The 72,089-nt window shown below is 35.7% G+C and overlaps 2 protein-coding genes, 1 long non-coding RNA gene and 1 pseudogene across 3 annotated transcripts; 1 reads left to right on the top strand and 3 right to left on the bottom strand.

The window, feature by feature from the left end:
• Positions 1-878: 878 nt before the first annotated feature.
• Positions 879-1,430, bottom strand: LOC142525915 (uncharacterized). Its single transcript, XM_075630199.1, has one exon. The coding sequence runs from the start codon at positions 1,428-1,430 to the stop codon at positions 879-881; it is 552 nt and encodes a 183-aa protein (XP_075486314.1).
• A 20,409-nt stretch (positions 1,431-21,839) lies between these two features.
• LOC142528134 (U6 spliceosomal RNA) lies at positions 21,840-21,934 on the top strand (annotated as a pseudogene).
• A 223-nt stretch (positions 21,935-22,157) lies between these two features.
• Positions 22,158-49,689, bottom strand: LOC142528075 (non-specific phospholipase C4-like). Its single transcript, XM_075633131.1, has 5 exons — positions 49,012-49,689; positions 25,448-25,857; positions 25,052-25,222; positions 24,113-24,496; positions 22,158-22,332 (listed from the first exon to the last, which is right to left on the bottom strand). Exons 1-4 carry the CDS (start codon positions 49,623-49,625, stop codon positions 24,117-24,119), a joined length of 1,575 nt encoding a protein of 524 aa, XP_075489246.1. The 5' UTR covers positions 49,626-49,689; the 3' UTR covers positions 22,158-22,332; positions 24,113-24,116.
• Positions 49,690-52,932: 3,243 nt separating this feature from the next.
• LOC142527854 (uncharacterized) lies at positions 52,933-53,972 on the bottom strand. Its single transcript, XR_012815543.1, has 4 exons — positions 53,819-53,972; positions 53,636-53,740; positions 53,206-53,552; positions 52,933-53,008 (listed from the first exon to the last, which is right to left on the bottom strand). It is a non-coding gene; the product is annotated as an uncharacterized LOC142527854 (long non-coding RNA).
• Between the last annotated feature and the right edge of the window lie 18,117 nt (positions 53,973-72,089).

Raw genomic sequence — 72,089 nt, 5'->3', positions numbered from 1 at the left:
TGTTCCAAATATTGATGGTATTCATTAACCTTTTGTTTTCGTTTAGTGTAGCATGGAACAATCTTCGTAAATCATCATTCTCAGCCGCTAGCAGACTTAACTTAACTTTCAAACTTTCAACCTCTTTGTGCTGCGAACAGTTAGAGAGAGTTGACTTGTTTTTTAAGTCTAGTTTTTCTGCTACAGCTTCATTGAATTTCATAGATAGTCCTTTGAACTCATTTATCATGTCGTGTAGTGCTATAACAAGATCTTCTCGTGTAAATTCTTCAGAGTTAAAGTCAAATACCATTTCATCTGTGGATTCTTGATCTTCCTTGGCCATGAGACACTCGACTGTCTGTCTTCGCTTTCACTTGAAGATGCCTCAGAAGAGGATTTTTCTGACTCGGTTTCAGCCCATTTGCCTTTGTCTTCTTCTGCAATCAGAACTCGCTGATTCTTTTTCTTGACGAATTTCTTGTTGTCTTTGAACCGTCTTCTATTCTCCTGTTTCTTTTCATCCTTCTTTGGCCTGTTACATTCTGCAATAAAGTGTCCCTTCTTTCCACAGTTAAAACAACCTTGACCATCCTCAGTATGGTCCTTTTTAAAGTGAGGTTTATTCATTTGAGATTGATTTTTGCGCATGAATTTGCTGAATTTCTTAACAAAAAGAGACATGGCTTCATTGCTTAGTTGCTCAGCCGATTTCTTACTTGTGGACTCTTCGACCGGAAGAGTCACTGTAGCAGCTGCCAAAGCCTTTGTTTGTTGAGTTGCGGATGGCTCTTGTTCAGTTTGTATTCCAAGCTCAAATTCATATGCTTTAAGATCAGCAAATAGATCATGGAGTTCCAGTTTGTTCAGATCTTTCGATTCGCGCATTGCTATGGTCTTCACATCCCATTCTCTGGGAGAGCTCGCATGACCTTCAAAGCGATTTCTCTGTTGGAGTACTCTTTTCCAAGTGAGATGAGCTCGATGATAATGCTGCTAAACCGCTCATCAAATTCTGCAAGAGTTTCTCCTGGCTTCATCTTTGCATTATCAAATTTTTGGATAGCCACGGTCAGTTTGTTTTCTTTGGTCTGATCATTGCCTTCGCACAGTTGAGTAAGTTTTTCCCATATCTCCTTTGCAGTGGTACATGTCTTGATTTTGGCGAACATGTTCTTATCCAGAGTCTTATAGAGAATATCTTTTGCAACGTTGTCCAGGTTTGCTTTCTTTTTATCCTCCGCTGTCCATTCAGATCTATGTTTCTCTATCATTTGAGGAGCACCTTCGGTTGTACCAACAGCTGTGTTTACTTTCATGATCTTCATTGGTCCATCGGTAATTACAAACCACATATCGTCATCATGTGCTGCTAGATGTGCCTGCATGCGAATTTTCCAATCATCATAGTCTTCCTTTGAGAACATAGGAATTTTGTTGAAAGATGCCATGATTATTTGAATGATGTCAATGTTTAGAGAAAACCCTGCTCTGATACCACTTGTTAGGATCGGGAAAGAGTTTAGAAGGGGGGGGAGGGTGAATGAACTCTTTCAAATTTTATTGTTTTTGAATTTTTGCTATCAACCGTTTTTAGGCGGTCGAAAAATATTTTCTCAAACGGTTGAAAACTTGAACTACTGGTTGTGCGGAAAACAGTTCAGAGTTTTCAATGACCAATAAAATTAGTGACACCCTCAACAACAATAAGTGACTGAGAAATATTTAAGCATGCAAGAAATAGATGACACCGGATTTTATGGATGTTCGGAGTTTGAATACTCCTACGTCACCCCTTCTTCCTTTGTTAGGAAGGATTCCACTAAAAGACTTTGACTTTACAAAATGTTTGTAACAGCCCGATCCAACCAGGACTTATCACACTGCCTGTATTGGAACTCTTAGTGATCACTTTACACTTCTGGATATTAAGAACCCTTAGTTCTCCAGACACCACAAATTTTAATCAAATAACCACCAGGTTACTGATATGAAACAGTAGTTTGTTTGAGTAGCACGAAAAGATCCTTGGATGATCAAGTATGTTTCTGTTGAACTGCGTGCAGAGAGAGTGAAGATGAATATTGACTGTGATTGCGCTCTCAGATTTCTTTTGAAGGCAAGCTCAATAATCTTTTTATCGCTTCCCACGTTTACCTTGCATCCCTCTCTGTTGATATAGCCGAATGACTTAACGGTCGGAAAGGACAGCTAACGTAAACCTGAGCTTCTGAATCAGATGAGTCGCTTTCATCTTTTTGAGCAATAAATGTTCGCATTTAATCTTCCTTTTGCTCATCATAAATCTGAAGCTCTTTCCTTGAGGATTTCCTCTTAAGGCAACTGTTCTTTTAGAATCAGAATGCGAAGTCTATCTCTGAGCTTTCTTTCTGGGATAGAGAGTTAAATGCATATCATTCTTGGAATTGATGTGTAACCGTTGACTTCAAGAAGTTTGAATGCATTCAACCGGTCAGAGAATGTCCTTTAGCAATAAGTGATTCTCTTAAATGAATCGGTTCACTTTTGCCGTAATCTGAAGAATCAGCGGTTGAAAATCAACGGTTGGGAAACCTGTAGGTTTTTGCCGGTTGAGCTTATTAGGATTCCAACCGCAGTTGATTTTGATTTGTCATACACCAAAATTCTTGAAACGCTAGTTTCATTTCTTAACACATGGACTTTTATTTAAATGTCTCAAACAAATTTTAGACCAATTAAACCTTACTTGAATTTACTCAAGTCCACTAGTTGAATAATTATTTTTAATTGGGCTCTACAAGGCTCAATGTTATTTAATTAATTCAACACTTGAATTAATTTAATTTAGTCCATAATAATGTTTATAAAAATCACAATTTTCAAATACATTATTTATTTGGCCAAATTTTAATTTAGGAACTCTTCCATAAATTAAAAGTTACATTCCCCATAATTTTCTTATAGAAGTTATGCTTCTATTTTTTTTTGCGCTTATAAAATTCTTTATAAGCCGTTCAACACATTGAACTAATTTTCTTCTCAACGGGATCTACAAAGTTAGCACTTGTGTGACCCTCAATGGCTCATTGATACAACTAGTAGTGGGTTCACATCTCTATGTGATTCGGGACTAAACATATCCTTATATGAGCATACCCCAATTGCTCCATTCTTACTTATCAACTCCTTGATAATAAGAACGTCAGAACTCAAGTATGATAGTACCCAACCAATCACGTTAAACGTCTAGCAGCATCTCTTACATGATTCTCTAGGTATCAAATGATAGTGCCTGCAAGAACCATTCTATTATAGTTATCGTACAGTACGGTCCCTTCATCTCATATATCCCGACCGATTCGACAACTATTGGTATATCAAAAGCTGTCAAAGAATCGATACTATGTGTCATGTCGTATTTGCATCGATGGTGTACTCTAAGAAACCCCTTTCTTAATTACCACCATACTCTGATCAGAGATTTTATACTACAGACACATAGGATATCCATACCCGAAAATAAGCTGTGAATACCCGACTACATTGCATTGATTCCTATATTTTTCGACAAAACACCCAACATTGCCACCTGATGACCCCATATGAGTCGGTGAACAAGTCAAAGTGCAATGCTAGCATATAGAGTCTCAATCTTGTCCCGAGCCATAAGGACTAATGGTGTACAACCATAAACTAGGACGTTTCCACTCGATAAGTGAGAACCACTTGGAAAGTCCTTTATGGAGGGTTGTTCAGTGCACTCTACAAGGAGAACCTATCTGCATGCTCTGAAACCTCTGCCTATTCGTTTTCTTAAAAAGTACTAGAAATTTTTTTTTTTTTTAAACCTCACATAGCATTCGGCCGAACCATAAAATTTCATAAAATATTTTTGACATCATTTTAAAATAAACAACCAACTAACATTTTTCTAAATCTAAAAATAACATTTGAAAAATATAGCCCATACTATAACCTCTCAAAAACCACTCATACTCATGATAAAAGTCATAGAATCTTTTAACATAAATCATAACATATATACGGAAACTAGCGTCGGTCCTCGGGTCATGTGCACCTTCAGTCCAGTCGGATCAACCTTCAAGACCTCCCTTAGCATTATCATGCTAACCTGCATCCATCACACCTAATGAGTCTAAAGACTCAACACACCATAATCTTTATAACTAGTACTACGTAATACAGCTAACATATAACAGTGAAAAATACTTGTACTTAAAATATCGTTTTCATGAAGATGCATAAACATAAACATTTTCGTAAACATTTTCATGATGCATAAAACTTTAAACATAAACAATTTCGTAAAATACTTTTTCATGACATGCAATCATAAACCTTAACTTTTTCCTTTTTCCTCAACATGACATGACATAAAACATTTTAACTTGATCATAATCATTTTCCTTTTCCTTTTCCTTTTCCTTTTCCTTTGTTGAATTCAGATCGTTAATTGTGACTTTCCTGATCATGCTCATGAGGGTCGATGGATCCATCTACATAAAACCACAGTACTGGGTGGCGGGGGACACCAGCAACACTCTCACCGGTCAACTGGGCCCTGGCCTATCATGATTCGAATAGAAATACGATCGTCGGGGCTCCCTCTGGGGCCTTTTCCCATAAATGGGCTCTCTCTGGGGCCTTTTCCCCTCACGATATTCTCATTCTTCCGTTACCACAAAACCGTTGCCACATATCCGTTACCACATATTCGCAATGATGGAAACACGATCGTCGGGCTCCCACTGGGACCATAACCCTCACGACATCGCCAACATTAACGAATTAGTCACAATCATTTCACATCCTTCAACATTTTCATTCACATCACTTTAGAAAAATCATGAATATCATTACGTTTTTCATTTTTGAAACCAAGCATGCAACATGTATTTTAAATGTCTTCTTAAATCATAAAAATCCCTTAGACATTTAAAAATCACCATTTAATCATGAACAATTCATAAACATTTAAAAATAATCATAATTCCATAAAAATAGCATTTAGGGCACTGCCATGACGTTTACTAATTTTTAGGTGTAAAAAGACCGTTTTACCCCTAGACGTAAAATTCCTCAAATTTGACTTTTTCTTAATTTCATTGACTCTAACATGTCCCAAATAATTATTTAAGCTTACATGAATTTTCTCATATGTTTATTTAGCTTAATTCGATGACTTTTAAATTAATCTTTAAATGTGACGTATTAATGCGTTTTAATCACGAATTAAACCAAACCTTAATATAAAATTCCCAAATTAAAAACTTAGACATATAATAATTATTTAAGGTTAAACCTAATTTTTCATAATTTTATTAAGCAAAAAACTAGGCGTTTCAATTAACCCGTTAATTAGCGTTTCGTGCGGCGATTAAATTCCGAATAAATTCGAAACTCAATATTTTGATCCCAAATTTTAAACATAACCTTTTTATGATTTATTCTACCCTTACAAGTCATGAGCCACCCCCGTGGACCCTTGGATTCATTTTTAGTTCTTTAATTTCGAAATATGACACCTAAGTGAACCCACCGAGCCATCTCCCGATTTACTCGAGCCACGTTCGAGCCACCTTGAACCAAAACCTAGCCAACTCACCTAGGGACCCTACTGACCAAGCCCAGCCCAAAGAACAAGCCCCGGCCCGCTCGAAAACCCACTGAACTTTGCCCCCAAAACCTGCGCACAAGCTGTTGTTTCTCTCGAGACTCCCAGCTAGCCTGGGCTTTTCCATCCGAGCCATCACGAGCCCAGCACACCCTAACCATCCCTGGACCACGTCTAGACCCTACCCAGACCATCCCATGTCCTGGAACCCGCGCATGAAGCAATTGAAACAGAAGACAGCATGCGCGATCACCCCTCCCCCTGCGTTCCCACGTTTTGCTCGGCCCTTGCTGGACCAAGCCACTCCCTTGAACCTAGCCCTTCCTAACTCTCCCTGGACCATCTTAAGCCATCATCAAGACGCCCTAGCCCAGCCCTCTCTCGAGCCACCCTCATAAATCTCTCGGCCACACTCAAGCATGCGTGAGAAGTGCCCTTTCTCGTGAGGACTCTCCCCAGCCCCCTTAGCGCGAGACCTGGCCCTTCTAGGACCCTTCCTAGGACCTAGCCACGTCCCAACCGAACCCTCCTCAAGACCTGGTCGAGCCCCTAAGTCCCATGCAACACAAACAACCCATGAACCTTGAACAAGCCAACCAAAACTCACGGTTTCCAGATTGGTTTTCTTTATTATTCTTACAGCGTGTGTGGTGTATTTATAGGGCCTTATCAGTTGTGTAAAACCATCCTTTATCAATTGCTAATCATGGCAGCCCCTTAACAACCCAATATACATGTTTTTGAATAAAAAATCATGCTTCAAAAATCACATACACTTGAAAAACGAAAATCTAACAAGGTGTTTCTTGTTTTTCATGCAAAATAATTTTAAATAATTACTATGGTGTGAAAGATGAGAAAAGAAAGAAGTATGGCGTGCCTTTGCGTTAAATACGCTCGAATATCCGTTGACGACGAAGAACGGATCGAAACCAAGGCTTGAATCTCCCTTGCCCCTTCTAATTTTCATTCAAAAAGCTGTGCTGTGTGTGCCGCGAGCTGCTGGGAGGGTTTGGGGAGAGTTCTGAATTTTTAAAATTGTGAGGCGTGAAGTTGTGATGCAAAGAAAAGGGTTTTTAGCATTTTAAATCTATACATGTTATAAAAGTGTGAATCAAGGTCAAAGTTTTTATATTGTGTAATGTCAACTTTGTCCTTAGTTTGTACATACAGGAAAAATTTAGTGAGGATATTTTTGTCAAATCAGTTATTATGATAAGGACAAAATTGTCAAACTACATTAATGTTAGATAATGATCAAATCTATACAATTATTATTATTTTATTTTATTATAAAAGTGTGAATCAAGGTCAAAGTTTTTCTATTGTGTAATGTCAACTTTGTCCTTAGTTTGTACATACAGGAAAAATTTAGTGAGGAATTGAGGATGTTTTTGTCAAATCAGTTATTATAATAGGAACAAAATTGTCAAACTACATTTATGTTAGATAATGATCAAATTGCCAAAAAAGCTGAAACTTTAAAATTCTTTGATTTTTATTTTCTTGTAGATGAATTGAACAAACTTTTTTCACAAAAAATATTAATTTGAAAAGATTGAAATACCAAAATATATTGGTTTTATTTTCTTATAGATGAAGTGAAAAAGAATTTTTTCACAAAAAACTTAATTTGTAGATTTTTTCACAAAAAAGCTAATTTGTAGAAGATTAAAATAACAAAATTCGATTGTTTTATTTTCTTGTAAATAAAGTGAAAATACTTTTTCCACAAAAACTTAATTTGTATAACGATATAATGTTAAATATCTTTTATTTTACGTTCATTAAGATTAATTATTTTAAAATGAAGAAATAAACTATTGAAGCCAAATAATTAAACTAATTTTGTTTTTGTTTTAACAAGGTTGGTGTCATGAAGAAGGTTCGATATTTAATTACATTTACAAAATGATACAAGAATTATCAGATATAAATATAGATAATCCTAATAAATATTTCATTGATATTTATTTTATCTATATTTCTTTATCAAAAAGAAAGTCAACTAATATTGTTCAAAGCATTGGTTCATTATGAAAATTTAACGATATAAGATTGAATAATATATTTGTATTAATTTTAACTATATTTTCCTCTTTTTAAAGGCTATAAACTATAACAATTATTTTATGAGAGATTCTTGGAATTAACGAATGATTATTTTTATAAGAGATATATATTGACAAATTAGTTATAGTTTTTGTAACATTAAAATATATATCTTTGAATGTAAATTTTTAAAATTATGATAAATAAATTTTTATAAAATTTATTCATTAGCAATACACACTACTTCTCCATAGACAAAGTCAAAGTTATTTGGTTTTTATTTACTTGTAGATGAAGTGAACAAATGTTTTTTACAAAAATATTTGTTTGAATGTGATTTATTTTATTTTGTAGATTTATATTCTTTTGAATGATTTTATATATGCAAGAAATTTATCTTTAATTTGGTGAGGAAGTTTTTGTAAAATCAATTATTATGATGATGTCAAGATTATCAATCTACGTAGGCTAAGCAAGGATCAAGTTGCAAAGAAGATTGAAACTCCAAAATTCTTTGGTTTATATTTTCTTGTAGATGAATTGAACATATTTTTTTCCGCAAAATATTAATTTGAGAATATTGAAATACAAAAATTCGTTTGTTTATTTTCTTGTAAATAAAGTGCAAATATTTTTTCCACAAAAACTTAATTTGTATAACGATATGATGTTAAATATCTTTTATTTTACGTTCATTAAGATTAATTATTTTAAAATGAAGAATTAAACTATTGAAGCCAAATAGTTAAACTAATTTTGTTTTTGTTTTAACAAGGTTGGTGTCATGAAGAAGGTTCGATATTTAATTACATTTACAAAATGATACAAGAATTATCAGATATAAATATAGATAATCCTAATAAATATTTCATTGATATTTATTTTATCTATATTTCTTTATCAAAAAGAAAGTCAACTAATATTGTTCAAAGCATTGGTTCATTATGAAAATTTAACGATATAAGATTGAATAATATATTTGTATTAATTTTAACTATATTTTCCTCTTTTTAAAGGTTATAAACTATAACAATTATTTTATGAGAGATTCTTGCAATTAACGAATGATTATTTTTATAAGAGATATATATTGACAAATCAGTTATAGTTTTTGTAACATTAAAATATATATCTTTGAATGTAAATTTTTAAAATTATGATAAATAAATTTTTATAAAATTTATTCATTAGCAATACACACTACTTCTCCATAGACAAAGTCAAAGTTATTTGGTTTTTATTTACTTGTAGATGAAGTGAACAAATGTTTTTTACAAAAATATTTGTTTGAATGTGATTTATTTTATTTTGTAGATTTATATTCTTTTGAATGATTTTATATATGCAAAAAATTTATCTTTAATTTGGTGAGAAAGTTTTTGTAAAATCAATTATTATGATGATGTCAAGATTATCAATCTACGTATGCTAGGCAAGGATCAAGTTGTCAAGAAGATTGAAACTCCAAAATTCTTTGATTTATATTTTCTTGTAGATGAATTGAACATATTTTTTTCCGCAAAATATTAATTTGAGAATATTGAAATACAAAAAATCATGGGTTTTATTTGTTTATAGATGAAGCGAAAATAATTTTTTCCCAATAAAATTAGTTTGTACAATATTGAAATACCAAAATTCTTTTGTTTTATTTGGTTGTAAATATTGCGAATTTTTTCCACAAAAACCATAATTTGTGTAAAGACATGATATTAAATATCCTCTATTTTGCATTAATTGAGAATAATTAATTTAAAACAACGAATTAAAATAATGAAGCCAAATAATTAAATCATGTGGGTTGGTGTTTTGAAGAAGGTTCCACGGTTAATTACATTTTACAAAAATGATACAAAGCATTATTGGATATAGAAGAAAGATGACCTTATAAATATTTCGTGAGTATTTATTCTATCTATTTTTTTTATAAAAAAATCCAACTAATATTTTTCAAAGCCTTAGTTTATTATTAAAATTTAACAATATATGACTGAATACATAAGATTTTACTAATTTTAACTATTTTCCGTCTTTGTAAAGATCAGAAACTATAACAATTACTTATTTGATGATCTTGCAATTGACGAAGATGTGTTTTATAAAGGATGGACATAAGTAAATCAATTATAGATTTATGTAATCTGAAATGACATATCTTTGAAGGTAATTTTTTAAAATTATTATGAATAAATCTTTATAAAAATTATTCATTATTGCTCAATATTTCTCTGTTATGATTGATAATCAGAAAGGTCAAACTTATTTGTTTTTATTTGCTTGTAGATGAAGTGAACATATATTTTTCACAAAATATTAAATTCAATATGATTTGTTTTATTTTGTAAATCTATAATCTTTTGAATGAGTTATATATGCAAGAAGTTTCTCAGAAAAAAAAATTAATATATACAAATTTAATACTTCCAATAATATAGTATGAAATATAAAAAAAATGTTATCGTAATTTTGAATTTTTGTATTTAAATAACATATTGCATAAATATGTTGTATCATTAAGATTTGAACACTTTTTGATAAATATAATAAACTATTAATTAAATCATATTTTTTCAGTTGTCTAGAAGATAGAATAACCAAAATTCATTAATTTTATTTGCTTGTATATTAAGTTAAAATATTTACAAAAAATAAATATAATTTGTAGAATACTAAAATAACAAAATTCTTTGGTTTTATTTGCTTGATGAAACAAACTTTTTTTTTTCCTACAAAACACTTAATTTGTGTGGAGATTTGTAGAGGCATCAAATAGAGAAGAATATACATTTCTTCTCATAAGATTTGCTAATGAAGATGGCGAGAATATTGCTTTTTCACAGAGTAGAAAAACTGATGACAAAAAAATCATAAAAGCAATATAAATTGAAAATATAAAAGAAGAAAACATTTGACGCAATAATTAATTTAAGGTTTAGAATATATTATCTATATTATATTTTTATTTTTCATAAATCAATAATACGTGGTAAAATAAGTGGGCAACGTTATGTATTATACTTTTTTCTTCTCTCAAATTTAATTTTAATAACTATTGTGATATCAATTTTATATTATATTTTCTCCAATGTCTAATTTATACAAAATTATAATATTTATTACTACTATGTTTTTCAACAATTATTAATTTATTTAGATTGCGCTTGGATAAATTGATTTCAAATTTATGGATTATAATTATAATTTTATTGTTAACAATAAAACAATATATCAAATCTTGAATCCACACATTACTTATTTACATAATATTATTTATATAAAGTAAAATAAATTTCAAATAACATTATTATTGGGTGGACTTAAAAAATATCATAATTAACATGAAATACTACTATATAAACATGAAATGAGTGGATTTGAAGTTTATGATGTTACTTCTCTAAAATAACAAAAATACATTTGAATGTATTGAAATCCATGGATTTGAAATCCTTCCATTCAAGAATAACCTTAGATTTATAACACATAAAATTTTTAAACAAATATCTTTTGCACATTTTATAATACATGTAGTACAAATTATATTACATTGAATTTCCTACGGATAATGCTAAAGGTACAACCAATATATCGTACTGCGATATTTATAAAAATTATATCGTGAGATTTTGTTATTATCTAATGAGATTTTATATTTAATTTATAATGAGATTTTAATAAATGAAATTTCTGTATTGATTTTTTTGAATTGTAAGAATTATTGTACAAATTTGGTTGCACATGTAGCATTACTCATTTTCTATCGACTGATTAGCATGAAATCATTAATATATAATTTTTTTTAAATTAATCTCTGCTGATCTCATTTTTTTAACAACAATTATTGATAATAGAAATATATTTTCACGTGCGTCGCACGTGTCTTTAACTAGTACCAATAAAAGCACTAACTAGGCTTAGGCCTATTAAGCCAATAAATTAAACCCATTGGTCTTAATTAAAATTTAATAAAATATTAACAAAGTTTTTGTTTAAATAAATTTGTGAATTTATTAGCCGGGTTGTCAAAAAGCTCGTATTTTTGTTGAAAAGCCAATACCGATAAAAATTTTACGTCCCGGCGTATAAAATCACCTAAAAACCTCATATTTTCAAAAATAAGAAAAGGCATCACCCATAATTTAAATAATTAAAAATAATTATTTAATAAAAACATTTTCTATTTTTCAGCCCTCGGTCTCCGTTCCTCGATCGCAACTTGAATATTCTTTTAAAAATACATTTTAATGCAATATGTAGAGGAATATATTTTAAATATGCAAATATGCACAACATAATTAATTAATGCAATTAAAACAATTATTTAAAATGCAAGAGAATTTAATAATTGCATGCACGTGGTTTGCGTGGACCTTAAAATTTTCGGGGCGTTACATGCTCGGACATAACAATGTCCCATACCAATGAAACATGGTAATCAGCCAATTATAATTTCTAAAAGGTAGAATCCAGTTGCATCCCTATGCAACCTCTACATGTTTCGCCTCACGTTTAATAAGGACCCAATAATATAACGGCGTTTATTTTCACGTGTCAAACCGACCCATCAATATTGAATTGTAGTGGACGGTCGCCATGAGTTTCCCCAATAATATGAGCCGAAGTCATGGGAGTTCCACTCAATTTGCATCATATGTCCAGTGAAAATCAAAGATTTCCGGCGTCCAGGCCTCCCCAATAATATGAGCCAGAGATTGTCCGCGGGTAGCGATCAACATGCAACCACAGTTGATGGAAGGCAAGAATAAATTAAACTCTTTTAATTTTTACTTTTGCGGTTTGATATAAGTTTTGAATTTTATTCAAAATGAGATATTTTAATTTTAAAATTGTCTCATCATTTTAATTTAAAATCGCGTGCCATGTTTGTATGTTTGTCGGATTCATTCAACTATATTATCTAATAATATACATACATGCATACTACTATATATCACATATATTTCATAATTTGACATTCAACAATAAATAAGGATGATCGATCACCAACACTATTAGATCCATTTGAGCCAGACATGGATCCAGGCTCAAACCTAGGTGAATGCAGAGATGCAAATGCAACTATTACGAGTGCTTCCAATATTTTACATGTCTTCATCTTGTGCATCGGGTCCACCATCTTCCAGTCTTGATCTCTCACTATTTATAATAATTACATTTAAATAGCCATAACACATAAGAGATACATTTCATAGAGTGGGAACGAGCCATAAACCAGGCCCACTTTAATAATATCAAATATTAATTTTAGCGGACGTAACTCTTGTTGTAAATCTCTATGAACGTTCTTCAATCTCCTAATCCGGTCCACGACTGGAATATTTATTCCTATTCTAAATTGCACTAGCAAATTAGAAGATATTTTGCGTAGAGATAGAAAACTAAAAACCGGCACAACTCTCAAACTTGAAGTGACCAAGTTTTTCTTGTTTTTGAGAAGGGATTTTCGAGAGCTTTTGGAATTGCCGAAACTTTTCTTTCCAATCTTGGGGGTGAAAAAAATTTTCAATTCTCGAATGAATGCCATTTTAATTAGATAAAAAATATTCTAAATATTTCTTTAATCCATCATTTACTTAATAATCTATTTAATTAAGTAAACTATAGATTCTAAAATCCATGTCCTTTTTGAATGCATGCCGTGTGCAATAAGAATAATAAAATCTTATTTTAATACTAATCTTCCTTTTACTTAATTAATCTAATTAATTAAGTTAATGAAAGATTCGTATTGCATTCCATTCACGGTCAATCTCGAATCAATACATAATTTTTGAGAATATTATGCATCAATATTATTTTGTTTGTGTGCAAGGTTTTAAATTATGGTATCATGAATATCTCTATATTACATAAATCAATATCATATTTAATAAAAACTTAATGGGCTATATTTTAACTCAATTAAAATATAATTAATTATTAAAGTCCATTTGAACTTTAATAAATTTGCATGATGAGCTTATACTCTTACAAACCCATGATCCATGCTTTCATTATATTAATCTGATCATAATCTCGATCGACGATCCAATATCATCGATGTGACAATTTCAACTTGTTTGTTATTAGGATGCACACTTTAACTTCGAGATCACCAATGTCCAAATAAAACAAGTGTACTCCTTTTAACTGTCTTAGCAGTCATGCTCTCAAAAATTTCTATAAGCTTTTATAAACTTTATTTACAAGCTTATCGATTGATTATATCAAACTTATTTGTTATAAATTCAAATCATTGAATTTATTATCTCAACGGGAACAAATAAACCAGTGCTTGTGTGACCCTCAATGGTTCAGGGATACAGCTAGTCATGGGTTCACAACTCTTGATGATTCAGTACATAATCCTTTATTTGGGCTTATCCTAATTTGCCTCATTACATGAACCAACATTTGATCATGTGAATGTCAGAAACAAATTTCCGATTAAACCCATCGAATCATGGTAAGAGCGTCTAGTAGCATCGCCCCAGGACTCCCTAGGTATCACTGATAGTACCTGCAAGAACCAGTCGATTATGATTAACGTACAGTACGGTCCCTTCATCTCATATATCCCGATCGAATCTGCAACCATTGGCTCATCGAGGGATGCATAATAATTCGATAACCATGTGACACATCTTTGAGAATAAATAGTGGCATCGCATGTACAATTAGAGAACTCCTTCTCTAACGTACATCTCATACTCTTGCCAGAGATTCCATGCATTATTATTTCATCAGATCACATAGGATATCCACACCTTTAGGTGAGCGGTGAATTCCCGATTACAATGCAATGGCTCCTACATGTGTCACAACTTTACCCAATCTCGCCACCTGATGACTCTCCTGGAGTCGGTAAACGTGTCAAAGCACAGCCTTAGCATATAGAGCCTCAGTGTTGTCCCGGGTCGTAAGAACTAATGGTGTACAATCATAACCACGGACTTATCCTCTTGATGAATGATAACCACTTGGAAAGTCCGAGGGAGGGTAGTTCGGTATAATCATCATATGACTACCTATCTGCATGTTTGGACATCTCTATGTCCTTACCAAGAACTGCAGTACACAACATCACAGATGGTAGTCTCGAGCTCAACCGACCTTTATCCATGTTTTAGGTGACTGAATCGACTAGGAACGAATTTAGATGATAGAACGTTTACAAATGAGTTTCAACATCGAATTACGATTCATTTGTATTAAAGTATAATCAAGAACTTTATCTAAGCTGATTGCATGTGTATACAGATAATGTGGGGGCCCGGACGCTAATCATCTTCTTAATCGTCATTGGGATAATTGGATCAATGTAATTAATCTGGGTCTATATATATATATATTTTTTAATATAGTGCGGAACGTAATAAAATCAATCTAATATACATATCAGTATAAAAGTATAAGTCTTGTACAAAATACATTCATCTAAATCTAAGGTTCAACAACTAATTATCAAGTGTTCAAACCCTATTTATATCGAAGTCCGTAGTCTCCACTCTAATCACGATCTCTCCTCATCTCCCTGACCCTGATCCTGTCCCACCTGTTGTCATGCACACATACAAACATGACAACAGCCGGATAACTCCGGTGAGATATATATCCCAGTATAAACAATGTAAACATGCAGTCATATAAAAGCATATATAAAAGCATGAAACACATATCAATAACATATATCAAATCTGCAAAACATGTATCAATACAATCTCTGCATCACACTCTGTGACTACCAGACTCTGACTCGACTCATCCCAATCTAGGGATCCCGATCTTAATAAGAACACAACGTTCTCCCATCTACTTTACCCCAGCTAGATGGTGGTACGTTCTTAGCCCCAGACTTTGGCGGTCTATATCGAAGATCTGCAATAGGAGTCGGTCTTCTCCTCAGTCTATCGATATATATCCAAAAGTCCAGTGACTTGGCGGTTCTACCATGGTGGTTCTACCAAAGACTAGGCTGATCTGCCCAACTCTAACTCATGCTTTGCTATAATCAATAGAATAAGCATATCAATATCAAGCATTGCAAATATCAAATGCAATAATCATACAGTATGTGATTTTGGGAAACTCAAGTCAAATCTAACTCGAGTTGTGCAATCCCGCATCAACATTTATTTATACCTTTCTTTATATCAGTCTGACTCTGTCGAAGTCTCGGATTCAATGCCTGTCAATACTCAATCTGACAATGACAATATCAATAGTACCATATCAATATACTGCTCAAATCAATACCAATATGATTAATCTGGATTTAATTCAAATCAACGGCATAACCGCACAATCCCGATATCCCGGTCAATAAAATCTCAACAGATATTAATTACAATCCATAACCAATATCCAACACAATCTGTAATTAATCAATAATCCAATTCTGTCTGATATCAATCGATACACTCTGAAAAATCATAACAATTCCATAATCAATCTGTTTCTCACTCGGACTTCGATTCTACGATGTCTAACATATCAGAAACACCATATATGAATCATATCTGATTCCTTCAACATCATATTTTCAAATCATATCAGAACATAAGAAAAATTATGTCCAGTTGAAACCTTCGTCGATAGGAACTCAGTACTGAAGTCGGATTCAAAATCAGACGGACGGATCAAAATATAAAGGCGTAAGGATTTTTATCAATCTTTCTCGTTTTCCTTTCTTTGTTTTAAAGCAATTCTGAAGGATGAACTCATATATATATCCTAACTTGCATGCCAAGATACGTGGCTGATTTTCCATATTTTGCAAGCGGCGCTCGGGCGGTTAATCTTTACCGCTCGGGCGCGGAAGTTTCTGTCGAGATACTCAGCTGATCATCTCATGGCGCTCGGGCGGTAATATTCTACCACTCGGGCGCCAAACATTCTGTCCAAGAAGTAAACTCATGGTGCATTGGCGCTCGGGCGGTTCTTTTCTACCGCTCGGGCGCCAGATGTTCGGTCCAACATCTTGGCTTATACTGTAACGATGCCCTGCTTCTTCATTTGAGTTCCTATAACCTCAATTCTGTCAATTAATCAACGTCTGATTACATTAATTAAATCTCGGGCGTTACAGATAAAGTAAAACAAGACCATAAAAATTTAAATTATATTAAAATAAAGATTGTTTATTAAACTTGATTCAATAAATTCCCTAGCCAACCGTTGGCTTACAGGGCATCTACTCTAACACTATCGACCATTGTAGATCCGCACCATGGGAAGAGGACATCCATTAAAAAGCATATATATGGACGCATCATGGAAAGAGCAAATCCATGGAAGACCCAGAACATGGAAAGAGCGTAGGAGTCGCAACATGGAAGAGCCGAGTAATGCCCTTCCTTTAACATGCAAAATCCATACCTCTGACCCGAGCCTCGCCCATGATCATATCTTACCCAACCCCTGCTCCTTGATCCAAACATGGTTGCAAGGTACGATACTAGCCGTCATATGCACTCCTTCATAGGAAACCATGCCAAACTCGATCTCACCTCGATAATCATTACATGAAGGAAAAGGCTCAAATAATCGAGCTTTTTATCATAGTCATTCGAGCGGAGCCCATTCAAATATTGCAATAAGATAAAGTCCCCTAGATATAAAATACATTAGTAAGAGTCTCAATTCGGGTGGATCAGGTGGGTCGGGTTGAAGCAAGCATAATATTATTTAAACATTGCTCAACCCGAAAACTCACAATCTGAATCTGACTCAATCCGATTTTGAATTTCTTAAATATTTTTAAAATAAAATAAAATTCAGAAAAAATAATATTTTAATTTAAACATATAATAATAAAATCTCCCTTATATATTATTAAAATTTGAAAGTTTAATTATAGAAAATTAAAATATATGGACTAAATCAAATAAAAAACTGTTTTAAAAATAAAAAATGTAAAAATAAATATTAAATTATAAAAATTTATGATATAAATATACAATAAATATTTTTTCAATTATACAATATGTAAAAATCTAGGCAATAGTTATAGATATATTTTTTTAAAAAAATTTAAAATTTGAGGACCAACTTGAGTTGACTCTAACCCGATTATATTTTTGGTTTAGATATCGGGTCCAACCAGACATGATCCGAACCCGAAAACCCCAAGCATAGAACTTATTTTTTTCGTGTCGAACCATGTTGGGTTGGTGGGTCGGGTCCGATTTAGATTCCCTATACATGGGCAAATCTTTCACTAATTATTATCACTCATCACGACTTTTATAACAAATTTAAGTTTTGTCCTAATACCGATTTAAGTATCCGAGTGGCTACATCAAAAAGATATCTGACACCCTCTAACTTATGTTCATTTGTGCAGATCCACATCGAAGTTTTGTCCAACCCGCTCTGAATATCAAAGGAATGTGTAGCTCACCAAACCAGACACGATCTATAAAATTGTAATTAATAGTAATCAAGTATGACAGTAATTGTAACGACCATGGGCTATCCTGATCTTGGGCTCCCTCGGCCCAACTGGTACCAAGTCTCTTTGAACTATGTGCTTATGCCAGGAGGTCATGGGTTCTAGACTTGGGGATGTATCACTCCACCAACCTGGTGTGGAGAGTCCTATGAGTAATGGCGGATATGGAAAGCCCGTGAGGAAAAAGGCCCCAGAGGGAACCCAAGATGGGACAAGGCCCCCGAGGGAGCCCAAGATCAGGATAGCCCATGGTCGTTCTAGAACCCATGACCTCCTGGCATAAGTACATAGTTCAAAGAGACTTGGTACCAGTTTGGCTAAAATGTCACACCCTTACTCTATACTTGACATGATTACCATAATCAAAATAGGGTTTGAATGATATTGTAACGTCCGAAAAATCAGTCCACGTAAACCACATGCATGCAAAAATATTTTAATTGCTTAATTGTTTTATTTAATTGCTTTTAAATGCTAGCATGATGTTTACTATATGATTAAATGTAAAATTGCATTATTAAATGATTATATGACATGATTTCATGAAAATAAGGATTTTACCCGAATATTCGATAATAGGCAGGGAAAAGGAGACCGGAGATGACCAAGACAAGAATATGTATTTTTAATTAATTGATGGCAAGGCTTCCTAATATGATTTAAAAAATGATTTTATTTTTCTAAAAATGGTGGAGTTCGAATTATTTTACGAATCGAGCTCGATTTTTCCCAAGAAGCCGGTTTTGGGCAAATAAGGAGTTTTAAAATATCAAAAATATTATTTTTGGGAAACTTATTTTATAAAATTTTATATTTTATTTAATTAAGTGTTATTGAGTCCAATTTAATTAATTTAAGTAGGTCCAATTACCCTTAAGTTGCAAGCCCAAAACCTAAACCCATTAATATGTTAATTAAATTATAAATAGCTAAACCTAGGTCATTTAACACCACAATTCTTCACCCATCAGCCGTAAAACACACACCAAGCACACACCACAATTTCGAAAATTTGGGGAGAAGAAAAGGCTAGGAGTTCTTCGTCGTCCGGTCGTCCAACGTCGCACCCTCGCCGAAGATCGTATATTCGAGTGTTATAAACGCAAAGGCACGTTCCTAAACTCTTTTAAACATCATACAAATCATAATATGCGTGTTTTAATTGATTATGCATGAAAAATATGTGAGTTCGATTATTTTACGGTAGAATGCGTTTTTTTCAAAGTTTTAACGATTTTACGTTTATTTGAAAAACGTTACGAATCCAAGGGTTAAGCTGCCAATACATGATAAAAATATGATTTAATTATGGACTAAAACATGATAAATAATGGAGAATAGTAAGCTGGAACCCAATGAAATTTCAGAAAGAAGAGAACCGTGAGTTATGAGTTGTGCAAATTCAAAGGCTTCGGTTCCTATGCATGGGGGCTTGGGGCTCGACCAGGGCTGGGGGTTGGGTCCTAAGGGTCGTGGTCTAGGTCGGGGTCTGGTCCTAGGGCGGCTAGGGTTCGAGCTAGGGGCCGGGGAAGAGTCCACGTGAAGTGGGACTCTCCCCCCACGCGTTGCACACAGCTGGGCTTCGGGAGGGGGCTGCAGCGGGGCTAAGGGCGAGCTGGGTAGGTCCATCAGGGTCCTAGGGAGATGGGTAAGGTTCGGACCAGGGGCTGGGGTGGCTTGGGTCACTGCTGGCTTGAGATAAACGTGAGAAGCGCGAGGAAGCTCCATGGTGCGTAGGTTGTGGTGCTGGCTTCAGGTGGTTCGCACGTGAGTTCCAGGGCTTGGGCTGGTCTGGGTATGGTCTAGGCGTGATCCAGGGATGGTTAGGTACAGGTGGGTTTGGTGGTGGCTCGGTTGGGAGAGTCCTAGACTAGTTAGGAGTCCTAACACCCAAGGAAACACACCCCACACGCATGCAGAATTTGGTGCTTCTGTGCAGGAGAGTTTGAGCGACTTAGGGGCTTGTTATTTGGGTTGGGCTTGGTCAAGAGACTGCCTAGGTGGGTTAGCTAGGGTTTGGCTCAAGGTGGCTCGAGCGTGGCTCGAGTAAATTGGGAGATGGCTCGGTAGGTTCACTAAGGTGTCTATTTCAAAAATTTAAGAACAAAAATTGAATCCATGGGTCCACTGGTGTGGCTCATGACTTGGAATGGTAGAATAAATACTAAAAATGTTATGTTTAAAATTTGGGATCAAAATAACGAGTTTTGGAATTTTTCCAGGATTTAATCGCCGCACAAAACGTTAATTAACGAATTAATTGAAACACCTAGTTTAAGCTTTATAAAATTATGGAAAATTAGGTTTAAGCTTAAATATTTAGTAAAAGTCTAAGTTTTTAATTTGGGAATTTTATATTAAGGTTTGGTTTAATTCGGGATTAAAACGCGTTAATATGTCTTATTTAAAGATTAATTTAAAAGTCATCGATTTAAGTCAAATAAAAATATGAGAAAATTCGTGTAAGATTAAATAATTATTTATAATAATCCCATGTAATTAAAAGTGAGAAAAAGATAAATTTGAGAATTTTTACGTCCAGGGGCAAAACGGTCTTTTTACACTTAGAAAAATACGAAAACGCTTGGCAGCGTCCCGAAGGATCATAACGCATGTTAAATGATATTATATGATTTAAAATGATGATTTTGATGATAATATGTTTTTTTATTATTTATGGTAAAGCTGTGCAATTTTTATTGTCTAAAGGCCCCGAGGGAACGCATTTACGGGAAAAGGCCCCAGAGGGAATCCATTTACGGGAAAAGGCTCCCGAGGAAACCCGTCTATGGGAAAAGGCCCCCGAGGGAACCCCAACGATCGTATTTCCACGGTGGAGCTTAGTGCACACCCCCATGGACCATGTGGAGCTAAGACTGCAGTCGACCAAAGGATAAAAGCTAGTCACTTTCAAGGATCAAACTTCACCCAAAATGATATATGATTGAAAGCTTTACGATTTTAATGATTTTATGATATATGATTCATGATGATGATTAAAGCTTATTTTAAATGATTTTTAAAAGATTTATTTATGCTTAAAGTTATTTTAAAATGATTTTACTAGTTATGATTTAATTATGCTTAAATGATTTTTAATGGTTTATTTAGGTCCAAAAGATTATTTTAAATAAAAATATGATTTTTAAATGCATGTGGATGTATATGTATTATTTGTTATCCATGTTTAGAACGTGTTGAGTCTTTAGACTCATTAGGTTTGTATGATGCAGGATTTGATGTTTTATGGGAGGTGCTGACGATTGAGTGGATCGAGTGCAGCAGTACACACCCGAGGGCCTTTATGTTTCCGCACTAGCTAGATAGATTTAAGGATTTAAAGATTTTTCTAATGATTTTTATTAGAGATATTTAATGCTTTATTTTTATTGTTAGTGATCTTTTCTCATGTTGATTTAGGAAGTTTTGGTTAGGTGTTGATTTAGGACTTTGTTTTATGCACTTGAGATTTAAATTGTTAAATTATTATGATTCATGATTTTGTTAAATTATTTAATTTAGTTTAGTATTTAGAATTTATGATTTAAGATTATAAAAAAAAAATTAGAGGTCGTTTCAGATATACCTATTTATGAAGTAATTTCAAACAAGGGCATCAATTTGACGGTTTATAAAAATTTTGGCATGATGTCGCTATATTTTGAATACATCAGCACTCAAGCAACAATAACAATATGTAATACACCAACACTCAAGCAACAATTACAATATGTACATATAATCTTATCCTTATATACAAACATATTCTATATCATTAGCATGGCCCCTGCGCAAAGATGACACGCATAAATCGAGAAATGGTCCAAAATTTTAAACTCTAAAGTGTCACACTCTTACTCTATACTTGACATGATTAATGATACTTATACTTATAATCAAAATAGGATTTTAATGATATACCTATATTATGAATTAATTTCAAATGAGGGGCATCAATTTGACGATTTATAAAAATTTTGGCATGATGTCCCTATATTTTGTAAAAGCCAAAAACTCAACTCAAGCAACAACATCAAGCATATTTTCATACACCATATTGTTATACATATAGTCATAAACATTGTGAAACTTGTTTCAAACTCTGACATAAAATCCATTATAATACATATGCGGAAGCTATACAATAAGACGTCCAAGTTCTTGTCGAGGTGAGGCACGTCACAAGCATCCATTGGCGAACCGGCATCCTATGTCTCTCCTTTACCTGATCCTGTAATACATGAGCTGCGTGAGTTTATAAAACTCAATAAGTTGGCACTTATACATATCAATATGCGTAGAAGGAACATACGTATCAAGTCGTGATCAACAATGAATCTTTAAACCATGTCATATCATAGCATATATTCATGTTCATTTTTGTACTTGAGCCTCATTATTTGACCTGTACTACCGTGCTTGTTTTATTATATAGCTACTACTGTGTTGGACGTCAGGGAGCACCTTTGACAACCACACGCCCCATGAACATATATTGGCCAATAGTTTTGGTTTTAAAACCACCCATGATGTCAACAAGCTCTATATTATGTAAAAATCAATCTTTTTCTTTTCATGTTCATGTTCATGTCATAGCACTCATCTTCAATATTCATGAGTTTCTTTCATATTTAATACATTACAATGGAATATGGTGCTATGTTTTCATCAATAAACATACTAAATGTACATATAACAATAATCAATGGGAATCATTTAAAATTCATAATATTACTCATATATTACTTCAAGAACATGCCAACTTACTGTTCAAGTGTACGACTACTAGTTTGAGACGATGTTTCTTGCTCTATGCTGTCAAATATATCAATAAACCAATCACTATGTATATACTAGGTGAAAATCATTCCTTTATTGTCATCTACATGTATAATAACTAAAAGAGAAGAAAACTTACACCCTTAGGAAGTTCTTGTGATGGAGAACTTAAATCTAACTTCAAAATGATGAAATAAATGAAGAAGGGAGCTTTTGGGAGGAAGAAATCTTGTTTCCTTCGTGTTTTGCTGGTAAAGAGGTGAAGAAATGGTTGGATTTGCTTAGAAAGTCAAAACTTATCTTTTTATGCATGAGGCGACGCCTGGGCGGACATATTTTACCGCCCGGGCAAGGAACTCTCGGCCCTAAACTTTAAAAATTTTATGCAGGTCCGCCCGGGCGGACATTCTCTTCGGCCCGGGCGAGCAACTTTCGGCCCTGCACATTGTTGCATCAGAAATCGCTCCAACAACGTTTCTTCCTTTCATAATCTGAAAAAGTGGTAAACATAAAAGTTGTAGTCCTATGTCTTGGCTTGAATCGCCAACCAGTTTCATGTCATTTGGAGGTATGAGTAAAAGGTTATGCATATTTTCTCAAAATATGTCAGTGAAGGAATGACGATATACACGACACACTTCGGGGCACTTTTGGCTTATCTTCCACAATGATTTTGACAAAACCCAAAACATGAATGTTGTAACATTACATCTTAGCTTTCTAATTGTTATGGCCTCAGATAATTTGGATACATATTCTAATCATTATGCTAAAACCCGTAAAAACTGCCATATTTTCATCTCATTTCTTACCAATTTCATTACACTACTTCTACCTACACATCTTACTATCACTATTTAGACACATATTCATTCTCAATACAATGTGGACAATCTAGAAATCATATTCAATCTCAATATCGATACCTCAATCAACATGTAAAACATAATGAGCTAAATAACAACATATTAAATGACATAAACGCATTATTATCATTTGTACGAGTAACCGAACATTACAGTAATAATCACAAGAATAAATAGTACTCGATCTACACAAGTTGCTCAACCAAATGTTATGTTGGATTGTTTGGATATCAAGAAATTGACATGAATAATTAAACACATCGACATTTTCAATAGCACTAACATATAGTCATATATAAAATATGAGATTAATATAGAAACAAACTAAAGTATACTGCATATTGCAAAGAAACAAAATAGAACTACCTGATCAACGGTGATCACAAACTATGCAAGAAAATAACTTAGCCGCAAATGATTTGGACTTTTTCTTTGATGGTCCTCCACTTTTATCGCTGATATTCGTTGACTCCTTTGTAATTGCATTATTCTTGAAAACAATCGTGGATCCATCAGCCCCATTTTGATTATGTTTCTCACATTCATCCAAGAATTTCTTGAAAGCATTATGCACGTACTCTACCCCGTTCGACACAGTCATGTTTTCGACTAGCTTGTGTGGGAAAATGTCCTTCACATGGTCTCCGCTTAGCACCGCTACCATTTGCACCAACTCCTCCTGGAACTCGCTTAACTTTGAGTCCTCTTTCGCCTCGGCTTCTCGCAATTTTATTGGCTTTGATAAGGTTTCTGCAAGAAAACTTTAAGTCAATTAAGTACTTTCACTGGAAAATCAATGCATGCATCATATATCCCTTCAAGAAAAAAATTAAATTAAATGTCGGCGAATATTATGGATACTTGAGTGAAATGTTCGAAATACAACTTGAATGAATGATGAGATTATCTTTAGTAGTCTACGCAGAAAAATAAAGATCCGAAAGGTTGCACGTTTTTGTGTTAGTCAATATCAATACTGCAAGTGTATGGATCGAGTTATGGTTCACGACTCCGGATGTAAAAAAAGAAAATAATTTTGTGTCTACTAACTTGTCTATTTTGGGTTTTTGTACTGTTAGTCTACAAATTTCAGTTTTGGTGGAGTAAATTTGATATTCATTGGCTTTTAGTTCTAATTCATCTTAATACTTACTTGACACCGAAAAATGTTAATGTTATACTAGAAATATATCGTTAACATATCAAATGGCATGCATGGGTTTTTTTCAACCTTCGAACGTGTGTGGCAAGAGACTCGAACATAGTATATGGAAGGTGGGTCGGAATTAAGTAATGAAAATTTACCTGGGCAATCTGTTCTTGGGGTGTTTCTGGTCAGCACAACATCAAAAGTGCCAGCCCATGCGTCACGCTTTGTTAGAAAAGACTTTAGATTGAAAATCTTCTTCACAGTTGCAGGTATTGAAGAGTGTTCGAATTCTGAAGTGGGATATGGCCCTGAAGGCCCATGCAAAACTGCATAATCATCATTAAAATCGAAGTTATTGAAAATCTACGGATGATTGATTATATTGTTTTTTTTTAGTAAGATCAATTGACAAAAAATAAGGAGAAAGTAATTAGTAAAATTTTAAATAAATTGATATACATGTTTCAACTCAAGTAGGCCGATAACCTAATTAATTGTGAGAAAAGCATGTGTTTGTGTTTGTATGATCTTTACATGATCAAATTCCTTACCAGTTCCTTTCTGAATCCATGGAGAAACAATAATGGCCGGAACCCTAACTCCCAAACGATCAAACGAAAACTTGTAAGGATCTGGACCCACAATCCCATCTGGGCTAGGGACGCCCCCCACCGGAGTCGGGACATGATCAAAGAATCCACCATGCTCATCATACACAATTATGAACAGCATCTCATTCCATTGAGGACTACTCCTCAAGGCTTCGTACACTTCTTTAACGAATTTTTGGCCCTCGTATACGTCGTGAGATGGGTGATCGTCGTTTCCTGGAAGAAGTTTAAGATCGAAATATCTTTGTTCGATCACTACATAGTTTGGCAACTTTCCCTCTGCACAGTGTCTCTTGAAACTCAGATCAAATTGATGGAAATTTTTTATGTACTTTAGCTTCCTAAGATTCCTACAAAAAATTTCAACAATTTAAAGTTGATTAGCGAGAAATTAAGGAATTGTTGTGAATCATGGATTTGACAAGTATATATGCATGCATTTTTCCTAGTTATCTAAACTACGGTAGACGGGTGACTACCTACCGTCTAGCGCATCTGCGATTTTTTAAGCTGAAATCTCTTGGGACATTCATGTGTATTATGTTTTTGTATTCTTATCAGATTTAAAGTCGTAATAAAAAATTAATAATATATATATATTAATAAATTTTTATATATCAATCAACCACATCATGTGTTTTTACTACAACCTGAAACTTCAATTTCTTCAATATTTTTCCAACCTCTTTGCTGCTTGTGTTAGAGTAGATGTCATGTAAGCCAACTGTTGGCTAAGAATTTTACTGAATCAGTTGTAATAAATATTCTTTATTTTAATATAATTCATTATTTCAAGGTTTGTTATTTCTTTATCTGTGTACCCATATTATCAGACATAGATAAAGACCTAGATTATACTTTAATACAAATAAATCGTAATTCTATGTTGAAACTCATTTGTAAACACTGTATGATCTAAATTCGTTCCTAGTTGATTCAGCCGTCTAAAACATGGATAAAGGTATACTAGCATATGTGATGTTGTGTACCGCGTTTCTTGGTAAGGGCATAGAGATGTTCAAACATGCAGATGGGTAGTCATATGATGATTATACCGAACAACCCTCCCTTGGACTTTCCAAGTGGTTAACATTCATCGAGATAATAAGTCCGTGGCTATGATTTTACACCATTAGTCCTTACGACCCGGGACAACACTGAGGCTCTATATGCTAGGGTTGTGCTTTGACTATTTTACCGGCTCTAGGAGAGTCATCAGGTGGCAAGATTGGGTACAGTCGCGACACATGTAGGAGCTAGTGCATTGTAGTCGGGAATTCACCGCTCACCTATAGATGTTGATATCCTGTAGAACCCGTAAATCAGTCTACGTTTAAGCCATGCATAATTCTAGATTTCTAAATTTAATTGACTTCATTGCATAATTATTTTAAATGCATTTATTTGAAGTTAATTATTCATAATTTCAGTTCAGTAGTTTGATTTTTAGCATTTCAGTTATTTCAGTGAGGCCGGACTGGAGTTGGAGTTTTGAGATAGAATTTAAGATCCATAAAATATTTCCAGAAGTTAATTTAGCTAGCAAGTAAGTTCATTTAAGTTAGAAAGGGAGGTTTGAGGATTTAATTTAATTATTTGAGGTGATTAAGAAATGAGCTCATTTAAGTTACTTAATTAAGGGGTTAGCTCACTAAATTATTTAAAGGATTAGTAAGGCTTTCAAGGATTATTAGTTGACTAGATAACAATATTTCCCCTTCATTTTATTGCAATTTTCGGCCCCCATAGTTGCTAGACAATTTAATTGCCAACTCATCAACCTTTTGACCATTCTTTGCATGTAAGTTGTAGGATAATTCTAGGATTTTTAAGAGCACAATTTAATTAAATTAATGGACATATCCTAGGCTAGAAAACAAGCAAAAATCGGCCACTACCTCTAGAAACATCCACCAACTCATTTGATATCAAACTAGAATTCAAAATTTAAAACGAGAAGACTTGGTCTTGGATCTTCCTTATATCTTGCACCCACTTCCCTCACCCTCCTAACCATCTTTTCCCCCCTTTCCTTTTCAAAAATTCAGAGTGAATTCAGACTCATTTTCAGACGTAAAAATCGTGAGGTACATAGCCAAAAAATAAGAGAGAAAAATCGAGAGCAAGGTAAGGTAGAAAAGGAAGCCACTCCGTCTCCTCCGCGCCGTCTCGTCTCTTCTTTTCGTTTTCATTTCAAACGATAACCAGGCATGTCTAGATTCTTTCTAAACCTCAATCAAGTCATATTATCATTTATTTTTCAGTACATGATCATGTTTATTCAAGCAAAAATCGAGATCCATGTCAAAACTTTTGAAAACAACACATGCAGAATTTTTGATATTTCTTGGCAAGGCTTCACGTTTTTCTTGGTTTGTGAGTTTCAGGTGATTGGTTCGACTACATGTAATAGGATGCATTAGGATCAGATTGGTCCGTTCGTTCAAGCCCCTGGTTGCTGGAAATTCAGAAATGGACAGCAACTTCTCATTTGGTCCATTTGAGTTTCGAGATTCAGCTTGTTGGCAAGGAGGAAGGATCTGATCTTGGCTGCCCTAGGGGCCTATAGCCATGGTTAGATCACTCCCCTAGCATGTCTAAGACGTGACTAAGTCGCCCTTTTGGTGGCTTGGTCCATGGCTCATCGGTTTTTAATAAAAACATCACAACCGCCCCTATGTCCCTTCGGCCCTTACAATTTCAGCATATACGGTTTGGGTTTTGGTTGCTTGGTATGGATCTTGGTTGGCCTATGGCCCATAGCCACGGTTCATACCATGCTCCTTTATGTCTAGATCGTGCCATGGTCAATCAAATGGCCTCTAGAACGACGCAAGACATCGATCTAGGCAAAACACTACACACGCATGCACGTTGGTTCTCGGTTGGAGTTTCGGTTGAGTTTGGTGTGACGCGGATTGTGGCTGGCCTAGGGCCCTTAGCCATGGTTCAAATCACTCCTTGGGATGTTGGTAAGAGTCGCTGGTCGGTGGTTCATGCCCCAATGGCCGGTAGTCTCGAAAACAACACAAGATACACGATTGTACAGTTGCTGGAATTTTACGTCGGTTTGGTGTCGGTTCAGGTTGGCTCGGAGTCATGATTAAATGCGAAGTCATTAGGCGTCATAGTCGCATCTTTTGAACTAAATTGCATAGTTGGTCAAGTTTAAGCTATTGCATATTTTTCATGGCACAGTTAGGTTGCAGCGAGCCTGGGGACGATCCAATCCAATCCAGTTGGTAAAATTACGGGACATTTTCAATATGCCAGTTAATTATTTTACGTGCATTAAATAGAAAATGATTATTTTTGAGATTTATGCGATATGGTTTGTGGTTCATTCACTATATGGGAGTGTTATTTTATACGGTCGCCAGTGACCGATCAGTTCAGTATGGTACCACCCGGTCGCAAGTGACCGGCCAGCTCAGTTCAGTTTCAGCCTCTCCGGTAGCCAGTTACCGATCAGTTCAGCTTAGTGCAGGGGCCACAGGCGTAAAACATAATCTCAACAGAAAATTTTACCAGTTATTTCAGTACAGGCTCCAAGGAGCAAACATTTTTTTTTACTGTGATTATCAGTTCAGTTATGCATGTATTATAATTGCTCAGTACAGATTATTTTCAGCATGCCTCAGGACAGGATATGTTAACTCATGCATATTTTAATTCAGATTTTTACTCGTTACCTGCGATATATGCATGCTGAGTCTTTAGGCTCACTAGACTTGATTGTTGTAGGTACTGATGAGGCCAGGGCCGAGGGCGGGGACCAGTGAGCCAGCTTGGGTCGGCAGTAGTGGCACCCGAGGACCTCAGAGCAGCAGTTGTTATTTTATTCCGCAAATATTTTATCAGTCGTTGGATATTTTTTTTAAATTGTGATTTTTGGCAAACTTTATTTTCTTCCGCTGCAATATTTTGAAATATTGAACTTGTTTCACCAGTGATTTTATGAATGAGGCCACTTAAGTTCTTTTAAAAAGAAAATTTTTAATTTTCCGCAAATTTTCAAGCAAGAAGTTGAGGGTCTTTGCAATTGGTATCAGAGCGGTGGTTCTGTATAGGGTTTCACTACTACTGACCGCGAGAAGCTCACGAAGCCACGTCTTCGGTCTGTAAGTTTTTTCAGTTCAGCATTTTGTTCAGCATTTCAGTTAAAGCATGAATTATTTTGTCAGCATGCTTCCAGATTTTCAGTATTTCAGTGTTCATTTAAAATAAATTATGGAATTATGCATGTTAGTTACGTATGGGTTATGTTGGAACAGTATGCCCCCTAGACGCATTTTAGAGTGCAACAGTGAGGAGGAGCCTCGCCGAGAGGACAGGGAGGAGCGTAGACCGGAGGGAGACCTACCACCTCCTCCACCGCCCTCACCGGACATGAGTGCCCAGATGTTAGCTGGGATGGCACAGTTCTTCGCACAGTTTGCGGGGAATAATGCCGCAGCCGTAGCCGCAGCCGCAGCCAGGTCGACAGGGCCCGAGGCTGTTTATGAGCGATTCATGAAGATGCGCCCGAAGGAATTCTCTGGGACATCTGACCCCATGGTTGCCGAGGGATGGATCAAATCCCTCGAGGTCATCTTTGAGTTTATGGAGCAGGGGGACGCAGACCGAGTCCGATGTGCCACCTACCTGTTCACTGGAGACGCCCGCTTATGGTGGAAAGGAGCTTCGGTAGCCTTGACTTTGGCTACACTTTCATGGACCCGCTTTACGAAAGTTTTCTACTCCAAGTATTTTGCTGAGGAGGTTCGCACCAGGCTGACCACCGAGTTCATGAGTCTGAGACAGGGGGATATGACGGTTACGGAGTTTATCCGTAAGTTCGAGAGGGGCTGTCACTTTGTGCCCCTGATCGCGAATGATGCCAGAGCCAAGCTGATGCACTTCCTGGTGGGTTTACGGCCGATCTTGCACCGGGATGTTAGGGTATCTGACCCTGCTACTTATGAGATCGCCGTCTCCAAGGCCTTAGCCGCAGAGCAGGATCTGCGGGATATCGAGAGGGATCGCCAGGGCAAGCGCCCAGTCCAGGCACCGCACCGCCCTCCTCCTCATCAGCATCAGCAGCAGAATAAGAGGCCTTTTCATGGACCGGCCAGGAACCGAGGCCAGCAGCAGCAGCAGCAGCGGGGACGCCCAGCCCCGAGGACTCAGGAGCACCCAGTCTGTCCCAGGTGCTCACGTCGCCATCCTGGAGCATGTATGGCTGGCTCAGGAAAGTGTTTTAAGTGTGGCAGTCCAGACCACATGTTGCTGCAATGTCCTCAGAGGAATCTGCCTACCCAAGGCAGAGTTTTTGCTCTCCATGCCGCGGAAACCAACCCGGAGACTATGTTGTTGACAGGTACCTTTAAACTTTAAGTTATTATTTGAACTTCCGTGTTTTGGGAATAAGGATTAAGATTGAACTTAGAACTGTGATAGGATTGCATGCTCTACTCAGTATTAGTTTGGGGATTTAAGTTAGAAGAACTTTGACTTTAGCATGTCTATAAGTTTAGTTCTTGTAGCTACTGGATTCAACTTAGAGCTCCGCTCTTTCAGGGAGAATTTTTTTATCTGGTTTCGCTACCAAGGCCTTGATAGATTCAGGGGCCACTCACTCGTTTATTTCTGAGGTCTTTGCAAACTTTCTCAAGATCCAGACCATTGGGCTAGATACAGCCTTTTCAGTAGTGTTGCCGTCAGGCGAGGAGATGGCAGCCACCAATGTTATCCGAGATATAGACCTTGAGCTGCACGGTAATCTTGTTTATGCGGATCTGATTGTGCTACCGATGCCAGAATTTGACATCATCCTAGGGATGGACTGGCTATTGAGGAACAGAGTGTTGATAGACTTCCAGCGGAGATCTGTTCTTGTCCGACCGCCTGGAATGGAGCAGTTCTTATTTGAGCCGGACAGGTACTTTCCTTTACCGCGCATTATTCCGTATGTTCAGGCTAGGAAACTCTTGCATAGAGGGTGTCGGACATTTCTAGCGACCTTTTTATCTGTCCCCGAGGAACTCAGCCAGTCAGCCTCAGATGTTCCAATTGTCAGAAATTTCTTAGACGTTTTTCCCGAAGACGTCTCTGGTATGCCACCCGAGAGAGAGGTGGAGTTTTCCATTGATCTTATGACAGGTACGGCTCCGATATCCAAAGCGCCGTACCGACTAGCACCGACAGAGATGGCAGAGCTTAAGAAGCAGATTCAGGAACTTCTCGACAAGGAGTTCATTCGCCCGAGCTTTTCTCCATGGGGCGCGCCGGTCTTATTTGTGAAAAAGAAGGATGGCTCGATGAGGCTTTGCATTGACTACCGGGAGTTGAACAGGGTTACAGTGAAGAATAAATACCCATTGCCGAGGATTGAGGATCTGTTTAACCAGTTGCAGGGAGCTTCGATTTTCTCCAAGATAGATCTGCGTTCCGGTTATCACCAGTTGAGGGTGAGAGATGCTGATGTTTCGAAGACAGCTAGCTTTCAGGACTCGTTATGGTCACTACGAGTTCCTTGTGATGCCGTTCGGTCTGACGAATGCGCCAGCGATCTTCATGGATCTAATGAATCGCGTATTTCAGCCGTACCTCGACCAGTTTGTGATAGTGTTCATAGATGACATTCTCGTCTACTACAAGAGTCGGGAGGAGCACAGCAGGCATCTGACCACAGTGTTGTAGACATTGCAGAAGCACAAACTATTCGCAAAGTTCAGTAAGTACGAATTCTGGTTAGAGAAGGTGGCGTTCTTGGGCCACATTGTTTCTAGCAGTGGCATTGAGGTAGACCCGGCGAAAGTCGCTGCAGTCAGAGATTGGGTTGTGCCTCAGGATGCATCCGAGATCCGCAGTTTTCTTGGGTTGGCAGGATATTACAGGAAGTTCATTCAGGGATTCTCATCCATTGCCGTTCCACTCACAGCACTGACCAAGAAAAATGTGAAATTTGTTTGGAGCGAGGAGTGTCAGAAGAGCTTCGATACTTTGAAGCAAGCTCTTGTCTCAGCACCAGTTTTGGCCATGCCATCAGGGCCCGGCGAGTTTGTCCTTTATACCGATGCTTCGAAGCTTGGTTTAGGTGCAGTTTTGATGCAGCATGGGAGAGTGATAGCGTATGCTTCTCGACAGCTGAAAATCCATGAGAAGAATTACCCTACCCATGATCTAGAGTTAGCGGCCGTAGTTTTTGTCTTGAAGATTTGGAGGCACTATCTGTATGGAGAGAAGTGTCAGATCTTTACCGACCATAAGAGCCTCAAGTATTTCTTTACGCAGAAGGAGCTGAACATGCGTCAGAGGCGTTGGTTAGAGCTTGTGAAATACTACGATTGTGACATTAGCTACCACCCAGGTAAAGCTAATGTAGTTGCGGATGCTGTGAGCAGGAAAGTCGCAGTGATGGCTCATTTGACGATGCAGAAACCTCTTCAGATCGAGATGCAGAGGTTTGATCTTGAGACTTATCCTCGAGGTAGAGTTCCTCGTCTATCTACCTTGACCTTTCAGTCTTCCCTTCTTGACCGTATTCGCAGTGGTCAGTCAGCAGATGAGCAGTTGGCACAGTGGAAGAAGAGAGATGAAGCCAAGGGCAGTGTCTTGTATACAGTCAGCGACGGTATTGTGAGATACCAAGACAGGATGTGGGTTCCTAGCAATGGTTCTATCCGAGCAGATATTCTATCAGAGGCCCACATGTCCCCGAACTCTATTCACCCTGGGAGTACGAAGATGTACAAAGATCTGCAGCTATTGTATTGGTGGCCAGGGATGAAGAAGGACATCAGGCGTTTTGTATCCGAGTGCCTGACTTGCCAGTTAGTGAAGGCCGAGCATCAGAGACCAGCAGGTTTGCTCAAGCCTCTCCCTATTCCCGAGTGGAAGTGGGAGAATGTTACCATGGTCTTTCACGTCTCCATGCTGAGGAAGTACATGGCGAATCCTTCGCATGTCCTGAACTTTGAGCCGTTGCAGCTTACTCCGAACTTATCTTATGAGGAGAGACCCGTGCAGATCCTAGACAGGCAGGAGAAGAAACTTCGGAACAAGTTGGTTAAGCGAGTCAAAGTCAAATGGCTCAACCATTCAGAGGAGGAAGCTACGTGGGAGTCTGAGCCGGAGATGAGAGAGCGTTACCCCGAGTTATTCGGTGAGTTCTAATTTCGAGGACGAAATTTCTTTTAAGGGGGGAAGGATTGTAGAACCCGTAAATCAGTCTACGTTTAAGCCATGCATAATTCTAGATTTCTAAATTTAATTGACTTCATTGCATAATTATTTTAAATGCATTTATTTGAAGTTAATTATTCATTATTTCAGTTCAGTAGTTTGATTTTTAGCATTTCAGTTATTTCAGTGAGGCCGGACTGGAGTTGGAGTTTTGAGATAGAATTTAAGATCCAGAAAATATTTCCAGAAGTTAATTTAGCTAGCAAGTAAGTTCATTTAAGTTAGAAAGGGAGGTTTGAGGATTTAATTTAATTATTTGAGGTGATTAAGAAATGAGCTCATTTAAGTTACTTAATTAAGGGGTTAGCTCACTAAATTATTTAAAGGATTAGTAAGGCTTTCAAGGATTATTAGTTGACTAGATAACAATATTTCCCCTTCATTTTATTGCAATTTTCGGCCCCCATAGTTGCTAGACAATTTAATTGCCAACTCATCAACCTTTTGACCATTCTTTGCATGTAAGTTGTAGGATAATTCTAGGATTTTTAAGAGCACAATTTAATTAAATTAATGGACATATCCTAGGCTAGAAAACAAGCAAAAATCGGCCACTACCTCTAGAAACATCCACCAACTCATTTGATATCAAACTAGAATTCAAAATTTAAAACGAGAAGACTTGGTCTTGGATCTTCCTTATATCTTGCACCCACTTCCCTCACCCTCCTAACCATCTTTTCCCCCCTTTCCTTTTCGAAAATTCAGAGTGAATTCAGACTCATTTTCAGACGTAAAAATCGTGAGGTACATAGCCAAAAAATAAGAGAGAAAAATCGAGAGCAAGGTAAGGTAGAAAAGGAAGCCACTCCGTCTCCTCCGCGCCGTCTCGTCTCTTCTTTTCGTTTTCATTTCAAACGATAACCAGGCATGTCTAGATTCTTTCTAAACCTCAATCAAGTCATATTATCATTTATTTTTCAGTACATGATCATGTTTATTCAAGCAAAAATCGAGATCCATGTCAAAACTTTTGAAAACAACACATGCAGAATTTTTGATATTTCTTGGCAAGCTTCACGTTTTTCTTGGTTTGTGAGTTTCAGGTGATTTGTTCGACTCCAGGCTCCCAAGGCGACCTCAATAAATGTAATAGGATGCATTAGGATCAGATTGGTCCGTTCGTTCAAGCCCCTGGTTGCTGGAAATTCAGAAATGGACAGCAACTTCTCATTTGGTCCATTTGAGTTTCGAGATTCAGCTTGTTGGCAAGGAGGAAGGATCTGATCTTGGCTGCCCTAGGGGCCTATAGCCATGGTTAGATCACTCCTCTAGCATGTCTAAGACGTGACTAAGTCGCCCTTTTGGTGGCTTGGTCCATGGCTCATCGGTTTTTAATAAAAACATCACAATCGCCCCTATGTCCCTTCGGCTCTTACAATTTCAGCATATACGGTTTCGGTTTTGGTTGCTTGGTATGGATCTTGGTTGGCCTATGGCCCATAGCCACGGTTCATACCATGATCCTTTATGTCTAGATCGTGCCATGGTCAATCAAATGGCCTCTGGAACGACGCAAGACATCGATCTAGGCAAAACACTACACACGCATGCACGTTGGTTCTCGGTTGGAGTTTCGGTTGAGTTTGGTGTGACGCGGATTGTGGCTGGCCTAGGGCCCTTAGCCATGGTTCAAATCACTCCTTGGGATGTTGGTAAGAGTCTTTGGTCGGTGGTTCACGCCCCAATGGCCGGTAGTCTCGAAAACAACACAAGATACACGATTGTACAGTTGCTGGAATTTTACAGCAAGTTGCTGTGTCGGTTCGGAGACTCGTTCGAGTTCTTGGTTGGCTTTTAGCCCATGGCCTTGGACTGGACAGTGCCTCATTGAGTTAGGAAGGTCATGTTTTTGACCGTTCGTCATTTGGATCATTTTTGAGGTCGTACGAGAATTTACGGTGCGATGTGCCAAATTGACTCTCGAAAGAGCGTTTCGTGTTTTGGCCTCCATTCCACCTAGATTTCGACCCTGTCATTTTAGGAGCATTATTTTACGATTTTTCAGCGTATTTTAATCATGACTATACGTCGGTTTGGTGTCGGTTCAGGTTGGCTCGGAGTCATGATTAAATGCGAAGTCATTAGGCGTCATAGTCGCATCTTTTGAACTAAATTGCATAGTTGGTCAAGTTTAAGCTATTGCATATTTTTCATGGCACAGTTAGGTTGCAGCAGCCTGGGGACGATCCAATCCAATCCAGTTGGTAAAATTACGGGACATTTTCATTATGCCAGTTAATTATTTGACGTGCATTAAATAGAAAATGATTATTTTTGAGATTTATGCGATATGGCTTGTGGTTCATTCACTATGTGGGAGTGTTATTTTATACGGTCGCCAGTGACCGATCAGTTCAGTATGGTACCACCCGGTCGCCAGTGACCGGCCAGCTCAGTTCAGTTTCAGCCTCCCCGGTAGCCAGTTACCGATCAGTTTAGCTTAGTGCAGGGGCCACAGGCGTAAAACATAATCTCAACAGAAAATTTTACCAGTTATTTCAGTACTGGCTCCAAGGAGCAAACATTTTTTTTTACTGTGATTATCAGTTCAGTTATGCATGTATTATAATTGCTCAGTACAGATTATTTTCAGCATGCCTCTGGACAGGATATGTTAACTCATGCATATTTTAATTCAGATTTTTACTCGTTACCTGCGATATATGCATGCTGAGTCTTTAGGCTCACTAGACTTGATTGTTGTAGGTACTGATGAGGCCAGGGCCGAGGGCGGGTACCAGTGAGCCAGCTTGGGTCGGCAGTAGTGGCACCCGAGGACCTCAGAGCAGCAGTTGTTATTTTATTCCGCAAACATTTTATCAGTCGTTGGATATTTTTTTTAAATTGTGATTTTTGGCAAACTTTATTTTCTTCCGCTGCAATATTTTGAAATATTGAACTTGTTTCACCAGTGATTTTATGAATGAGGCCACTTAAGTTCTTTTAAAAAGAAAATTTTTAATTTTCCGCAAATTTTCAAGCAAGAAGTTGAGGGTCTTTGCATATCCTATGTGATCTGATGAAATTATAGTGCGTGGAATCTCTGGCCAGAGTATAGTAAATACGATGCCACTATTTATATGTATCACATAGTTATCGAATTATTATGCAACACTCGATGAACCAATGGTTGCAGATTCGATCGGGATATATGAGATGAAGGGACCGTACTGTACGCTAATCATAATCGACTAGTTCTTGCAGGCACTATCAGTGATACCTAGGGAATCATAGGACGATCTATTAGACTATCTTACTATGATTCGATAGGTTTAATCAGAAATATGATTTCTGACATTCTCATGATCAATTGTTGATGCATAGAATGAGGCAAATTAGGGAAGCCCGAATAAATGATTATGTCCTGAATCACAATGATTTATGAACCCACGGCTCGCTGTATCCCTGAACCATTGAGGGTCACACAAGCACTGAATCATTTGTTCACATTGAGAAAATAAATTCAAAAAGTTGAATTTATATTATAATATAGTAAATTCAAGGAGTTGAATTTATGATAATTAAATTTTGAGAAAATGAATTCAAAGAGTCGAATTTAAGAAATAGTAAATTCAAGAAATTGAATTTATGAAATTTAGAAAGAATAAATTCAAGGAGTTGAATTTATAAAATTTGAGAATTTAATTTATTAAACACTAATTAATTGTGGCGATAAGAATCAAAACCAGCAGACTGTTAGTTAAAAATCAGTAGACAATATAAAAGCAGGACTAAGTTTTCAGAACTTAGATAACCAGAAGCAGAACCTAGTTTGGAATTAGAATAACTTGACGTCTTCTATGCTAGCGGAAGCAGTCTTAAATGTTACCGTTACTTTATCGAGTACAAGTATTTATTGCACCATTAAATGCTGTACTAAGTCATTTAATTCGCTTTACCCATTTTGGTAAGTAACAAGACTGATTGTGTTGAAAGCCTTTTGCAGGATCCATTAAAGGAATAAAGCTGTTTCTTTCAGAAATCAAAAGAGCCGTTTTTTATTAGAGACGTTGGATTCAAGTTATCTATATATATGGATCAAAACCATTTAAAGATGATCGCTGAATATATTATCTATCCAACATTACATTGAGCAACCGCGAATCAATCATCATCTTCTAAGCTCAAACTTGCAGAAAAGCAGTACACGCTTCACATTACATCAGATCTTTGGAGATCATTTTGTACTGCTGTTTCTTCATCTCTTCAAGCAAAACACTTTACCATATTTCGAAGGAGAGTTTGTAAACTGGAAAAAAGTCTTTTCCATAACTTTGTCGTATTGAATCATTTTGTGTTGAGTTACTAAGAGTTTCAGTAGGCAAAAGATAAGCCCTGCTGAAGTGGGTGTGTACAAGTGTTGTACTGTAAAATCCAAAGCCGTTTAATGATACCTTCTGGAAACAGAAGAAGGGGAGACGTAGAAGATTTTATCTTCGAACTTCCAGAAACAACTACTGTTCTATTTCCTACTGCTATTAGTGTTTTTCACCCTACTCCATTGGATCGTTTCCGCACTTACTTTAGTGATCTACTGGAATTACACTCGAACAAAAAAGCTACAATCTCTAACAGGATTCTAGCACCCTTTGAAAAAATCTATCATCAAAGGAAAAGAGTTTATTCACCCCCCTCTAAACTCTACATGGATCCCCAACAAGTGGTATCAAAGCAGATTTCTCTTGTTCTGAAAATTTGCAACAGTTATGGCACATTTTAGCAAGGTTCCCATGTTCTCGAAGGAAGACTTTGATGACTGGAAGATCAGGATGCAAGCTCATCTCGCAGCCCAAGATGATGACATGTGGCATGTCATCACAGAAGGCCCATTAAAGATCTTAAAATCAAATACAGCTATTGCTGTTACTGAAGGAGCACCAAAAATGGTTGAAAAATCAAGAAATGAATGGACTAGAGAAGATAAGAAGAAAGCTAATCTCGACAATGTTGCGAAGAATATTCTTTATAAAACTCTTGATAAGAACACCTTCAGTAAAATCAAGATGTGTTCTACCGCAAAAGAAATCTGGGAAAAGCTCATTCAAATATGTGAAGGAAATGAGCAGACAAAGGAAAACAAACTGTCTGTAGCAATGAAAAAGTTTGAAAATCTGAAAATGAAGGCTGGTGAAACTTTAAATGAGTTTGATGAACGTTTCAGCAGCCTAGTTAATGAACTAGCAGCCCTTGGTAAAGAGCATAGCAATAGAGAAATAGCACTCAATGTGATGAGAGCTTTACCTAGGGAATGTGATGTCAAAACAATGGCTACGAGAGTTTCTAAAGATCTAAACAAGGAGTTACATGACTTGTTCGCCGATTTAAAAGCATATGAGTTCAAGCTAGAAGTAAGAAGCAGAGAAGAGCCCTCAACAAATCTACCAACCAAGGCTCTTGCTGCCACTGCTGCTACTACTTCTACTGCTGCTGCTGTAGTCATCCCACAAGCAGTACCTGCTACCTTCATTGAGAGTACTTCTGAAATGACTGCTGAAAAGATCAGCAATGATGCTATGTCTCTCTTTGTGAAAAAGTTTTCCAGGTTCATGAAGAAGAATCACCAAGCTTACCAAAATCCTATCGGAACTTCAAGAAGGATTCACCACCTAGTGATATGGCGTGCTTCAATTGTGGAAAGATTGATCACTTTATTGCCGACTGTCCAAAGCCCAAGAAAGATGACCAGAAGAAGAAAGAATACAAAAGGAATGACAAAAAATTAAGAAGAGACCGCAAAGCAATGATTGTTGAAGAGAGCAAATCTAAATGGGCGGATTCTAGTTCTGAGTCATCTGACTCAGAAAATCATTCCAGCGAAAGTGATGCAGAAGAGATCAAATTTCTTATGGCGGATGTTGAACCAAACTCGACATCTGAAGAGGTATTCGACTTTGACTCTGATGAATTTACACGAACTGACTTAATTAAAACACTGCATGACATGGTGGAAGAGTATTCGAGACTTTCTCAATCATTCGAGGAAGTTAAGACTGAAAATCAAAACTTAAAGGATCAAGTCAGTAAGTTCACTTGTTTACAAGAGAATAGCTGCAATGATCTAAAATTTGAGATAAGTAAGTTGAGAACTGAGAATGAAAGAGTAAATGCAGATTACCAAACAATAAGATCTGAAAATCAGAAGATGTCTGTTCTGGTAAATGCATGGAATAAGTCGTCCGTTTCTTTAGAGAAGATGCAAGAATTGCAGAAGCAATCCGGTGACAGAAGTGGTCTCGGATTCAGCAATAATGAAAGCACTTCTGAAACCGGTACCAAGCCAGAACTAGATAAAGGCAAAGGGAAGCACATAATGAAAGAACTTTTGATATAATGTGTTGTACTGGACCAAAGATAACCTTTGGAGATAACTCAAAAGGTAAAACCGTGGGTAAGGGTAAGATTATCCATGGTAACATAACTATCAATGATGTACTACTGGTTGAGAATCTCTGTTATAATTTGATTAGCATTAGTCAACTGTGTGATAATGGTTATTCTGTAGCTTTTCAGAAGCACATATGCACAGTTAAAGATTCTACTGAGCCTACTGTATTAACTTGAAAGAGAGAAGGCAACACTTACAAAGTCTCATGGAACTTAGATCATGCTACTGTTCCTACATGTTTAGTTGTTTCTCTTACTGATAAGCATTGGCTCTGGCACAAGAGATTGAATCATCTGAATTTAAAATCAATCAATAATCTCAAGAAGCAGGACATAGTTGATGGTTTGCCTGATATTAATTTTGTGAAGAATCATGTTTGTTCTGCATGTCAGCTTGGAAAACAGATCAGATCCAGCTTCAAGAACAGAGGTAGTAAATCAACTTCAAGGTGTTTGGAATTATTGTATATGGACTTATTTGGTCCAATCCCTATCATGAGCTTAGGGGGAATGAATTACACCCTTGTTGTTATTGATGATTTCTCTAGATTGACTTGGGTAATATTTCTTGCTGGAAAAGATCAAACCAGTAATCTCTTGATCAAGCTTCTGAAAAAGATTCAAAATGAAAAATCGTCCTCTATTGTTATAATCAGAAGTGATCGGGGTACTGAGTTCACTAACAAATTCTTGAGTTGTACTTAGATGAACATGGCATACATCATGAATATTCAGTTGCCAGAACGCCTCAACAGAACGGAGTAGCTGAGAGGAGAAACAGAACTCTTAAAGAAGCTGCTAGAACTATGCTAGCAGATGCAGATATCTCTCAGCGCTTCTGGGCAGAAGCAATCAACACTGCATGTTACACGTAAAACAGAATCATGATCAACAAAAGGCATAATCAGACTCCTTATGAGATATGGAAAGGGAGTAAGCCTAATGTATCTTATTTCCATGTGTTTGGTTGCAAATGCTTTGCACTCAATAATGGTAAAAGCTATTTAACATCATTTGATTCAAAATCAGATGCTGTACTATTTCTTGGTTACTCTGCTGTGAGCAAAGCTTTCAGAATCTTCAACAATAGAACTATCAATGTTGAAGAATCTGTTCATGTTGTCTTCGATGAAGACAGCAGTACTCCTAAAATATCTAATATGTCAAATTTAAGTAACAGGTTAGACATGATTCATTTGGAACCAGATAGTGAAGAAGATACAGATCCAAGTATCAAAGATGTTCAAAATCCAGAACCAGACATTCCAATAGTGGAACCAGAAGTACAGACATCAAATTTACCAGTACCAGCAGCTGACACTCCAGAACCTGCTATTGATTCAGCTGAGATCAATCCAATTATATCAAACCAGGAAGAAATCCTTTTAAACCCTTTTATTTGGAGAAAATCACATCCTCCATCTTTGGTCATTGGAAATCCAGCAGCACCATTAAGAATCAGAAGGCAAATGATTAATGAATATATGCATGCTGCTTTTATTTCTCAGGAAGAACCAAAGAAAATTGAAGAAGCTCTCTTGGATCCAAGTTGGATTGAAGCTATGCAAGAAGAACTGAATCAATTCAAAAGGAATGAAGTTTGGTTTCTAGTACCTAGACCATCTCACCAAGCTGTTATTGGAACCCGGTGGGTATTTAGAAACAAACTAAATGAAGAAGGCACAGTGATAAGAAATAAAGCAAGACTGGTGGCTCAAGGTTTCAGACAAGAGGAAGGAATCGATTATGTTGAAACTTTTGCACCAGTAGCAAGGCTAGAAGCTATCAGAATATTCTTGGCCTTTGCTGCTTTTAAGAATTTCAAAGTTTATCAAATGGATATGAAGATTGCCTTCCTAAATGATCTACTACAAGAAGAGGTCTACGTCAAACAGCCTCCAGGTTTTATTGATCACCTCATCTTGTATTTAAATTACACAAACCCTTGTATGGTTTAAAACAGGCACCTAGAGCATGGTATGACAATCTGTCACAATTTCTTATCAACCATGATTTTACTATTGGCACAGTAGACAAGACTTTATTCACTTTAGTCAAAAATAAGCATATTCTATTAGTACAAATTTATGTTGATGACATTATTTTTGGGTCAACTAACCCCAAACTGCGTGCAAAGTTTGCTAAATTGATGCAGATCAGTTTGAAATGAGCATGATGGGAGAATTAACATTCTTCCTAGAACTGCAGATCAAGCAACTTGATACTGGAATTTTTATAAATCAATCTAAGTATACCAAGGAGCTACTGAAAAAGTTTGGTATGGAAGCATGCTCTGCTGCTTCCACCCCAATGAGCTCATCTACCAAGCTTGATAAAGATGAAAGTGGAATTTCAGTAGAGGTAACTCAGTATGGTGGTCTTATTGGCTCACTACTGTATCTTACTGCCAGTAGACCTGACATTCAATTTGCTGTTTGCATTTGTGCAAGATTTCAATCTAACCCCAAGCAATCCCATTATATTGCTGCTAAACGAATTCTGAAGTACTTAAAGGGAACTCCAAATGTCGGCTTATGGTATCCTAATGATTCATCTTTCAATCTTATTGGATATTCAGATGCTGATTATGCAGGTTGCAAACGAGACAGGAAAAGCTCAAGTGGTTTTTGTCAATTCCTTGGTGATAGGCTGATCTCCTGGTTTAGTAAAAAGCAAACTTCCATAGCTACGTCTACTGCAGAAGCAGAATACCTTGCTGCTGGAAGTTGCTGCTCTCAAATACTATGGATGCAACAACAACTCAAAGACTATGGAATTCAAGCCTCTGAATCACCTATCTTCTGTGACAATACCAGTGCCATTGCAATCACGCAAAATCCAGTACTTCATTCCATAACGAAGCACATCGACATCAGACATCATTTTATAAGAGATCATGTGCAGAGAAGGACATTCGTCTGGAATATACTTCTACTGATTTACAAACAGCAGAAATCTTTATAAAACCTCTGCCTGAGAATAAGTTTTCTTATTTTCATAATATATTGGGTTTAATTGACTTAACTTGATTTTATTGTTGTTATTATCTGGTTGAATATTATCAATTTTGTGTTGTTGTACTAACTCTGTTCTCTTTGCAGAAGAATAAAAAGACAACTTACAATAACTACTGATATTTCATTAATCGAAACCAGGTTAAACTAGACAGTTCATCATCTACAGAATCCTGCCACTCAGAAATCAAATTATTCAACTCATGACTCCTAATATTTTTAAAGGACTTTGTGCTGGAAATTTTCTCGAGCAGATGCCATTCCTTCCAAAGCATCATCTGAAGCAGAACTCTATCAGTAGCAAGCTCAGAAACGTGATCAACCTCAAACTCCCGTTTGTACTTTCTTGCTCTTGCCCTTTGAGCAGTAGTAGAAGTCAAACCATTCTGATACACATTCTGCAGTTCCTGCACTTTGAACCATACGGACATGACCTTTATCCAGACATATTCTTCTATGGTTCTCTTCAAAGCTTCCAGATGTGGAAGTGTCTCTGATGTTACCAAGACATGAGTGCTGCTACAAACATCGGAATTGCTTGAATCAGACATATCGATCTATTGTTTTCTTAACAATTGTTGTTATCTTATTTATAGACAGGTTGCATTTAATGATGAAGAAGTTGAAGAGTCTCAAGTCAACCAAACCGTTCTACTGATTTACACAGACTGAGTTTTTCTTACTCATTTTTTATATCATTCATTCAATAAAAGCAGTAGATAAACAAAACATGTCAAAATGAGATTTTTTTTTATTCATAAAACTAGAAGCATTACATTGAGTTTATCTACTAAATTTTTTGATATCAGCAGCTTGAAGTACTTATATGTTGCAAAGTACTTCAGCAGGAACCTATCTAAAGGACTGCTGGGAATACCTCTCTTGGCATGATCGTGGTTCGTGAAAGGGATTATCCCACAGCTTAGTCCTAATAAGAACGAACAATCTCATTGATTGTTCGTATTATAAACCAAGGAATTTCTTCCAAGCCTTCATATCTTGAAAAAGGATGTCTTCAAACATCTGCTTACGAGAGGTTGGACGTTTTCTTTGGGTTCCTCTGCTGATTCTGACTTTGGAGAAGACTCCGAGAGATCACTTGAAGTGCTCATTTATTCTGATTCGATGAAAATATTGAATGATTTAGCTTGTGAATTTGCAGGTATTTATACAGAGTCTTGGGAAGTTGAAGAGACGGCGATTTGACTACACGAATACCAAGATTCATCTATCCGTTCCTCAGAAATCGTATCTTCGCATTTATTAGTTGCATTGATTTAGGGGGAACAGTATCTTAGTTAGACTAAGATTTTCGTGTTTTATTAGTAATAAATAGAATATTTGTCTTTTCGATAAAACAATGTGTCTACTGGTTTCATCAAAGTGCTAAAAAATTTTCAGTACCCTGTCACTTCCAGCAGACGTTATCATAAAACGACAAATTTTCTACTGATTACTTTCAATAACCTTTTGGACAGCTCGCTCTTTTCAAAATTTTTAGTATTGCTGACACCCTCTGCTTAACCTTTCAGTTACTCAACTGCAAACATATTGACACGTGTCCTTATGTTTCACTGACGGCTGTACATTTTTGAATATTAGCCGCCTCTTTCATCTCTTTTCACTTTTACGCTTCCAGTATTCTGATTTACAATTATTGCTTTCTCTTGCAATCATTTTCTCATCTTCTTTACTTACAGCAATGGCCGGAGCTTACACCTGGAATGCTTACCAAGTTAACTTTGTGTCTGTTCTTACTATCAAGGATGAACATCTTCTCAAGATGTTCCAAACTATTGAAAAATCAGGACTCAGGAAATTTTTGGAAGCACCTGCTGTGATTTACAAAACTGCCCTTCTGGATTTTTACGCTAAGGCGACTGTAGAAGAAGGAAAAATTTTGTATTTCCTGGGTGATGCATCCATCTCAATCGATGCTGCTTTGCTTGGATCAACCTTCTTTCTCTCTTCTTCAGGGATCAATGAACTTTCTGATATTTCCAAGGAAGAAATGTCTACTGCTCTGCTGAACTTCTCAGCTTCTGGAGAAGAACTATCTCCGTCCTGTTTTAAGAAGCTGTTGAAGATGGAATTTCAAGTGCTTGCTGATATTGTTGCAAAAGCACTGTTAGTCAAAGCCGGAACGCTCGATCGGCTAACCAAAGAAAAGGTTCAAGTAATGGTAGCCATTACTTCTGAATATAAAGTGGATTGGAGTCGCTTTCTTTTCAAAATAATGAAGGAAATGGTGGTCAGTAGGAGTTCTGGTTTCGCTGTGCAGATAAGTCGAATGCTTAAGGATGCTGGTTTTGCTCTTACTTCTGATTCGGACGCCTCGTACGTCACAATGGCAAATGCTGATAATGTGCTTGCATTAAGACCAAAGCCAACTGTGGCTGAGTTTATTGCTTTGAAAAAGGAAGTGGGAGATACTCAAGCTGAAGCTCTAGCACCTCAAAAGAAAGAGAGAGGAGTCTGCTGCTCCTATTCAACCATATCTGCCACCTACTCCCAGCAAGAAGAAAGATCGCACTATTCTTCTATTCAAGAAGACAGCAGCAATCTTTGAATTGGACACTGTTCCACTGAGGCAGGTGTTTCCAAAAGCTGTTTCTACTGCACCACCGACCATCTCGATCTCTAAACCAATTGCTGTTTTTGCTACCATGACCTCTACTGCTTCAACTGTCAGACCCGTTTCTTGGGTCGTTATTCGTAAATCAACTGCTGGGTCTTCAGCTTTTCGACCCATGATGACTGCCTCATCAACAAGAAAAGGCAAAGAAAAACTTCTTGACGAACCACAATTTTCTGCTGCCAAATCGACTGTTTCTACTGGCATTGCTCTTCATTTGGAAGAAATTGAAATTCTGCAAATGAAGAAATGAGTTTCTTTGATGAATGGCACAAGGTTCGGATATTTCATCCCCTCTCATTTTTCAAAACACGAGGAACTTTTGGAAGATTGGTACAATCTGAGAGAAAGGTCTTTGAATTTGCAAAGACAGAAAATGTATATTAGATCATGGCTTAATTATAAAAGGGAGTAAGCAAGCTATAACCCTAGCCACCAAATGACACAATTTTCTAAAATTCCTCCCCTTCCCTTCTCCAAAATTTCGGCCATCACCTTGATTAACTTCAAGGATTTTTGAGCCGTCTCTCGTTTTAATTAATCTCTACGCAAAACTTCTTTCAAATATTCTAATGCTATTTGAAAATGCAACAAACGATCTAGTCGTGGACTTGATAGGAGGATTAAGGAAATGAGATTTGAAGAAAATTCGTAGGAAATTCATCAAAAGTTATTTCCGCTAACCCCGGAATAGTTGGAGCCGTGTGAATCTTTCACCAAAGATATAAAAGTTTAACTCCCTATGAATGTTTAATTATAAAACCATACGAGTGTCCAAATACATCTTGAATGTCAAGATCTAAAATTTTTAAAACTTCCGCTGCGTTTTGGGCACGAGAAAATCGAGATCTAACAGTGGTATCAGAGCTAGGTTTTTTCTAAATTGTATGGTTTTTGATATTAAATAATTTGTTTCTAATCTCACAAGAAAATTTTTCAGAAAATTGTAGCACCAAAAAAATTATTTTCAGGGGCAGACTGCGCGCAGGGGCAGCCCGCGCAGCGCACAACGTTTTGCGCCGTGCGCGGCGCCTTTACCATGATTCGATGGGTTTAATCAGAAATATGATTTCTGACATTCTCATGATCAATTGTTGATACATAGAATGGGGCAAATTACGGTTAGCCTGAATAAAAGATTATGTCCTGAATCACAATGAGTTGTGAACCCACGGTTAACTATATCCCTGAACCATTGAAGGTCACACAAGCACTGGATCATTTGTTCCCGTTGAGAGAATAAATTCAAGAAGTTGAATTTATAATATTATAATATAGTAAATTCAAAAAGTTGAATTTATAATAATTAATTTTTGAGAAAATGAATTCAAGGAGTTGAATTTATAATATAGTAAATTCAAGAAATTGAATTTATGAAATTTGGAGAAAATAAATTCAAGGATTTGAATTTATAAAATTTGAGAATTTAATTTATTAAACTCAAGATTTGAGTTTATTAAATATTAAATTTTGGATGTGATAAATTCAAATAGTTGAATTTATAATTTAAATATTAAATTCAAATGTTGAATTTATAATTGATTTAATTTATTAAGCTCAAAAGTTGAGTTTATTAAATATTAAATTAAATATAGTAGGAAGTATGTTTAATGGGCTTGTAGGAGTACAATTCCAACATATTAACTAATTAAAGTTCTTAATTGACTTTGATTAATTAATTAAACTAGTTGGACTAGCCTATTTAATTAATCAAGCTCATTAATGTTAATAATGCATATTAGATCATGGCTTAATTATAAAAAGGAGTAAGCAAGCTATAACCCTAGCCACCAAATGATACAATTTTCTAAAATTCCTCCCCTTCCCTTCTCCAAAATTTCGGCCATCACCTTGATTAACTTCAAGGATTTTTGAGCCGTCTCTCGTTTTAATTAATCTCTACGCAAAACTTCTTTCAAATATTCTAATGCTATTTGAAAATGCAACAAACGATCTAGTCGTGGACTTGATAGGAGGATTAAAGAAATGAGATTTGAAGAAAATTCGTAGGAAATTCATCAAAAGTTATTTCCGCTAACCCCGGAATAGTTGGAGCAGTGTGAATCTTTCACCAAAGATATAAAAGTTTAACTCCCTATGAATGTTTAATTATAAAACCATACGAGTGTCCAAATACATCTTGAATGTCAAGATCTAAAATTTTTAAAACTTCCGCTGCGTTTTGGGCACGAGAAAATCGAGATCTAACAGTGGTATCAGAGCTAGGTTTTTTCTAAATTGTATGGTTTTTGATATTGAATAATTTGTTTCTAATCTCACAAGAAAATTTTTCAGAAAATTGTAGCACCAAAAAAATTATTTTCAGGGGCAGACTGCGCGCAGGGGCAGCCCGCGCAGCGCACAATGTTTTGCGCCGTGCGCGGTGCCTTTACCATGATTCGATGGGTTTAATCAGAATGATTTCTGACATTCTCATGATCAATTGTTGATACATAGAATGGGGCAAATTACGGTTAGCCTGAATAAAAGATTATGTCATGAATCACAATGAGTTGTGAACCCACGGTTAACTATATCCCTGAACCATTGAAGGTCACACAAGCACTGGATCATTTGTTCCCGTTGAGAGAATAAATTCAAAAAGTTGAATTTATAATATTATAATATAGTAAATTCAAAGAGTTGACGATGATGTTTTGCTTCAAATTTCTATTTTGTTTTTGAAATAAAAAAAAATTCTTAATAAAACCCTTGATTATGACACGCAACCAACTTCCAAGTAATTATCCGAATATTATATACTTTGTGCGATTAGTTCTATGTTCATTAATTCATATTAAATAAATAATAAATTTTAAGAATGTTTTGTTCCATTAGTCCGAATATTACATATTTTGTGCCATTAGTTCTATATTCATTCATTCAAAAATTATTAAATGGGTTCAATAAACTTGAATTCACAAATGTGAACACAAATTTTGATTTATTCTTTTTTCTGTTCTTCTTTTTGATTTACCTGTGAATATAATCTGTAAATTAAACGTCATATTACAATAGAAAATTTCAAATTTTGAATACGTTGAATTAAGTAATTAAATTCCTCATTTTCCACTCTTTTTCTTAAATTAAAGAACTCTAATTATCTTAACATATATTTATTTATTCCATTAATATTAAAAAATAATTTTTAAATAATTCAGCTCAATAATATTTAATTTTCACTTAAAAGATAAAGAAAATAATGAAATGAAATAGATTAAAAAATGCGAAAAATGATTAACCTGTAGAAAAGTGTAGCTGGAGGGTACTCATAATATATTCCAAACGAGAAACCCTCTTCATCCAACGATTCAAATATAGTTTTCTGCGGATACCCTTCGATCAAATGCTTTGTATCATTACTTGTAGCCCCATGCGACGTGGCCGAGTGCACAAACAGCCGGTTCGGCTGAGTCGAGGCTGGCACGGCTGCGAACCACCGGTCGCACACTGCGAACTCCTCCACCAGCTCTTGGTAAACGGGTATATATTCGGGTTTAAACCCGTTCATCACCGTAGTTGACATGCCACTTTGTTTCCTTTCAGCATTCTGGGCAAACCCTTTCATGGTAGGCTGAAGCTGCTGGTCTACTTTCCATTGAACGCCAAATATTTGTTCGTATATGTCTTGAATGGAGTGGCCGGGATCGGGGTCGACGAAGTGTGACCCGGATCCAAAGAAGAGCTGGTCTGAGTCCAGGTTCGTGGTAGATATCGGGTTCGATTCTTGCCCTGTTACGCCATTGATTACGGGGTTCAGGGTTTTCATCCAACCTAGCATGTGATCAAAGGAGCGGTTTTCTTGAACTAACACGACGATTGTTTTGATCGGGGAGTTTAAGGTTTCAGAAGCCATGATGGGATTTTTTTTTGGTGAGGTTTCTGAAATGGAATGGAGATTGGTTGTTGGGTTCAGGCTTACTTGGCTTATAAGATGGATTTTTGGAAGAGTTTTGCTTGAACAAGAAATTAATAGATATTTTGAAAATTTGTTACTAGCTAGGTGCAAAATTTCCTGCTTAAAGATAGACAATTTTCTAACAATAATAATTTGGTGTTCTGTTTTCAGTTTTCCTTTTGAGTCGGGAGGAGGTTGCTACAATAACTTGGGACCATTTTCAATATAATTGAGCTTTCAAGTACTTTTTAAATTTTGAGCTATATTTCTAATAAGCAATCTTTGTTGTCCTTTCCCAATGAAAACAATATTTAAATCGAAAATTTTAAAGGTGAATTAATGATGTTTGAAATATAAAATGATTTAAAAAATGGAGAGGAAAAAAGTGTTACCCGTAATTTGGATCCTGATCACCGGTGAATTTTATTTTGCCGTCCCTTTTCTAGATTTCCACAATTATGTATATTTATTATTTATTATTTATTTAAGACATGATTTTGTGATTTTATCTCTTTATATAAGGGTGAATTTGTTTTAAATATCTGAAATCAAACTTAATTTTTAATTCAGTCACTGTAAGAAAAAATATGCACTTGCATTCTCTCTAATCCACTAAAAAATGTTTATGTACTCTCTGGACCAACATGTTTTTCATGGATAAAAATCAATATAAACCATTAAAATATAATATTAATAGATAATATTTGAGTATTAACTGTTTTAAATCTGATACAAAAGATAATATTTAAAGTATTAAACTAGAACAAATTTATTGATAACAACATTTATACACATATTTGTGTACCCAAAAATCATATATTAATACTATATATGAAACAGTTGATATTCAGATATCATATATTAGTACTATTTTAATGTTTTGCTATGATTTTCATTTGAAAACACAAATATATCATTAATATCAATACTTATACATGTTTGAGTACTTACTAATCATATATTAGCATCAGATATAAAACAGCTGATACTCAAATATCATATTTTTAAATTTTTTTTTTACTTATTTTCATCCAAGAAAAAACATGTGAGTCAAGAGAGTTCAGAAACATTTTTTGTGGATAAAAGAGTGTGAACACATAATTTTTCTGATAGAAACTAAATACAAACTTTAGTTTGGACGTGGGGATTTAAAGCAAATTTAAATTTTATAAAATACAAGATAAAAAATAAAAACAAAAAAACCATTCAATCAAATTAAAATAACATCAAACAAGAATTTATTCTATTAAGTGCGTCAAATCGACTATATGTATCATACCACTTCATTATACTCACTCCTACTATTTTCTCATATATATTCAGATAATACCCAACATTCTTAATAATTGCCATATAAACAAAAATGTTAAATATGTTGAAAATAAGAGTTTCAAATATTGAAATTTAGTGTGTGATAATATATTTATCTTTGGATTATTTTCAAAAAAAATATATAAATATGTCTCTCAATTTATGAAGAAAAACACAATTGAGTGGAGAAAATTTTATAAAGTTTGTAGTTTAATATATTTTGTGAGTTTGAGATTTTTATTTTTTATCGTAAATTTTTATTTTTAATACGTTATCAGCACGATACTCGAAGGTTCTACATATTTTTCCAAGTTTCAAAACACAAAAAAAAAATTAACAATATTCAAAAGTAAGAATATTTATTTTATTTTTTATTTATTTTTATTGTGTATATATATAATATCATGTTATTATATAAAATGAGTTTATGACACTTCATTATAATAACATGATGTGATTATATTTTTGTATTGTTTTTATATATTTTTATTGTGTTATTATTTATTTATTGTATATATATATTTGAATAATATCATGTTATTATATAAAAAGAGTCTATGACACATCATCATAATAACGTGATGTGATTATTTCACAGTTTATATATTTTTATTGTGTTATATAATAATTATATATATATATATATATTTGTATAATGTCAAGTATTATATAAAAGGAGTCCCTGACACCTCATTATAATAATATGATATGATATATGTAATTATTTAAACACGATTAACATTATATACATCATATTATTACCATAAAATTATACAGATACATACATTTATTTTTTTAAGATTTTGTCACTAGTAGAAAAATCGGTTTTTACTTCGCGTATTCAATGAAGTAATAAGGTAGTTAATTGCCGAAGTATATGGACGTGAAGTAATAGATGTACCTTTTACTTCGCATAATAACCGAAGTTGTATGATTGAAATTACTGAAGTCTTTGGCCGATTTTTGAAGGAAAACCGGTCCAGAATTGGACCAGTGCCGAAGTAAGAAATGTGTTTTACTTCATCGATTTTTGTAAATAGTGAAGTAATAGATATATATAACTTTGTCTTAATTATTATTTAGCGAAGTAGTTTATAATAATTTACTTCACAATTTACAATGAGTGACGAAGTAATTCATCTGAAAGACTTCATAGTTATGTATTTTAGTGAAGTAATAGACGCAAACAACTTCAAAATTTATCCTATTTGTTGAAGTAAATATAATCTATAACTTCAGCATTTATCCTATTTGTTGAAGCATTTTATATTATGTTACTTCACAATTTACATTTAGTGACGAAGTAAGTGGTTCGAAACACTTCAATAATTTATATTTTGGTGAAGTAATTGCGCAAAACAACTTCATTTTTACATAACAATTGTGAAGTAAATTAATTCTATCACTTCGTCTGATTTCGTATTGATGAAGTAATTGTTAAAAAAAATTCCCAATATATGACTTAATACACTAATATAATTAAATTCATAAATTATCCATCTAAAAATGATGAATATCCACGAATCCACAATTACATATTCATCAATCCACAAATAATCCAAAAATATATCCACAAAACCAAAAGTATATCCAAAAATCCACAATGACAAACAAAATATTTATCCTAACATACATCATCCATTTAAGCACCTACATAGGAGTAGACAAATTCACTCCATTCACTTCTGACCTCATCATATTGAGATTGGTCGTAATATTGGTTCTTGATGAATCCTGCAAACTGAAATTTAAAAAAAAATACATTAGATTCTTCTATTTTAAATAAAAATCGACAGATATATATTTAAAAAGTATTTAAATTGATTGAATCTGAACATATTACATACTCTCTGTAGATACAACAAAGGAAAATCCACGAAGAATAGAGCATCTGCAGCCCACAATCTTTCAAAATTCTCGAGAGTTGAGCAAACTTAGGTTACCTTATCAGGCTTCGATGCACCAGAAGTGACGCCGATTGTGATAGGACCGTCTGGTAGCCAGTTCTCTTTCTCTACCAACTCACCATGCTGTCAAATGCAACTTTAAAATGTTAGAAATAAAAGAACATATTTTGTTATTAGATTTGATTGTTTTAGTTTATTTTTTACATGATTAAATCTTAAGTTATGCATTCTCTCACTAAATTTGAACATAAAACATGAAAGAATGCTTGTGCACCAGATAGATGATAACGAGATCGAATGGTCAGTAGAAGCGTACGTACATTTAACTTGTAACTTATTTTGTTTCCGGGACCTATCCTTTTCTCGTTGTCGACCCAGTAAGAAGGGATTCCACGCTCCTCTGCAATTTCTTGAAGATGCGAAGTGTTGCTTGAGTTCCAACCACCAACGACCAGTATAAGATCCAGTCACCAAAACAGAGTCGCTGGAGATAAAAACTCTACGGATCTTCAAAATCATATCAAGGACAAAAAAGTAGGTATGATATATTTAGAAAAAGGAGAGAGAATTTACTTGAGTTGCATCGCAAATAGTATTGAAACTTATGAATTGGTTGTTAAGATTTCCACTCCAAACTTGCGCATCACGGTTCTCTCGACTAATTTTCCTGTACGATAAAAGACCAACATCAATTCACATGCCACACAATACTAACATGTTGAGAAACTAAGACACTGGTTTGTAACTAACCAATCTCCTCTGTTTCACCCTTCAACATCGTTGTTTGATTTGCAACACCAACTTTTACAAGGTCTACGTCTGGATCAAAACCCTTGGACACAACATATTTAATTTCTGCAAAGGAAACAATCTCTGCAAATCTGAATACAGAAAATAAAGTTCAACTTCAGCAACATAAGATGCTCAGCTTACCTCGAGAAACGCATCCTTGGATGACGAGGATCCATCGAGCTCGCCATTCAAAATATAATCACATACATATGTTGCCTGTAATTATTACAGCATTTATAAAGTCACAACCACATGTAAACTACTTCTACACCAATCTTTTTTAATTGAAAACATCCGTGGTCGATTGACAAAGAATATAGTCAAAATGAAGCACAAAATTAAGCTTACTTCTGCCATATTCTTTACAGGGAAATATGAACGGCTGAGGTTTAGTTAGAATGCAATGTTTAGTTACGTTAAGTGGAATGGTTTGTCACCTCGCCGCCATTTTCGAGTTTGGAGAGCTCTGCAACTGCTCTTTTTCCACAACCCTGCAGAATAACAATAGAAATGAGATATACGGGCGTGAATTTCTCCGTAAAAAACGAATCTATTAAATAAACGAAGAAAAGAATCGTAAAAAATTTGGAACTATTCAGGATTCAACAATATAGAAGAAATCACTCAAAATGCAAAGGAAACGAAACAAACTCGTTTCTAGCAGATTCTTCAGGGAAAAGGAGTCATAGAGGACTAAAGAAAAACCTGAAACTTCGGGTTTCGTTTTTGTGAACTCTTGTCATTGCTCCGACGAAAAGCACGAGCAGCAGCAAAGAAAACAGAGACCGCAGCCATTTTTCCGAAGCTCCCATTGCCATTACGCCGACTTTTTCTAAACTCTCTTCCTCTTGCTCTCTGTGTTTTAGTGTGAAAAAAGAAAGCTGAAAAGAGGAGGGAGAACTTTGAGAGAGATGAATTCAGGCGAGGGAGAATGAAGAAGAACATTAACCCACACCTAACGGCTTCAGCTCTTTTATACACTGCGACACTTGTAAAAGGTTAATTTTGAAGCAAACAGATCAGCGACGGCGACGGCTTTTAAAACCCCGTCGCTAATAGCGACAAATTTTTAAAACACCGTCGCTGAGTAAATCGGCGACGGTTAATAACAGTCGCTGTTAGCGACGGTTAACAACCGTCGCTAAATGTTTATATTTTATTTTCCTTTGTTAATCTGCGCGGTTCATCTTATTACTTCAGCATGAACTTATTTTTCTTATTTTTTTACTTCATCAACATTGATATGCCGAAGTAAAATATAATAAAAAAAATATAGTGAAGCCCGTGTTTTTAAACATCCGAAGTAAAATATTATTTTACTTCACTTGTGTTATTACTGAAGTTATTGGTAATGTATTATTTTGTAATTTATTATTGCCGAAGTAAAGCCTGCCGAAGTAAAATCCGATTTTTCTACTAGTGTGTAAACGGTGATAAACAGCTATTTTTTGTCCTATAAATATGATTTTACAAACACATTCAATCACTCCAAACTTACTATTCCTTCCTAAATTTTTTCTTTCATCAATTTTTCGAAGAAGAAGAAGAAGATTCTTTCAAGATTATTTTGTATAAATATTTTGGTCATTATACTCATTAGTCTTGTATTTATCGGAGAATATCCGCCTCACGTTTTTTTTTTTACTTTCAAGAATGCTTGTACTTATAATTTATCTGTTATTTTGTATTGCCATATTAATAGATTTATAACTTAATTAATAAAATGAATCGTTATTTTTATAGTACCACCATGTCAAATTTGACAAAATCGAGTTCTTTGCGCTCGACATTACGAGAAAAAAATTATATGCCATGAACTCTCGATGTAGAAATGTATCTTGAGTCATTGGGTCTAAATGAGACCATTAAAGAAAATGGTATCTCATCATCACAAGAAAAAGCAAAAGCTAGACATTTTTACGTCAACATCTTGATGAAGGATTAAAATGTGAATATCTCTTTGAAAAAGATCTCATGGCTTTATGGAAAGGATTAAAGGAAAGATTTGAATATATAAGAGAAGTTATATTTCTGATACCTCCAGCAGATGGTCAAATGTATGTTTATTATCAACTCGGAATGTATCATTTGCAACATTACTTTCTCAAATAATAAAATTACGGAATCAATTTCTCGATTATACAATTAAGAAAATTAGGCTTGATAATGATGGTGAGTTTACTTCCCAGACTATCAATGATTATTATATGTTAATGAGAATTACTATTGAGCATCCTATTGCTCATGTACATACACAAAATAGATTAGTTGAATCAATGATTAAACGTCTACAACTGATTGTTAGATTAGTGGTTATGAAAACAAAACTATATGTTTCTCTACGGGGACATGCAATTTTACATCCTGTTGCATTTATCTGCATCAGACCAAGTGTATATCATAAATACTCCCCATTGCAGCTTGCCTTTGGTAAAGAACCAAATATTTCTCATTTGAGAATTTTTGTATGTATGGTATATGTGCCTATTGCACCGTCTCAACGAACGAAAATGAGACCTCAAAGAAAGATCGGTATTTATATCGATTATGATAGTCCATCAATCATTCGATATCTTGAGCCTAAACAGGCAACGTGTTTACAACATGTTTTTGCTGATTTTCATTTTAATGAGGAAATATTTCCAATGTTTGGGGGAGAGAAGAAACATATAGAAAAGGAAAGTACATGGTATACATTATCAATATTACATCCAAATCCAAGAATTAAACAATATGAAAAAGATGTACAAAAAAATTGTGCACTTGCAAAAAATAGCAAATCAAATACCAGATGCATTTGCAGACACAAAAAGGGTAACTAAATCATATATACATGCTGTAAATCCCCTTCGCGAATTGAAATTACCAAAAAACAAACTAAAGACACTCATGATGTCATGAAACAATTGAAGCGTCAAAGGCCAATTGGTTTCAAAGATAAAAATCCTCGAAAAATAAAATGCATAGAGAAACACGATGATTACAAAATAGAGAATGATATTCGGGCAGAAATACTTGATGATGAAATTGTTCTGTTAGAACCATAAATTGATGAGAATCTTGAAATTTCTATCAATTATATTAATATTGGAAAAATATGAAACCGAAAGATATAAAAGAAATTGATTAGATATTCTCTTACAATGTGTCATTTGAAATCATAAATGAATGAAGATCATGAACCAAAATCTTTTGGTTTATGTAAAAATCGACAGGACTTGATAAAATGGAAAGGCGTCATCCATGTTGAATTGGATTCGTTAAAGAAACATTACGTTTTTAGACTTATAGTCCTTACACCTGAAGGTGTAAAACCTGTTGGGCACAAATAAATTTTATTCGAAAGCAAAATGAGAAATATAAAATAGTAAGATATAAAGCTCGACTTGTTGCACAAGGTTTTTCTCAAAGGCCTGAAATTTATTATGAAGAAACGTATTCTCCCGTTATGGATGCAATTACGTTTCGGTATTTTATTATTTTGACGGTATCTGAAAATTTAGAAATGCGTCTTATGGATATTGTCACAGCTTACTTATATATATATATATATATATATATATATATATATATATATATATTAAAATCCCTGAAGTATTTAAGATGCCTGAAACAAAAAATTAAAAACCCAAAGAATGTTATTCTGTGAAATTGCAAAGATCATTTTATGTGTTAAAGAAATCCGACCGAATGTGGTATAATTGGCTAAGTGAATACTCAATAAAAAAGGGATGTGTAAATAATTCAATATCCCCTTGCGTTTTCATTAAAAAAAAACAACGTCCAGATGCGTAATTATTGCTGTATATGTTGATGATTTAAACATCATTGGAACGAATAAGAAAATTCGAGAAGTTGTGTTGTACGTGAAGTAAGAATTTGAAATGAAAGACCTTGAAAAAACAAAATGTTGTTTAGGTTTGCAAATTGAACAAAAAAAATTTGGAGTATTTGTTCACCAGTCAAATTATACATAAATGTCCTTAAACATTTTAATATGGATAAATCAAATCCTTTAAGTATTCAATGGTTGTTAGATCATTAAAAATAGAAAATGATCTATTCCTTCCATGTGAAGATGATGATGTTATACTTGGTCCAGAAGTACCATACATAAGTGCTATTGGTGTCCTTATGTATCTTGCAAATTGTACAAGAGCGATATATCTTTTGCTGTAAATTTATTGGCAAGATTTAGCTCATATCCAACAAAGAGACATTGGAACGGAATTAAACATATATTCAGTTATCTACGAGGAAAGACAGACTTGGGACTTTTTTTATTTTTCATGATACCAATCAAAGTATAATTGGTTATGCTGATGCTGATTGCTTATCTGATTCACACAAGACACGTTCCCAAACCGGATATGCATTTACTCGTGGAGGCACTGCAATATCTTGGCGTTTACAAAAACAAACACTCGTAACAACTTCATCAAATCACGCCGAGATTATTGCACTACATGAAGCTAGCCGTGAATGTGTGTGGCTAAAATCAATGACCCAACATATCCAAATCTCATGTGGATTATCATTCGACAAGAAGCATGTGACACTATATGAAGATAATGTTGCAGGTGTTACTCAAATGAAAGAAGGATACATAAAAAACGGCAGAACTAAACATATTCTCCCTAAGTTCTTCGCATTCACCCAAGAGCTTGAGAAAAATTAAGTTATTGATATTCGTTACATCCAATCAATTGAAAACTCATCAGATATCTTCATAAAGGCATTTCCCACGACACTATTCAGAAAGCATATATATAACATTTTGATGTGCAATCTATGAAACTTGTGAACAATCGTTCGTGTTAAGATGAAGGGGAGTTTACGTGACTGCACTCTATTTCTCTTACTATGATTTTTATCCCAATGAGTTTTTCCTAGTAAGATTTTTAACGAGGCAGTATAAAAAAAACGTAACAAAGGCAATCATTGTATCATGATTATCATCATAAGGAGATGTTGAAAATAAGAGTTGTAAATATTGAAAATTAGTGTGTGATGATGTATGTAATGATGTATTTATTTTTGGATTATTTTCAAATAGGTTCTATAAATAGGTCTCTCAATTTAAAAGAAAATTGAGTAGAGAAAATTCTATAAAGTTTGTAGTTTAAGATGCCGCCAAAGGGAGTGGCGATGCCATACGCAAAAAGGAAGAGACTCATAATGGAGGGATTCATATTACTATTATCAATTAGAATAATTTATGGTTGACTTTGGTTATACTAAAAAAATGAAAATAAAGGGTTTTCTTAATAATGATAACTAGTCCATCTCTGTCTTGTTTTACTACTCATTTTTGTGAGTTTGAGATTTTTACTTTTTACCGTAAATTTTTATTTTTAACAAAATATATTTTTATATAAATATTTTTATAGGAAGCACAAACTCTAATCGCACACAACGACCCATGCATCTATACTGTATTGGTTATAACAAACGAGTGCTATAGAATAATATTCTCTCATTGTATCATTATAATTTATATATACTAGCGAACGACGTACATGCGCAACATCGTTCATTAGTGTAAAATAATGACTATTAAGCATATGAATCATGATCATGTTCATTAATATATCAAATTTATTAATAATTTTTTTATATTTTTAAATTATTATTTGGATAAAATAATAAAATCAAATTAAATATGTGATTTATAAAGATAATATGCGAATTTTTGAATTTTTAAAGTGGATTAGATATTTTAGTTATAAGTAAATTATATGAAAAAATATTCTTTATCTAAATGAATATGATATTTTTCGTAAAAATTAATTGGTGTCACAAAGTCAATATACTAAAGGCTTCAACCTTTTTATACTATAGAGTAAATGGTCATAAATGACGATTTCATAGAAAATTATCCTTCTCAAAAAAATATTCTAATGACAAGCTCTATAAAAATTTTTAAACAAATTATTTAATATCATATTTAGTAAATGGTTTCAAGCCATAATATTAATCCTATATATTCGTCTATATGCGATTTTGGTCTATTACATTGTAAAATTTTAGTTTCAGTATGTTATTCTTATTATTAATTTTTTATTCTAATTTTAGTTTTTTTTATATAGCATTGATGTGACACTTATGTGACATCTATGTAGTTTCGACATGATGCTGACGTGTAGATGTTAAATTGACATTTTCAATTAAAAAAAATAAAATTATCACCTAAAGATGAAGTAAAATTGAAAAATATAAAAAGCTAAGATTAAAAGAATCAAATATATAAGATCAAATTTGTGGTTTTATCTTATTATTTTAGAAAGCATATAACACGTGGATAATCCTAGCCTCTGATAATAGTTTCGCGCGTGCTGTAATACGTAATTGGAGTTCGTGGTGTTGGTTATGAGTACAACACGTAGGGGGAACTCCAACCGATTTCTTATAAATCTTAAAACTTTATCCCGTACGTCACTTGATTAATATGATATGACTAATAGATTTAATGATTTTTATAAAAAAATTAGATGTATTTAATCAAGATTCTTTTTATATTATATAGAAGTCCAAGATGTATTCAAAATACATTTTCATAATATTTTAAAAAATAAAGTGATATTCAATATTGATTTTTAAAACAATATAAAAGTTTAGATATATTCTAATTTTCAATAGATTTTTAATAATATCACTTTACAAAAATACATGCATAGATATTATTTTCTTTTAAACCAAGCATGCAACACTTCTTTTAGCATTTAACATTTCCCATCATAAAATTCCATATTCTTTCAAAATAAACATTTTAACATTCATTAAGGCATTCAGAACAATGTCAGGACTCCTAATATTTTTCAGTTGTAAAATGAACGTTTTGCCGCTGAAACTCTAATTTTCTCAAATTTACCATTAGATCTTAAAACTTCGACCAAAATCTATCCAACCTACCATACACCTTATAACACGCCCATGAATACTTTTTAGACGTAAACTTAAGCCCCTTGACTAAATTCGATATTTGTTCTAAAACTTGAACCGAAGTTCCGATTTTAACCCGAATCAACCCGAAACTCAATCAAACCTTACCAAACTTTCACCATATCTTAATAAAACCTTAAGAACAATTTATCAACCCAATTCAAGCTATTTAGAACCCTCAGAAATGAATAGACACGTGCGGTAAATTTCTGCACTTTTCCATCCAAACCCTAGCCCTAACCAAGTACAAGTTCTTCGATCCTAGTCCTTAACCAACAAGTCCAGACCCTATGCAACCTTCCTAGGACCAATAATGAACCCTAGGGACCCCTCTAGACCAAGCCCTACAGGCCATGCATGCGCATCCCTCAACCTGTGCCCCCCTTCAAGATCGCACGACCGAGCCACATGCCTACCGTCCTTGTCCTTGCACCAGCCTCCCCTCAACCCATCTAGGACCATATGGAAACCCTCTTAGGACCCTTGAACACGCCTCAACAGCAGCACGCTGCCGAACAATTCAAGAAACCAAAAATCAAAATCTAGTTCCCTTAAACCCAAACAAAGCGCACAGCTCTTCTCTTGCCTCGTTCCAGCCCTGAACTGTGCCTCTAAGGACCATTATACCTACTGTAATTTGACCCTCTACCCATCAAAACATGGCAGCCCCTTCATACCATCAAGAGACATCAAGCATCATGCAAGAAAGATCATGTTTTCATGTATAATGCATAAAAACGAAAATAAAAGAAGGGACATAAGATTTTTCATGCAACAAATATATTCACACATAGTATGGTATGAATGATGAGAAAAGAAGGAATAAGACGTATCTTTTCATGATTCGCGCACGAATAAACAATTCTAGGCGTGAAGGGACGTTGCCGAAGGGAGGGGAAACCTTGTTGTGTATATCCTCTTTAAAACCGATGCGAATTGCTTCTAAACGTGTAGGTGTGAATGTGTGTGTGGTAGGGAGAGAACCCTAGGTTTTTAATTGCTTGAGGTGTGTGGTTTGAAGAGTTTTTGGCTTTGAAAATTCCTAATTTGGTTATAAATAATAAGGTAGAGACTAGGCCCAGTAACCTTAGTATAATAGGCCCGTTATATTGTAGGAGAAAAATCCCGTTTAAGAAAATTTTCGAAAATATTAACCGAGTCTTATAAAAAGTCCTTATTTTCGTCAAAAAATCGTTTGCCGGTTTAAAATACGACTCGACGTGCAAAAAAAATCTCAAAAGACACCATTTTCAAAATTACAAATTAAATATTCCATATATTAATAATTAAAAATAAATATTTAATAAAAATATTTTCCCTTTACAGTCCCTGGTCTCTGTTCCTCGGTCGCGTCTCGAATAACCTTTGAAAACACAGTTTTATGTATTCTGATAGGAAACCATATTTTAAACATGTAATCATGCCTATCATATTTAATTAATACAATTAAATAATTTAATTATATATTTTTATTTTTCCTAGATTTGCATGCTGTTGGATTGCGTTATCGCATTTTGGACCTTACAATTCCCCCTTCCTTAAATGAAATTTCTTCCTCGAAAATTAAGACTCACCGAATAACTACGGGTAACGACTCCTCATGTCGGTCTCATTTTCTAAAATAGCTTCCTCCTCAAAATTATTTAGCCATTTGACTTTGACCATATGAATGACTTTATTCCGGAGCCTTCTTTCTTACCTATCCAGAATCTGCGTAGGCCTTTCCTCGTATGACATATTTGGAGTCAACTGCAGAGGTTCATAATTCAGTAAATGTGAATGATTCGAAATGTAATTTCGCAGTATCGAGATATGGAACACATTATGCACTCCAGTCAGCATCAGTGGCAACGCCACTCTATAAGCTAATATTCCAATCTTCTCTAGAACCTCACACGGTCCTATGAACCTAGGACTGAGTTTGCCTTTCTTGTCAAATCGCATAACACCCTTCATGGGTGCTATCTTCACAAACACATGGTCACCTATGCTGCATGATTTGAAAACGTAAAGTTAAATGGCATTATGTTTAAATTTACATGATAAATGATTTTTATGATTGAACCTACATTGGTGCATAATTTTTTTCTGTATGCTAAAAGAATATACGCTTTATAATTTTTGTACATGTTATGATATGAAATAAGAAATTATATGATTTCCTTACATGCTGGCTATGTGGTGGAATTGGACATGTTTAAGAAAATGGTTAACGGGCCTTAGAAAATGTCGAAAATGATTTGAACATAGTTGATTTGGTGGGTATTAGTTAAGTAAATTTTAGGGAATTACACATAAGTAATAATGATACGAAGACTGCGATGATCATTGCAAGTAAAAAAATGTATAATTTGGGATGTTACGTTTCGATGAGAAGTTAATATCGGTTATGAGAATTGATTTTTGGGTAAATACGCCTAAAATTATTGAAAATTATGTTATGGGAAACCTATAGAATGGAAATAGGAATACCAAGTACTTATGGATTAATTGTGGAATTTCGAAATTTAGAACCAATTGGATAATTTTTGAAGAAATTAAGAATTGATTTTTGCAATTGTTAAGGAATTTGAGGACTAGTTTAGCAATAAGTGAGAATGAAACACTACAAAAAAATACTCTTACAGAAGCGGTTTTTTTCAATTTTAAGAGCGATTTTTAACCGCTCAACACTTTTACCACCGGTTGCAAAATCGCTCCTCTTGTTGATGCCCTTATATCTTATAGAAATGGTTTTTTCAACCAGTGGTACAAGTCGAAGAACCAATTCTATTGTTCATTTTAGGTGTGGTTTGATAATGCTCGTACCTGTCACGCGTATTTACAACAGTTTCGAACCGCTTTTGTAATTGTGTATTTAGGAACCATTTCAAAGTGTTCTAAAAGGAGTGGAGTGTAAGAACAGTCTTTCACCGTTCCTACATGCCATGGATATAAGACCGATTTGCAACTGCTATTGATGTTGGCAATTAAAGTACGGTTTGAAAAGAGTGAGGTGTAAGAACGGTCGTTCACCGATCCTACGCGCCATCAATATAAGAGTGTTTTGCAACTGCTATTGATGGTAGCAACTGAAGAGTGGTTTGACACCGATCATACACGTCGTGCATATCAAAACTTTAAGACTGATTGCAAATCACTCCTATATCTCATCGATCTAGGAGCAATAATATAGGACCTATTAGATGTCAAACCGCTTTGGAAACAGTTGGCAATAAGAATGGTTTTCCTCCGTTCATATACGTTGTCGATACAAGAGTAGTTTTCAACCATTTCTAAAAATATGAATTTACGAGCAGTTGTAAACCACTTTTTGCAGAGATACTGGATGCAGGAACTTCTTGGAACCGTTCCTCAAGCCAAGAATATTAGAACGGTTTCCAATCATTCTTGAAATTAATAATTTTAAAAACGCTTCCAAACCAATCATGTGGCGATAAACTTGGAGCAATTTAGGACCGTTTTCAACCAGTGAATTTAAGAGTTGTTTCAAATCATTCGTGAAACAAAAGAAATAGAAGCAATGTTTGAGTCGATGATTTAAAATGATTTTAATAAAATTATTTGGAATTGCTCCTAAATCCAATTTAGCAATAATTTACTATTTTCCTATATTTTATTGAAAACAAATATACATTATTTCGAAACAATTAATCAACCAATAAAATAGATAAATAAATATTCATCATGTAAACAATAAAAAAACTTCATACTTAATATTTGAATCCACAAAATGAATGCTACCATTAATTAATAAAGTGCTGTTATCCACACAAAATATGGATAATACTCTAATTTCTAATATAAAATAACCAAAAATATTTCAAATTCAAAGGATAAAATAAACTTGTTTTTCAAATTTCTTCTAATCACTGTCCGACTCTGACATTGATGGAGATCTTCGACTTTCATGTGCATTTTGTGTTGTATTTGTCTATTGCTGCATAATATCTGCCATCTAGAAAAAAAATTTAATTTAATGCTATGCATTTATATAATTACTTTAGAATCAATTCATTAATATTCAATATGTGGTTACCTGTGTTGGTAATAATTCTGGCTCACGAGATCCTCCAGCACTTCCAGTTATCATATTTTGAATGACACTTGTTTGTTTTTTTCTTTATTTCGTTTTCGGCCTTCGAAGAAAGAACGATGGAAAAGAATCAACATAAAATATATTATACTGTACAAGAAAACTCAAACAAGTGTACTAAGGTTGAAGAAATTTGGTTCAAAAGAAATTTGGTTCAAAGAGAAATTCGGAGTATGGAAATGTTTATATACTGTGTCGATGAATCATGAATTTGATGTGGGCTCAGGGTTGGTGAGATGAGATTGTATTTGATAATAAGATTTTTTTTTCTCATTTGGATGCTTTAACTAGTACTTCCATTCATGGTCATTAATACCTACTTAATATACAAAAACTATGTTAAAAATATTAATTTGTATTTTAAATATCAATCAGATTAATTCGTCTCAGGGGAAAAAAAAATATGTGAGATAATCTCATAAGAATTCTAATTTTTTTATAAATAGTCTTTAATATTTATTTTTCAAAAATAAAATATTTATACAAAAATTTATGTGTTCCTAAATACACGTGAGGAACCAAGTATGAAACAAATTACATTAATCTATAAATTTCCAAATCGATCAAGATTCAAGAAAACCGTATAACCATGTAAGGAAGGAGCTACAAATTTGGTAGAGCAAGAAGTAAACACAAGCAAAAAAATAAATTTGATACCCCAGGTGTAGAACCCGTAAATTGGACTACGTATAAGCCATGCATATTCTTAGTATTTAAATTAAAATGATTTTTCAGTGCAGGAGTATTTAAATTCTTTTCTTTAAACTTAAGTATTTATTCAGTAGTTTAAGTGCTATCTTTTCAGATAAATACGCGAGGCCGGACCGGAGATGGAGATTAGAGATAAGATTAATAATAAGAAAATATTCCTAAATTTAATTTAAGCCAATAAATAATTTATTTTAATGATAAAGAATGTTTTAGGATTTTATTTAATTAATTAGACTTAAGTTATTAATTAATTCTTTATGCTCATTAATTAATTAAAAGCCTAAATTAAAGTGTATTAATAATGGGAATAAACTAATCTAGGCCTAATATACTAAAGAGATTATAACCTAACATCTTCATAGTAAATTGTTAGACAAAATCTTACCATGCAAACTCGTGACCACAATTTAATTTATTAAAATTCATAATAAGTGTTTAAATCTTAAGCCTTTAAAACACATGATTTATTCAACAATTTCACCTTGCTTTTAGGTAGCAAACTTTCGGCCATTTATGAGCGCATCTACCCCACAATTCACGCACAGTATGGAGAGGAAAGAAAGCATTTGATTTGCAATCAATCCCTTGACTTGCACCTTCCATCTTATCCCTTTGCATGATTCCTTTATCTTTCCTAGTAGTCTCCCTTTCATTCCTTAGCATCTTCCTCCACACCTTACCTTCGAAAATCCCATAGAAATCAGCAGCCATAATCGTGTAATCAGCAGCAAGAAGAACCGAGAACTTGCAGCAGAAAATAATAAGAACAAGCAAGATTCATTTTTGCCATTCAATTATCCCATTCATCTTTCACCTTGCCCTGCATTTCCATAGCACTCTCCCTTCCATTTCCACCGAAATTCAGAGCAGATTCAGTAGGAAAAATCGTGACTTTCATTCAGTAAGAAAGCAAGAGAGTAATACCACTCCGACTCCGCCGCGTCGTATCCGCCGTATCATTTTGTTTGCTTCTAAACAAATTTGCAGGCATGTGTATATTTTCTTTGACTCTTCAATCAAGTCATAATATGATTTTTAAACATTACATGATCATGGTTTGATATCCAAAAACCGAAATTTTTGACAGCACCATTATTGAAAATTCTGCACAGATTTTGTTCCACCTTGTGCTTCACGGTTGTGCATGGTTTTAGTTATTGCAGGGGTGGCTCACGTCCAGGATTTCCAGGCTACATCTAGGATTGATATAGAGTGTATTAAGAAGGGATTTGACCATTGGTTTAAAGCCTCTTTTCCCCCCAGCACTCGAATGGCAGCAACACTTCCCTTAGTGTCATATTGAGTTTCGAATTTGCAGCTTGCTGTCAAGTGGGATGAATCTGATCTTGGCTGCTCCAGGGGCCATAGCCATTGTTAGAACATCTCCTTATGATGTCTAAGACGTGTCCCAAGTCGGCCTTTCAAGGCTTGGTCCATGGTTGCATCGGTTTTCAAATCAAAGAACAAAAAAAATAGCCCCTTCGCCCCTTTGAATTCTGCATGTGTCCCTCGGTTTTGGGTGGTTTGGGATGGACCTCGGTTGGAATCTCGCCTTATCCCTGGTTCACACCATACCCCTTGATGTCTAGATCGTGCCATGGTCAACCAAATGGCCACTGGAAAGGTCCATGACAGCAAACGAAGCAAAACTCCCCAAGCGCGCAGATTACGTTCTCGGCTAGGAGTGTGGTCGTGTTTCTGGTGTGGTTCAGATTGTGGCTGGCCTAGGGCCCTTAGCCATGGTTCAAACCTTTTCTTAGGATGTTGGTAAGAGGTCCTGGTCGGTGGTTTAAGCCCCAATGACCATTGGGCTCGCAACGACGCAAGGGAACCAAAACACCGCTGCTGTAATTTTTGACAGCAAGTGGTCGGCGGTTCAGAGGTGCATTTCGAGGTCTTGGTTGGCTTTTAGCCTATGGCCTTGGACTGGACAGTGCCTCATTGAGTTAGGAAGGTCCACGTTTTGGTCGTTTGTGATTCGGATCATTTTTAGAGGTCGTACGAGAATTTACGGTGCAAGGTGCCAAAATGACTCTCGAAAGAGCGTTTCATGTTTTTGGCCTCCATTCCACGAAAATTCGAGTACTGTAAATTTAGGAGCATTATTTCATTATTTTAGGCGTATTTTAATCATGACTAAGTGATGGTTCGGTGTTGGTTCGGGTTGGTACGGAGTCATGATTAAATACGAAGTCGATAGGCGTAATTGTCTCAGTTTTTGGATTCAATTACAAAGTTTGGTCAAGTTAAATCAATTGCATAATTTTCATGTTAGATTTAAGTCGCAGCGAGCCTGGGAGCGATTCAACCCAATTAGTAAAATTATTACAGGATATTTAATGATGTTATTCAATTATATTACGTGCAAAATATTCATTTTGAGATTTATGCGATATTGCTTGTAGTCACTTTACTGTCATGGGATTATTTACTTCACCCGGTTGCCAGTTACCGGTCAGTTCAGTTTGGTACCATCCAGTCGTCAGTTACCGGTCAGTTCAGTTCAGTTCAGGTGCCACCTGCGTAGACCATAATCTCACCAAGAAAATTATTACAAGTTATTTCATTACAGGGCTCCAAGGAGCAAACATTTTTTACCATGATAGTTTCAGTTCAGTTACGCACGTATTATAATTACTCATGAAATGATATTTTACGTTGCACCTCATGACATGATATTTTCACTTGCACGCGATTTTATTATTTATATACTTGTTATTTACGATATATGCATGCTGAGTCTTTAGACTCACTAGACTTGATTATTGTAGGTACTGATGATGTCGGGACCGAGAACGAGGACCAGTGAGCTAGCTTGGTTCGGCAAGTAGTGGAACCCGAGGATCTCATTTTTTTAGCATTTGTTATTTTCCGAACTCAGGTTTTTATCTGTTGATGAATTATTTAAATTGATACTTTGCAAACATTGAATTATTCCGCTGCTATTTGGAATATTAAACTTTATTTATCAGTTTATCTTATGAATAAGACACTTTAATTAAAAAAAATATTAAATTTTTCCGCAAATTTTCAAACACGAATTTATGGGCCTTTACACCAGGGATGAACCCATCATGATCCAGCCCAAACTCCCGGCCCATCTCTAAGGCCCACAGGTGAATGGCCCATGACAAGCTCAACTATTCTCTTATAAATACCAGGTTTTGAGTGTATGATTATGCATTCAATATATTGTTTTTTCAGCAGCCACCTTAGCTGATCCCCCCATATATCCTCAGTCTCTGACCTTGAGCGTCGAAGGGGCTACGCCAGGACACCCTCCCGGCCCCCTCCTAACGATCTTATTTGTGAGTTCAGGCTCATGGTAATTTCAAAGCCCGCGTCTGGACTAGTGACACTTGCTGGAATCGGACCCTAAATTTCCCATGAGTATCACTTGGCGCCGTCTGTGGGAAAGTTTGAGTTGAGACGTAGGGGTAGGCAAGAAAGGGAATAGAAGAGCTACCTCAGCATCATCACGTCCTCAGAGGGGACCCGAACAATCTCATGTTGAGACAAGACAGGAACAACCGCATCTTGAGACGAAACAGGAACAACCTCGTCAAGAGATAAGAGCCGAACAACCTCGTCAAGAGCCAGGGTCGAGCAACCCCTCCTAATGAAAAGTGGGGAACTTGACCCTGGAGCAGTTGGGTCAACTTATTACCCGGACAGTGAATGAGGCCATGAAGAGGAATCAAGAGTCTATCTTTGCTGAAGGACAAGCCACTCGCCAGGAGCAAGAGGAGAATGCTGAGGTCATCAGAGCAGTGTTGAAGAGACGCAACCCCTCCAAGGTGGGGAGAATCCCGAGATAGAGGAGATGTGGAAGGAGATAAGAATGTTGAGGCAACAATTGGAAAACAGAGCTCCAGTGTCCAAGAAGGAGAGTCCTTTTTTCCCCCGCCATTTTGGAGGAAGGGCTTCCTCCAAGTTTTCGACAATCAAATGTGGGAGAGTACGATGGTCGTACTGACCCAGAAGAACATTTGGGAAGGTTTGAGAACACAGCTCTGTTGCATCAGTATTAAGATGGAGTTAATTGTAAGGTGTTTCTGTGCACGTTGATGAGGTCAGCCCAGCAATGGTTTAACACCTTGCAGCCCAATTCTCTACGATCTTTCGAGGATTTTCTGTTGCTTTCTTGCACAGATTCGCTATCAGCAAGAGGCACCAACAAAATTATTTGAGCTTGTTTGTGATGATGCAGCAATAACTGAAACTCTGCGAGAATTTATTCGGCGTTTCAATGATGCAGCGCTGGATATACCAGATGCTTCCCCTGAAATCATGATAAGTGCCTTTACCCAAGGACTGAGGGGAGGAGAGTTCTTTAAATCCTTGGTCAAGAAACCTCCATCAAGTTATGATGATCTGTTATCTCGGACGGAAAAATATGTAAATCTAGAATGCCCAGCGACACAAGAAATGGAGCAACGACATGGGGGAAGTAGAGTTGAGGGAGCAAAAAGAGGAGGTAGGAAGAGTGCGAGCGAGAAGGAGGAGGATAAAGCTAGGGACAGAAGACAATTCTCATCCCATGTTCCCCTGGATAGAGTCGTGACAAAGATGATGGAGGTGAGGGAGCCCGAGGGAAGGTGGGAGAAGTCGCAAAGGGTTGAGAGCGGTGCTCGATTGCCTTCACAGGACAGACGAGAATGATCCGCATCCGGGAGTCGACCGAGGTCTCGCCCGTCCCCCAGGCGTTGTCAAGGTCCTCCATGGATAAATCAGAGGGTTGGGGAGCAGAAAGGGAAAGGTCGAGGTCAAATTGTCCTTCAGGAGCCCGTCGAGTCGAGGAGGGGAACGATGAGGATAACCACCCTGCGAGAGGAATGATTCATATGATCTCGGGCAGTGCTACTGATGGAGACTCTGGGCGAGCTCGGAAAGCACATGGGAGAAGGTTGGAGAACTTTGCAGACTTACCACAAGACCCCATCATCAGCTTTGGGCCGGAAGACCTCCGAGGCTTTGTGACTCCACATAACGATGCCTTGGTGGTGACGGCCACCATTGCCAATTATGATGTGGCAAGGATTTTTGATAATGGAAGCTCCGTGAATGTCTTGTTCAAGAGCACGTTGGATCAAATGAAGGTGGAAGGATTTGAGTTTGAGCCGTCTCCACCTCGCTGTATGGGTTTGCAGGACACGACATTCCGCCTTTGGGTCAGATTATGCTTCCCCTATCCTTGGGGACTGATCCTCGCGGGTAACAAAAATGATAGTGTTCACTGTGGTGGATACCCTTTCAGCGTATAATGGAATTCTAGGACGGCCAGCCCTGAAGGATTTCAAAGCCATTGCCTCCACTTATCATCAGAAGCTTAAGTTTCCTGTGGGAAAAAGAGTTGGAGTCTTGTGCGGAGACCAAAAAGTCAAGCGTCGGTGTTATGAAGGGGTAGTGAGGGAGGAGGGAAAAAGAGCGTGTGTGGAGCTTAACATGATTAGGAAAGGAAGAAGTGGGTAACTTTGTCGTGTGGAGGTACAAGAGGAGCAGAGATGAAAGTTGGAGAATGCGCTGGACAAGGCTCTAATGAGGCTCGGGAACATTTACCACCTTAGAGAATATTAATCTTGACTTGAATTTTGGTGTATTTCGTTTCTGAATTTGTCTTATGTTATCAGTTGAAATTTAATAAAGCCAGGTTCTTATATTAAGTTTGTGGATGTTGTTGTATTGTGAGGATGAATGAATTAAATATTCCTCCTAAGGCATCGCCTAGTAGAGGAGCAGAATTTGTCCAGAGAAAAATTAAATTTCCTGCTAAGACGTCGCCTAGCAGAGGAGGAGAGTGGAGGAAAAGAATTTTATTTTCCTGCTAAGGCATCGCCTAGCAGAGGAGCAGAGTTAGGGATGAGAAAAATTTTATCTTCCTGCTATGACATCGTCTAGCAGAGGAGCAGAGTGGGGAGGAAAAATTCTATTTTCTGCTAAAGCATCGCCTAGAAGAGGAGCAAAGTGACGAAGGAGAAAAATTTTATTTTCCCGCTAGGCATCGCCTAGCAGAGGAGCAGAGTTTGGGGAGAAAAATGTTATTTTCCTGCTATGGCGTCGCCTAACAGAGGAGTTAGGGGTGAGGGTGGGGAGAGTCTTATTTTCCTGCTAAAGCACCGCTAGTAGAGGAGCAGAGTTGGAAAGAGAAAATTTCATTTTCCTGCTAGGCATCGCTTAGCAGAGGAGCAGATTTAGGAAGGAGAAAATTTTATATTCTGTTATGGCATCGCCTAGTAGAGAAGCAGAGTGGGGAGGAGAAAATTCTATTTTCTGCTAAGGCATCGCCTAGCAGAGGAGCAGAGTGAGGAAGGAGAAAAATTTTATTTTCCTGCTAAGGCATCGCCTAGCAGAGGAGCAGAGTTTTGGGAGGAAAAATGTTATTTCCTGCTATGGCGTCGCCTAACAGAGGAGTTAGGGGTGAGGTGGAGAGTCTTTATTTCCTGCTAAGGCACCGTATAGAAAGGAGCAGAGTTGGGAAAGAGAAAAATTTTATTTTTCTGCTAAGACACGCCTAGCAGAGGACCAGGTTAGGGGGGAGAAAAATTTTTCTGCTATGGCATCGCTAGCAGAGGAGCAGAGTGAGGAGGAGGAAAAATTCTATTTTTTGCTAAGGCACGCCTAGCGAGGAGCAGAGTGGGAGGAAATTTTTTTTTCCTGCTAGGC

Source organism: Primulina tabacum, chromosome 15 (genome assembly GCF_025594145.1).
Source record: "Primulina tabacum isolate GXHZ01 chromosome 15, ASM2559414v2, whole genome shotgun sequence".
In the NCBI taxonomy this organism is placed as follows: Eukaryota; Viridiplantae; Streptophyta; class Magnoliopsida; order Lamiales; family Gesneriaceae; genus Primulina; species Primulina tabacum.
Note: the sequence above shows the minus strand (reverse complement) of the source record. Positions and strands in the feature narration are given on the sequence as shown.

Coding starts and splice junctions, on each gene's coding strand:
- LOC142525915 (XM_075630199.1), bottom strand. CDS start 1,430: ATGGCATCTTTCAACAAAATTCCTATGTTCTCAAAGGAAGACTATGAT.
- LOC142528075 (XM_075633131.1), bottom strand. CDS start 49,625: ATGGCTTCTGAAACCTTAAACTCCCCGATCAAAACAATCGTCGTGTTA. Junction 25,858..49,011: donor CCAGCTACACTTTTCTACAG/GTTAATCATTTT, acceptor AATTTTTTGTAG/GAATCTTAGGAAGCTAAAGT. Junction 24,497..25,051: donor CCCAAGAACAGATTGCCCAG/GTAAATTTTCAT, acceptor GTTTTCTTGCAG/AAACCTTATCAAAGCCAATA.